The 72,089-nt window shown below is 36.3% G+C and overlaps 2 protein-coding genes and 3 long non-coding RNA genes across 5 annotated transcripts; 4 read left to right on the forward strand and 1 right to left on the reverse strand.

Moving 5' to 3' along the window:
• The first annotated feature begins 7,300 nt into the window (after nt 1-7,300).
• Nucleotides 7,301-10,170, forward strand: LOC109158621 (premnaspirodiene oxygenase-like). Its single transcript, XM_019306508.1, has 4 exons — nt 7,301-7,520; nt 7,716-8,098; nt 8,867-9,195; nt 9,544-10,170. Exons 1-4 carry the CDS (start codon nt 7,324-7,326, stop codon nt 10,153-10,155), a joined length of 1,521 nt encoding a protein of 506 aa, XP_019162053.1. The 5' UTR covers nt 7,301-7,323; the 3' UTR covers nt 10,156-10,170.
• Nucleotides 10,171-22,265: 12,095 nt separating this feature from the next.
• On the forward strand, nt 22,266-23,460 carry LOC109158624. Its single transcript, XR_002050420.1, has 3 exons — nt 22,266-22,290; nt 23,164-23,263; nt 23,350-23,460. It is a non-coding gene; the product is annotated as an uncharacterized LOC109158624 (long non-coding RNA).
• A 1,729-nt stretch (nt 23,461-25,189) lies between these two features.
• LOC109158623 lies at nt 25,190-25,482 on the forward strand. Its single transcript, XR_002050419.1, has 2 exons — nt 25,190-25,345; nt 25,424-25,482. It is a non-coding gene; the product is annotated as an uncharacterized LOC109158623 (long non-coding RNA).
• Nucleotides 25,483-28,524: 3,042 nt separating this feature from the next.
• LOC109158870 lies at nt 28,525-44,806 on the forward strand. Its single transcript, XR_002050460.1, has 3 exons — nt 28,525-28,536; nt 29,372-29,377; nt 44,720-44,806. It is a non-coding gene; the product is annotated as an uncharacterized LOC109158870 (long non-coding RNA).
• Nucleotides 44,807-46,787: 1,981 nt separating this feature from the next.
• LOC109158687 (vetispiradiene synthase 3-like) lies at nt 46,788-49,114 on the reverse strand. The gene is made up of 6 exons (XM_019306582.1): nt 49,001-49,114; nt 48,260-48,900; nt 47,946-48,164; nt 47,702-47,840; nt 47,367-47,618; nt 46,788-47,265 (listed from the first exon to the last, which is right to left on the reverse strand). Exons 1-6 carry the CDS (start codon nt 49,097-49,099, stop codon nt 46,969-46,971), a joined length of 1,647 nt encoding a protein of 548 aa, XP_019162127.1. The 5' UTR covers nt 49,100-49,114; the 3' UTR covers nt 46,788-46,968.
• Between the last annotated feature and the right edge of the window lie 22,975 nt (nt 49,115-72,089).

The raw sequence follows: 72,089 nt of genomic DNA on the forward strand, positions 1-72,089 counted from the left end.
TAGGAAACAAATAAAGGAATAAATCATATTCTGTTCTTTGGTTGGTGAAAAATATAAGGACTTCATAGTGAATTTTAAATGTATTTGAGATATTATAATTTATTTTGTGTGACAAATAAAATGTATTTGTTGAGCATAGTGTGTGACTGTGTGGTAATAGCTCTTTGACAGTAGGTTTATTTATAATTGTTGTAAAATTTTAAATACAACTTGCTCGTCAGTCGTCATGTATCCCTATTTATGGTTGCACATTCTTTTCTCATCTCATTACCCTCGAAAGTAACTGGAGATTTTTATTTATTTTTTATTGAAAAATTGTAATCTTAGACTAGTTTTATTAAATGATGTAATCAATTCTAGGAATTGAACCAGCTTGTGGCAATGTCATTATCTCCCTATAATGCAGGGTGTTGATTGACAAGGATTTCAGTCCAAAGGTATTGAATGAATCCACTTTCTCAGTCCATAAAAATGGCAATGCCAATAGGCTACACAGTCACAATCAGTCATTTCTTTCACATAATATTTTCAACATTGATCTTTCCCAATTCATTTTCCTGAATTAGAAATAAATACTTATAAGCGAATGCCTAATTGATAACTTGGAATGATTTTCGTCACAATCAGTCACTTTCTCGTCCTTCTGTCTGATCTTTGCTTCCGACTACAATTTCTGTTGTAAAATCTTCAAACTACTGTTTTAGAAGGCAAGAAACAATAGCTTTTTGACCCACCCAGCACCATTAAAGATTGAGTTTTGTCGGTCATAAAATGGAGTGAAAAGATACACTACTTTTAGTCATGACAAAAGTTTGTGCAAGACCGTCTCATAAATTATTATCCGTGCGTGAGACATGAGGGGTCTATTATTAATAATTGATATATGTATTATTTTTAGTCAATATTGCTTAGTCTAATTTGTTATATTTTTCTTCGTTCAAAATAGGTTCAGAGTGGTTCAGCTTTATGCGTTTGTAATTTATTTATGGGCAGTACTCAAAAAATTTATTTATGAGCACCAAATATATTAATTACATATGCATAATCTGAATATTATTTTAGACCAAGGTATAAGATAAACTCTGACTCATGGCATAAGCGTACGAAATGAACGCACTGATGATGGCACATGCCCAAATGGTTCAATAGGCCTAATGACAGTGAAGTCCTGAATGATATTTTAGTTTTAGTTCATAATCAAAGATCTTGTGGTCAAATTGCATAATTATAGATTTTTTAAATGAGAAGTCATAGATTGAATAGAGTTTTTTTTATACAATTTCTCTCATTATCCCAAAGCAAAACAAAATAAAAAATAATATTTTACTCACTCAACTACCTATTTTTGAGCTAAGTTTGAATTTCTTTTTCTTATGATATATAGTGTTTTGTATTTAAATTTATTGATCGATGAGACTAATTAAGTAACCCCAGAGAATGTATATTGCCATCATCCTTACCCAACACATTTGATATATATAAGGTATATCCAAGAGTAACTCGTATCGATTTTTCTTATTCATATGATAGAATTAATGTGCACTATGAATTTGAATTATTTCTTCCAAACTTTAATTTAGAGCCCCATGGGCCACGGATCCATAATTCCTACATGGAAACAATAAACTAATTGCTGAGTTTGATTTCATTGTCTTATAAGTTTTACAAGATATATTTTTTCGCCGGAAAATATTTGAATTTTTTTTGTTTTAACTTTTTGGAATAAAATATTTTCACAGTCAAAGAACTATTTCACGGATAAGATTAAAGAATGCCACATTCCTAATTGACAGCTAACATTTCACAGAACAACTACTTTGACTGTGAAAATATTTTATTCCAATTCCTCATCCCACGGCAAATTATGCTGTGCAACCGTGTGCACCATGTAAAATTGAATCCATAATTTTTGTACTATAAATTCATAATTTTTATACTATAAATTCATAATTTTTGAACTCTATATTCATAATTACAAAACTCTACATTCATAATTTTCGATGTTCATATTCCTAATTGTTGAACTTTGTATTCACAAATCACTGAACTATATGTCCATAATTTGATAACTATACAGTTTAGAAATTATGAATCTACAGTATAGAAATTGTGAATCTATAGCATAGAAATTATGAATATATAGTATAGAAATTATGGATCTATAATATAGAAAGTGCACACGGTTGCACAGCATAACGCTCCTCGACCCATATATATATATATATATATATATATATATATATATATATATATATATATATATATATATATATAAAATAGAGATCAAATTCAATAATAGGCTTCAAGTAAAAGATGGGGTTTAATCTCAGCTTTTGATTTAATTAAAATCAACAGCCTAGACTGAAGAAAAAAAAATTGTAAAAAACGCGGTGGTAATTTGGTCTTTTTGCGTATCGGTCAAACTTAAGGTGCGTCGTTCTCCTTCTTAAAGTGCGTCGTTTTCCTTCTTAAGGTGCGTAGTTTCTATGCTTAAGGTGCGTCAGTTTTTCAGTTGAGAACTTAAGGTGCGTTTTCTGTGTGAAACTGTAAGGTGCGTTAGCCTAACGCTTTTGGTGCGTCTTTCCATAGCTTAAAGTGCGTATATTTAAAGCTTAAGGTGTGTCACTTTTTAGTTTAAGGTGCATCAATTTAAACTTAAGGTGCGTTGTTTTATACCTTAAGTTGTTTGGTTTTATAACTTAAGGTGCGTAGTTTTATATCTTAAAGTGCGTAGTTTGAGACAATTGATTATTTGCATATATGCATGATGGCAGAAGTGCGTTTTTTACAAATAATTTTTCTTGATTTGAACCGTTGATCTATATTAGATCAACGGCTCAGATTTCACCGTATTTTTCACCTATGAGAGTCTTCGCACGTGAACTGCTCCCTATATATATGTATGTATATATAAATTTGATTTTTTTTTTGTTTAATAGTACTTTTAGTGTAATTTCTAAATATATAAATTTTGTATATTAATACTAAATTTAATATTATGAAGAAATGAAATAAAAATAATTTTATTCAAGCCTCGTTAACCGAAACAGACACACAAAATGAGACGGAGGGAGTATACATATTTAGTCGGGTCACTTAACACAATCATTATTTTGTCTACTGTAAAATAATGTACATTTAGTACAAAAATAATGTACATTGTATTCAGGGGTTGTACATTATTTTTGTTCTGAGTGTATATTATATTATATAATGTACATTCAGTACAAAAATAATGTACATTTGGTATATTAAAATGTACTTTTTGTTATGTTCCACACACAATAATTTGCCCACTTCACATTCATTGTTCACTGTGCTTACCGCTGCTCTCCCCTCACTTTAAGAGGTTACTCCTACACTGCCGCTGGTGAGACTCGATCTTTGATCATTCTTTTCAAACTATACCCCTATGACTAGTTGAGCTGCTCATGCAAGTTTCAATAATTATGAATCTATAGTATAGAAATTATGGATCTATAGTATAAAAATTATATATCTATAATATAGAAATTATGAATCCAATTCCGTGTGCATCTTGCATGGTGCACACGGTTGCATAGCATAACGCTACAGATATATCTAGCTAAATTGCTTGCTCTAGCTAGCTTTCTCTAATGGAAGCCGCCATAATCAACTTCTTTATTTGTTGACTTATATGAGTTAATTCTCAAAATGGTCCTCCGACTATGGTCTTTTTTCAAATTGGTTCCTTGACTTTTAATTGCACGCAAAGTGGTCCTCTGACTATTGAATTTTTAGCTAAAATGGTCCTCCGTTAGTTTTGGTGTTAAGTGGGTGTTAAAATGATGGATAAAATTGGTAATTTATGGTTTTCACTATAGTCAAAGGACTACTTTGGGTGCAATTAAAAGTCAAAGGGCCAATTTGAGAAAAGGTCATAGTCGGAGGACCATTTTAGGAATTTTCTCTTTATAGTTCAAACATGATTTATACTCATTTTGATTAAAAGGAGTTGATCTTGTACTTATTTTCATTTTCTAAATAAATAATCTTTTTACTTTAATTGTTAGCTAGAAATTTTTTTTTTAAAAATAATTTTGATTATTAGCCTAGTACTTATATATAGTTGTACAAACTAACATTAACTTTGGATCAACTCTTTATTCAGGAATGCTTGAAATTATGTATTTGGATTTTGATTTTCTATGATCATAAATAGGCATACATATAATGACAAAACTATTGTGAAAAATTACAACCAAATGGACAACAGATATAAACCATTGCTTATTAAAACAAAAGAAAAAAAAAGTTAAATACAAACGGGTAAGAAAGATAATAAAAAAATCATTGTCTATTACGAAAATACAATATTGGTTTATAGGGGTAGGGGTAGAACCAAAAATGTTGGTCACTGGAGGTGAAAAATAAAATAAAAAATTTCAAATCGTGATAAAAGAATATTTATAATAAAATATGAAATGGTTGTAATAAATTGTATATCATCGCTATTTGTTGAGATTAACAAGAACAAGAAACAATAATAATGGCAAATACGGTAAAGAAGACAAGATTTACGTGGTTCGGCAATGTGCCTACATCCACGGGAGTGAAACAATACTCTTATTCATAATGATGGTGAGTGTGGTGACAAAACCCATTAGGGATACAACCAATATATTAATAGGCATCTAATCCCTATACAATGGGTCTACCCGTTTCACTCCTACTCCTAGTATAAGACAAACTCATATTCCTAATCCATATATGAGACAAACTCAACAATCTCCACCTTGGCGAATATGGTCTTTAGGAGAAAAGATAACTCAACAAATCTCCACCTTGACGAATATGCTCTTTAGGAGAAAAGACTTATCTCACCATCTCCAACTTCACATATATGCCCTTTAGGAGAAAAGACTATCTCCACCTTTGCAAATATGCTCTTTAGGAGAAAAAGATAACTCAACAAATCTCCACCTTGGCAAATATGTCCCTTAGGAGAAAAGACTTATCTCACCATCTCCACCTTCACAATATGCCCCTTAGGAGAAAAAAACTTATCTCACATATACACATGGGTAGGAACAACCATGTTCATCCCAACTAGCCAGCCATATGCACCACGTAGCATCAAACGTTTTTCAGCATGTACACGAACCGCTTTGTCCCAAGCCATTCGCCCCTCAGCCGTCGACCTGTTATACCAGCCGCGACTCATGCTTACTGTCCCGTTTAGCTGAGCTCCTGCATCTAGCCCATACCAGGTCCATGTCTCCTCCTGGTATCCACGCTGCCCCTAACACAACAGCGCCCCTGCAAGGTCACACTAAACTCGTGTGCCTTGTCCAATGCTCCACTAACCAGCAATTACCACTGGTCAGCAACACGCACCACGTAGCATCAAACGTTTCCCCGTGCATGTTCACGAACTGCTTCGTCCCAAGCAATCCGTAACACCAAGCCATATTAGCCCAGCTCATACCAACTGTGACTCATGACAAGCCCAACTCATACCGAGCCAATATTGACCCATATCGATACCAAGTCCACGACCCCTCCTGGTATCCGCGCTGCCCAACACTACAGCGCCCCTCACCACCTTCTCATCTAGCATCTAGAAACGCCCAACAAGTCCAAACAATGTTCGAACTTGTTACTAGTTACCGCTAGAACATCACCTTCACTATAATAAGATTCATCAGCATGTACCACGTCCGTAGCTTCCTGCTTCTTCAACTCCTTCCAATCAGCCTCTTCCAGATTTGCTGGATTTTCCGCCCTAAGGTTTTCAGAAGGCCCTGATATGCCAACAAATCCTTTACCCTAGACCGCCATAACCCAAAATTCCCTATACCATCAAACTTTGATACCTCGAATTTTGTACTTGAACTAACCATCTCAACAGTGCTCTGATACCATTTTGTTGAGATTAACAAGAACAAGAAACAATAATAATGGCAAATAGGGTAAAGAAGACAAGATTTACGTGGTTCGGCAATGTGCCTACATCCACGGGAGTGAAACAATACTCTTATTCATAATGATGGTGATTGTGGTGACACAACCCATTAGGGATACAACCAATATATTAATAGGCATCTAATCCCTATACAATGGGTCTACCCGTTTCACTCCTACTCCTAGTATAAGACAAACTCATATTCCTAATCCATATATGAAACAAACTCAGCACTATTAATATATTCATAAATACTTTTTAATTTAATTAGATTAACTCTAAGTATTTTATATTAATTTAAATACGATAATACATAGTTGAAAATTTTAAAATATATATATTAACTAAAATACTTCATAAAAATGAAATTTTCTTTTAAAATATTAACTAGATAGTTCAAATTCTTTGACTTTTAATTGCAACCAAAGTAGTCCTTTGACTATAGTGAAGACCCTAAATTAACAGTTTTACTCCTCATTTTAACATCCACTTAACACCAAAACTAACGGAGGACTATTTTGACTTAAAATTCAATAGTCGGAGGATCACTTTGGGTGCAATTAAAAGTTCAGAAATCAATAGTTGGATGACATTTTGGGAATTAGCTCGACTTATATATAATCATTGAGTTTGAAATTTGTTATTAATTAAAAAGAGTAAATACCAGCAGAGGTCCTCCGACTTTGGTGGCACTGCCACTTTTAGTCCTCAATTTTTAAATCAACCACTTTTAGTCCTCTTACTTTTTGTTTCTAGCCATCTATGATCCTTCTGATATACTTGGTCGTCTAATGTCGTTTCCTCAAGGGTAATTCGGTCCTTTCATAATTAATTTATTAATTATTATATTTAGTTTCCTCATCAGAATAGTCAAACAATAGTTTCTCCATGAACGTGTACAAAACCAGCTCGTGAATCCATATATGCATTCACAATTCGTCGCCGCTTTCATTGGGGAAACCATTGTTTGACTATTCTGATGAGAAAATTAAACATAATAATTAATAAATTAATTATGAAAGGACCAAATTACCTTTGAGAAAACGGCATTAGACGGCCAAATTTAACAGAAGGACTATAGATGGCTAGAAACAAAAAGTAAGAGGACTAAAAGTGGTTGATTTAAAAGTTGAGGACTACAAGTGGCAGTGCCACTAAAGTTGGAGGACCTCTGCTGGTATTTACTCAATTAAAAACTTAATCATCTAATAAGAGATGTAAGCGGATGAGTCATGAGTAGCATTATATTACTCTATTTAGAAAAATATAATATTACTCTATTTAGAAAAGTAGTATACGAAATATTGTATATAAGGGCGGCCATGGGTTTTAATAAAGGAGGCATAAGATCAGACAGATATATCATATATCTAGCTAAATTGCTTGCTCTTTAACTAATGGAGGCCGCAATAATCAACTTCGTTTCTTTCACCCTTTTTCTTTGTTTCTTCTTCATTTTAGTCCATAAACGGTGGAAGAAGAAGGCAAATCCCCTGCCGCCAGGCCCGTGGAAGCTGCCGATCGTCGGGAACTTGTTCCACTTGGCCGGCTCATCACTGCCCGCCCACCGCCTCCTTAGCGATTTAGCGAAAAGGCACTGTTAAAGATTAATTGTATTATTCCTTTTATATTTGCTGTATTATTTAGTGTTGTTGCAGTAACTCTCCTTTAGAATAGTTCCTTTTAATTCGATTTCCACCTTTTTTCTCTTTTGTTGTAACTTTATCACTGGACTATAAATAGACAGTACTTGCTGTGATTAATATATATGACTCTCTCACCTTTACAGGCACGGCAGCGCGTCGGGCCTCATGCACCTCCAAATCGGAGAAGTGTCAGCGGTGGTGGTGTCGTCGAGTGAGATGGCGAAAGAGTTCCTCAGAACTCACGACCTGGTTTTCGCGAGCCGGCCGGAAATCTTGAGCAGCAAAATAATCCTCTACAATTGCTCCGACATTGTGATGTCCCCGTACGGTGATCACTGGAGACAAATGCGCAAAATATGTGTGATGGAGCTCCTAAACCCCAAACTTATCCGCTCCTTCAGCTCCATCAGAAGCGATGAGATCCATCGGCTGTTGACTCACGTCCGGTCATCTCTGGGGAGTCCGGTCAATCTGTCTGAGAGAATCTCCTTGTTTACCAGCTCCCTTATATGCAGATCGGCAATGGGTAATTAAGATTATTTATTATTAACTGCCAATTTCTTTCTAATATAATATACTCCATTGTCTCATTTTATCTGTTTGTTGTTTGTTTACTATTTATTTATGGCATCAAATCAACTTTTTTCAATTGTTTATTTTTTAATAATTTGTAATTATTTTTAAATTTAATTTTTTGTGCTTAATAGTATTTTTTTTTAAATATAGTTTCTAAATATATAAATTTTATATATTAATACTACACTTTATATTATGAAAAATTGAATTAAAAATAACTTCTGTCAAGAACTAGACAAATAAAATTGGATGGAAGGAGTATATATAATCTACGATATTTTATTTTAATCTTATATTTATAAGTGACTGTCCACTTTTAATTTTTTTTTTTGAGAATATATACTTTTGGGATTAGTATTATTGTGACATTAACATTTTTTGTTATTTATCAACAAAATACCCTTAAATACAAGGACATTTCAGTCATTAATTATGAATTTTTTGAAAAAAATAAACATAAAAAAATATAGTGAGTCAACCTACTTTATATTAAAAAAGAAAAATCAAAATATTCTGTATTTAACGATATTTCAACGATTTTGTTGACATAGGACAAAAATGGTCATGTCACAATAATACTAAGACTAAATAAGAATGTTCTGATAAAAAAATAAAATCAAAAGTGAACTGTTACCTATAAATTTATGCACATGCATGTTATTGAGTTTATTGGTACGTTCATTTTGATTTATACTTGTAATATAATATAATATAATAGGTAGGGTATTCAGTGGGAGAGAAGATTTAATTGAGCTAGTGAACGAGATTCAATTCTTGCTAGGAGAATTCGAGTTTACGGATGTGTTTCCCTCATTGAAGTTTCTTCAAGGATTCTGCGGCAACAGGAATAAGATCGTAAAAGTTCATCGTAAAACAAATGCAATTATCGAGAACATCATAAAACAACACGAAAAGAACTTAGAAAGTGGCAACAAGGGAAGTGGTGAGTTGGGTGGTGACGATTTAATTGACGTCCTCATCAAACTTGAGAAAAACGGTGGCCTTCAACTGCCTATCACCCACGACATCATCAAAGGCATCATCATCGTATGTATATATTATATATAGTAGTTTAATTACCACATACTAATAATAATATATATTATGACCTGTTTGATAACATAAGTTACTCATCAATTAATTTTGACTTATTATTTGACTATTATTAATTCGTTGTTTGACTTGGTTAAACTATCAATATTAGTGTTTGATTAATTAACTTGTTGTAATAGTCTATTATTCCAAAATGTTAAAATTCAAAAAGCTACTTTTTCGATTAGCATTTTAAAAAAGTCATTTTGCATGTAATCAGCAACTAAGCTGATTTGCATGCTAAAAGTCAAACTCTGATCCAATTGATAACAACTATTTACCAAACACTTCCTATGTGTGCAGGATATATTTGCAGGAGGAACAGAGACATCTGCAACGACGGTAGTGTGGGCAATGTCGGAAATGATGAAAAATCCTAGGGTGCTTGCCAAAGCGCAAGCCGAGGTGAGAGAAGCCTTTAGAGGGAAAGAGAAGTTGGAGGAGGATGACATTGAACAATTAGAATACCTAAAGTTGGTGGTCAAAGAAACATTTAGGTGTCATCCTCCGGCTCCCTTGTTAGTTCCCAGAGAATGCAGAGAAGAAACTGTGGTCTGCGGATACACCATCCCAAAGAGGGCTAGAGTGTTGATTAATGTGTGGGCGATTGGCCGGGACCCTCAATACTGGGAAAACCCTGATAACTTTACACCCGAGAGATTTGACAACAGCTCAATTGATTTCATGGGAAATCACTTCCAATTTTTACCTTTTGGTGGTGGAAGGAGAATATGTCCCGGACTTGTATTTGGTTTGGCCAACACTTTGTCTCCTTTAGCACACTTGCTCTACAACTTTGATTGGAAGCTGCCTGCTGGAGTTACAGGTGAAACATTGGACATGACAGAGAGGCATGGATTGGCTGTAGCAAGAAACAATGACCTTTTCTTGATTCCTACTACTCCTGTATGTTAATTCATACACTAATATATTATAATATACCTTGCTAGCTACTTTAGTCCTGTTTAATTTACATACACCATCAATAATAATACTGTACTATTTTCCGCACGCAATAATAAAATAAAATAAAATTGTATTCTTATTTGCAGTAGCTAAGCTAGTTTGTTAGTCTATTATAATATATTATATTCTTAATTGGCAAGTGGCAGAATGGAGGTGTTACATGAATTAATACAATAAATAATTCTGCCCATTTATCCGTAATATATTTCAGAAATGGTTTGCTACATAATAATAATAATAATAATAATAATAATAATAATAATAATAATAATAATAATAATAATAATAATAAAAATAAAAAAATTACAGAAATGGCTGGAATATAATATTATTAATACACTACTAGAAATTCTAAAATTTCCGACCACCTGAAAATGATCTTAAATTAAGTTGATACTAAAAAATCCAAAAAGTGGACGGAAATAGCAACAAAGGTTTTTCCGGATACCAAAAGTGGTCGGAACAAGACTTTCAACTTAATTTATGATCACTTTCAGGTGGTCGGAAATTTCAGAATTTTCAGTAGTGATAATGGGAAGAAGAATGAGCTGAGCTTTCTTGATTACATTGTTACCAGTAGAGTAGGTGTTGTTGAACTTACTCCTTATGTCGTCTTGTTAACCTGTCAAGTGTCAACGACCGTCGTTGGGTAGTCAAGTATAGCCACTCTAGACCAATTAATTATATTGGTAGAATCCTATTAATTAGTCTTCTGGTATTTTGTGGTGTTTTTTGTCCATAAAATTAATGTGGAATTTCATCTCCCTCCAGGGTAGTGAAGAAGTAAATTGGTATATATATATATATATATATATATATATATATATATATATATATATATATATATATAGGGTCAGGTTCCTGTGAGGTTAGGTCTTCCCGTGCGGTCAGTGCGGCATACACCATTAGGTATGCATAAATGCACTACACAGTGTTCGTAAATACACCATTATGTGGTGTATTTTTTTTTTTTTTGTGTGGTGTATTTTTTAGCATTTTATTCTGGTGTATTTTCGAACATTGTATGATGCATTTATACATACCTAATGGTGTATGCCGCACTGACCGCACGGGAAGACCTAACCTCACAGGAACCAAAATCTATATATATATATATATATATATATATAGGGAAGGGATCAGGTGCATTTGTGGCTTCCCGTGCGGTTGTGCAGTGGATTAATGTGCGTGAGGTTTATACTTAATGTGCGTGAGTGTTGTGCTTAATGTGCCTGAGATTTGTACTTAATGTGCGTAATGTTAATATGCGTGAGTTTTGTACTTAATGTGCCTGAGTATTGTGCTTAATATGCGTGAGATTTGTGCTTAATGTGCGTGAGTAGTTCAGAATTACGAGCTCAGAAGGAAGCAGAACAGAAAACTCACACACATTAACGCCCAAGCTTCTTATTACTTCTTCCTTCAATTTGGCCATGGATTTTGGATTATCAGCTACCTTCAGTGCATTGAATGTTTATATAGATGACGCACGCACAGCAAAATTTACACACCAGCTAAGTGTGGATTTCTGTTGTATTATTCCCATAATTCTTAACCACCATAGCCGGTCCCGCATCATCATCATCAGGGAAGGGGCAATGGCTACTGGAGATGGGGAAGAAGCTGACATCCATATTTTCTGCTGCATTTTACACATCCACGCACATTAAGTACGAATCTCAGGCACATTAAGCACAAATCTCACGCACATTAATCAACCGCAGAACTGCACAGGAAGCATTCAAACGCACGGGAACCTTTCAAAATATATATATATATATATATATATATATATATATATATATATATATATATAAAAGTGAAATACAGTCATTTTCACTAAAAACAAAGTCGTTTTGGACTCGCGACCACAATGCATTGTGAACACGAGTCCACAGCATAATTTGCCGTATCTGATCTCTTCTACTTCTACTTGGGCTGGCTTGGACTAGGGCAATCCGCCTTCTACAAGCTTTGCTACTCCTTCAAGAAAGATAGACAATTCCTACGCCACTTTTACTCCAAATAATAATATTAGGGAATTGATTTTTTTTTCTTGTCTCAAATAAATTTATTTGTTCCACCTAAATTTAAAATATCTTGAACCAAGTAACTCTAGAAATTTTCCTAAACACTAAATACAATAAAATTGGCGATTCTAATATTTTTCAATTCAAATTACATTTTTATCTCATCAAAATCTTATACAAATATTTCTAAAAATAATATAAATAGAATATCAAAATAAACATAATCATTAAAATACGCAATTTATCAAAGATTTAGAATATTAAAATAAACTGATTACAAATTCTAAATGTAAACATTAGCTTAAAAATTAAATTAAATTTAGGAATTGAAAGAAAATAAAAAAAAAATATAAAGTTAGTACAAAATATTGGAGCACAAGGAAGACGAGCAAGAAGAAGAAACTGAAGTTGTTAACAAGTGTAGTTAGTTGAGGGGTACTTAGGTCCTTTCATCTTCTTGAGTTAGTTATAACGTATATAACATTTCCTTCTTCTTCCTTGTAACGTTGAGAGACTTCATTATGCAATTGATGTGAGCCTAGTTGTGCATATTTCTAGTATTGATTTAATTACATTTGGTAGGCTTAAGTTCATAATTTTGGTATTTTAATTGCATAATCCCTTGTTTTATTGTTTAGTTATGGTTCACACTTGCTTTGAATGTTACGGTGTTTGTTAGTGTTTTTGAACCATTGTAGGTCAATTCAATGAGCAAGGGAAGTTCTAGGACAAATTTAGAGTCAAAGTGGACCAAAAGATGCATACCCAGCAGGTTCGACGCGTCCAAAATTTACAGAAACAATTTTGGTTCACGCACAGGAAACTCGACGCGTCGAGAAATTTCTTAACGCGTAAAAAAGGCAACTGTCGCTGGGGAGAAAATGACGCCTAAACTCGACGCGTCGAAAAGGCATTTGTCGCTGGGGAGAAAACGACGCCTAAACTCGACACGTCGACTTTATTTCTCGACGCGTCGAGCGGCGCGACATGCAATAGTCTTCCACATTATTGAGGCGCGGTTTTCAAGGTCATTATTTAATTAAAAGGGGAGATGATTCCCAAGCTAAAAGATTTCCAAAATAAATAGGAAATTACAATTTCGGTCCGAGACGCAATTTCAGTCCAATTTCGCACAGAATTCTATTTCAACCGGGATTGAATCTAGGCCTCTAGCTATAAAATCCCACATTCTCTAGCCCTAATATTCATTCAGTGATCCTTGGAGACAAGAAAGAGAGAAATCAAGAGCCGCAAGTTGTCTTGGGAATCAAGAAGAAGACCAGGGAGATTTGAGAAAATTTCCTAGTTCATTCTTGTACTCTTTTGATGATTTGTAATTCTTTAAATTTATTTGCTATGTATAATTTAGTCATGCTTGACTAAATTCTTTAGATATTCTTGGGTAAAAGTGTTTATGAACCTATGTGCCTAAGCTCTCAGATTCTTTAATATATTATTATTTGGGTTTAATACTTGTGTTGCAATTGTACTGTGATAATATTGTTTGATGCTTGAAATTAGTGGCTATAGTTACTTGTTTCGTTTGCTTTGTTTGTGTCACAACGAGAGTTGGACATAACTTAGGGCACACACAATTGCACCTAACTATTGCACCTTGAGAAAGGGTAATTTTGTTAGGGAGTTTAATTAATGATTATTGCACATCGAGAGATGGTAGTAGTTAGGAATTTATGATGCTTGTTCTTGTTTTATTGGGTGTTTAGGCCACAAGAGTAAATTCACCAGTGTTAGTGACTACGAGAGTAGCTCTATACCACTGTGCATCCTCATGCTCATATGAACCCAGAATTAATATAACATTAGGCTAGGCACTGGGGATTAAACACTTGAATCCCAAGGATCTCAGTCTCTCTCTATTGTTTTCATTACCTTGAATCATTGCTTTATTTTATTTATTTATTTTATGCAACCATCCAAGTCAATCGTTAGGATTAGCTTTATAGAATAAATTAGTAGCTAGTGCTTAATACAACCACTTCCCTGTATTATTTGTTTGCAAATATACTCCGGGTATTATTTGTTTGCAAATATACTACAATCGGCAATACACACAGTTAGCCTATTTTTCATTCCACCGTCCATGTAGCCATGTCTATCGTGGTACCAGAGCCACGGCACACCTCCTACGTCGTCGCCATCTCCGGCGTTGGAGACACCAACAAAGCAACGCACACCACAACGTCGATCATTCGATCTCCAGTCGCACTGCTCTAGAGGGGATCCCGCAGAGGAATCTATCTACTCAGCCGCAGAGGAACTACAATACAGAGGAATTGGAGAATCCTCTCTTCATCAATGCGAATGACAATCAATGCGCGATCCTTGTGAGTTCGTCGTTAACAGGGAATTCAAACTACAGTACTTGGTCTATATCCATGCGGATCGCCTTGGAAGTGAAAAACAAGTGGACCTTGATCGATGGAAGCACCACGCCGCCGAACAGTGATCAATTGTAGTATGCAGCGTGGAGGCGCTGTAACTTGATGATATGTTCTTAGATCTTCAAGTCTGTGCATCAATCTATCGCACAGAGCGTAATGCACTTTGATAATGCTAGAGATATATGGGAAGATCTTAGAAGAAGATTCTCGTAGCAAGATGCTCAACGCATTTCGATCCTACAAAGTGAAATCTACAGTTTAAAGCAAGGAGCACTGCTGGGAATCATCGTATTTCCGATCACTTTTTCGACCACCACAAAAAGTGGTCGGAAATATCATGTTTTCGCATTTTTCGGGCGAGTGGGTAAGGGGGTCGGAATTTCCAAGCACTATTAGTAGGTGGTCGGAAATTCCGACCACATACTAATAGTGGTCAGAAACTGTCGGCGGTATGAATTTTAATATACCTTTTCCGACCACAATTAATGGTGGTCGGAAATACCTTTATATATATATGCTTCCATTGCGTATTTCCAGACCTATTTTCTCTATTTTTTACCCCTTTTTACTGCTTTTTTTCTTATTTGCAGGTTTTCTTTCAATAATTCATGCATAATAGCGCTAAAATCAAGTTATACTACATCATATCAAGTTAAGGTATGTGTTTACATTCTTAAATCTGCTATTTATTAAGACTTTTTTTTAGATCTAGTTTGATTTTTTAAAAATATTTTTGTGAATACTTATTTAGATTTATTTATTTTAATATGATCGAAGAATGTATAGTGTGCATATATGTATATGTGTATTTATGTGAATATGTTTATAATTATTTGTATATTTGTACTTTTTTAAAATTACATTTTATATGTGTGTTAGTATGAATTTTTTTTAGATCTAGTTTGATTTTTTAAATATACTTTTGTGAATACTTATTTAGATTATTTATTTTAATATGATTGAAGAATGTATAGTGTGCATATATGTATATGTGAGTATGTTTATAATTATTTATATATTTGTACTTTTTACAAATTACATTTTATATGTGTCTAATTATTAGTATGAGTGTATATGATTATTTAAAATATTAATATTATTTTTAATATATTTATATATGTGTTTGCACTGTATATATGTTTTTACAGTTATTTTACATGGCTAATATACCTGAACATCGGAAATGGATGTAAAATCGATTGTTACCCAGAAAAAGGGGTACACAGATGAGTTCTTATTGGGTGTTGAGGAATTTGTAAATTATGCAAGCACACTTCCTGTATACAAGGCTTCAATGAAGATTAGGTGCCCATGTAGTAAGTGTAAGAATAGAGTACACTTGTCTGCAGATGATGTTCGTGTTCATTTGTATAGGAAGGGTTTTGAATCAAGTAATTGGATTTGGACATGTCACGGTGAGCTTCCACCTTCAATACAACCACACATGAATGAGGGCCCTAGTGAAAATAACCAGTATGAATAAATGGTTTTGTCCATCATTTTTTCCATTAAATGTCGGAAATGACCAAGATGAAGAACCACATAGTAGTGCAAGAAACTTCTATGATTTGTTAGATGCTGCGAGACAACCTTTATCAATGAATGTTAATGAAGAAACAGAGCTGATGCATATACATTGAAGAGGATGAATATCAAGACAACTTTTAATATACCGCAGCTAGCAATGGATCAGATATTTTAGTATATTAACCATTTGATGGGTCCCGATAATCAAGTACCTACCAGGTATTATGATGCAAAAAAAGTTACTTACAAAGCTTGGTCTTGGACATGAGAAGATTGATTATTGTGTAAACAGTTGTATCTTGTACTATAAGTCTGAAATAAATGACAAGCACTGTAAGTTTTGTGGTGAGACAAGATTTAAACCTTGCTCATCTGGATCTACTCGTGCAAAAGAGGTGCCTCGCAAAAGAATGCATTACCTTCCTCTCATTCCTCGATTGCAACGTCTGTATGCATCACATAGCTCTGCTTCACACATGCGATGGCATTATGAAAATCGTCGCGAACCTAGTAGAAATGGGACTTATGTTCCCCTGATTTCTCAGCAGATCCTCGAAATGGGGCTTATGTTCTGATGGTTGTTCTCCTTTTGGTTTCAATGCAAAGCCGTACTCTTGTTGGCCACCTTCAATGTGTATGACTACACCATACACATTATTAATTGAAGCATGTGCTCCATCTCAACTAATGATTATATTATCAACACGCCCCCTCACGTGTGCGGTGGGTTCCAAGCAACAGGTGGACCATAGTCGCTTATTGGGTGACGTAGAGTTTTGAACCCATGACCTTTGGTCTAGCTCTGTGTAACACCCCCATTTTTCATAACCAAAATTTTCCTTAATTCTTTTATCTTAATTTACAATTTTACAAAAATCATAGCGGAAGCATTAACTAACAAAAAAAAAATGGGTGTTACCGTCACGCTCAGGTATTTCCCTATTCCCAAACGCTAAGGCTAAGATTTACAACATCAAATAAACTCAACCCAAATCCAACTTCTATAATACAAGAAAGGATAATACTATACAACCATAAAACTTCTCAAATAATAAATCTCCAATATGTCTATTCTTAATTCCTTCTCAACTTGAATTCATCTTGAATCCCTTTATCCATGTTCACCTGTAAAAATAATTTGCAACAAAATAGGGTGTAGACAAAAATTAGCATAAGCTAAGTAAGTTTCATTTCACCCCGTAAAATATAGGCTTGGATTTTATATTTTCAAAAATAATATATACTTCTACAAAATACATGTCGAGTCATACTTTTCCTTGTATAGAGAATTAATATTTATAAATGGATAATTAACAAACCTCATCGAAATCCACTTAGAATCTGGACTAAAACCTATGTGCACACCCCCAGGGGATTCTAAGCCACTGGGTAGTATATGATCCAAGTAGTAACGTTTTCTTACCTACTACCACTCAAACAGTTTGGAAACTGGATCATAACCTAAGTGATACACCCTCATGGGATTCCAAGCCCAATGAGTGGTAATTAGTCCTAGTGAACAGTACTCACATTTACTGAACACCACACTGTACATTATTTTCTCAAAGTTTCACTATTTCTCCACAAATAAATACTTTTCTCCAAAAATAAATTCTTCATTTTTACAAGATATACTTTTCTCCAACATATACAATTTTTCTATAATACATTTTTCTCAAAATATACAATTTCCTTCAAAATACATTTTCTCCACATGATTTGTCCAAAATCATTTTTACTCAACAATATAAAGGTAATACAAATTTCACAACGTGTATATACACCAAAATTTTCCAAGCCAATGATTTACACACACAGAGCTCGACACGTCGAAGCCCATTCTCGATATTTCGAAAATTACCATACACAACAATTAAATTTATCGATAAATTTACTTGTGTTCACGTTAATAGCATATATCACACAAAATATCGATACATACAGTACTTTGGGGAAAATGATAGTTTTGATGAACATGACATCTTACCTCAGAAGTCCAAAACTTTATCAACAATTGATAGCATCTTAGTCACCATAAAAGAGAACCTGCTAATCAAACAATTCTAATATAATTTATTTTTGTTATTATATCCGTAGGACTGAATAATTCCCATCAATATATATTTCATGTTTAAACCACTAATCATAGTCATCATCAACTACTCACATCATTGTCATCCACAACATCATTCATAATAATCCGACTATAATCATTAAGAATTTATACCTCATCAACAACACTATTCTCTGGCATCATCAACCTCCGAATTTCCTCACTTCGCTATCATGTCTACAGAGCCGGAAAGCTTCGCCGGCAATCCTATATACACCGCTGGTCGAGAGAGTGAGAGGAAGAGATGGAGAAAATGGCGAAAGGAAAATGGAGGAAAACTGGCGTGGTGGAGGGCTGCGATAGAGAGAACTTTCGGCAATAGATATAGGGAAGAGATAGAGAAATAAGTGGGTTTGATGGAGAGATAAAGAGAAGAAGTGGTAGAGTACTATACAGAGTATAACGTCTGTATGTATCAATCATTAATCATAATGATTAGAATTGATTAGGAATGATAAGGCAATCATTGGGAGACATAACCTATATATATATATTTAGGTGATTAGGACTAATTATAGGGGTTTTCAAAAAGGGTTAGTTATAGGGAATATACATAGTATTGTATCTACTATCTCTACTATACATATATTATATATATACTAATATATATATACTAATATATATATATATATATATATACTAATATAAGAGCCCAAGAGAGTTAGGCCTATAATGGGTAGAAAAAATGGCGGTCACAGATTTTAATCAAATGAATGGTTCAGATTGATTAAAAGATTGATCAGATTTAAATTTTACACTAAAATTTCCTAAAATACCCACACACCGTTACTAATTCCGTTAAAATTTTAAGAATTGTCGTTAGTTCACCGTTAACTTACTCATTGATTTCAATAAAAAAAAAGGTCTTAGGTTCGAACCTCATCCCAATCAAAGTTGGCATAATTAGTACTCTATTTTACTCTTATTAAATTATATAAATAATAATTTAGTAGTTATAACAAAAAATAATACATATGCTTTTCTTTAATTTAGAATTATGTGTTCACAATGTCTTTATTCAAAAAAAAAAAAAAATATTCATTATCAATAAATTAAATAAGATAAATAATTTTATTAGTTATATTGTCTTTATTTTTCTTCAATATAAAAATTCTTTATATTCAAATTTATTAATTGATTATATTCGCTACATTGTCCTTACAATGTCTTTATTCAGTGAAAAACAAATTATTAATTATCAATAAATTAATTAAAAGAAATATTTTCATTAGTTATATTGTCTTTATTTTTCTCAAATGTAAAAATTTTTACATTCAAATTCATCAATTGATTATATTCACTACATTATCTATTATCTTTTTTGTGCACTATTTTTCTAATTAAATATCAAAGTTATAACATAAAATAATGCTATATATTTATTTACCAAGTATTTTATTAATACCATGAAAAAATTAAAAAAATATAATTAATAAAGCCAACCATATTAACTACTTTGAGAGATTTTGTGACAACGAGAGTATTCAAATCACACAACAAATTGAAGTGAGAACTACCTCGCAATGTCCTTGTTTGACAATCAGCAGTTAGCGGTTAACGTTAGTGGATTATACAAGCGGAGTTGACCAGCGAATTTATTTAATTATTAACATTGGGTAGAAAAAATGACCGCCAAATTATTAAATCAAATGAATGGTTCATATTGTTCAGGTTTTAATTGTTTTCTTTTAAGATTTTCTAATTTATCCTTAATTATATGATTATCCATTTAACTTTTCCGTTAATTCACCGTTAGTCTAATTCTAATATTAAAGTCTAATATAGAATTATAACTACACCATTAATCTAATTCTAATATTAAAGTCTTAATAGAACTTAACCACAAATCCTAATGTCGGAATCTCCTCAAACAATATTAGTATATATTTCATATTTTATGCCCTAATTTTTATTTGTTTTCCCTTATGTCCCGTATTTGGTTTCAACCATACCTATACAATTATTTTATTGACAATTATAATCAATATTGACTATATTATCTTGAATTTGTAAACTTAGAATTACCTATTTAACTCGCACGAGCTTAGCTCAATGGTTTAGTGGGTAGTATTTGGGAGAAGAGACCAAGGTTTGAACCTCGGCGCGGGCAATGCGGGAATTATGTCCAAAGTGGGCAGATTCCTTGTGCGTACCAGCATTTGGCCCTGTCTGCTAAACCATTGAGTCACTGTGATTTACAACTTCCCACAATGCTCTGTCGGGTCGGAGTGTGGGGGGGGGCCCTTGGGGTTGGGGACTCAACCTTTGGGAGAAGAATTACCTATTTAAATACGCAAATTCAACCTTCAATTATCTATGCATGAACAATTTCAATATAATCTTGCCTCAATATACTTTAAAGTACTTATTTAAAAAAAAAACATTGGGCATTATCCCAATCGCGCAATGCGCGTAAAAAACTAGTATATATATATATATATATATATATATATATATATATATATATATATATATATATATATATATATATATGGTGTAAAACTTTAAGAATGGGAATAGATTAGGATTATGGGAAATATTAGGCGCAATATAATATATAATAATATAGGGCTCATAATAATATGAATTTAAGATGATATTAGGTTAGACTTGGAATTTAAAGAATTAAAATAAAATTGAGTAACAAGGATAGGAGAATTTAATAAAACTAATAGTGCCCAGAAAATATGGGGTATCACACTTTGATACCAAATTGAAGCATGTGCTCCATCTCAACTAAAAGCCTAAGCTAATAGTTAGATTGCACATTAATGGTTATATGCTCAACATTCTTAACCTGTATTATTCCTGGACCGAAAAACCCAAAGGCCAATATTGATGTCTATGTCCAGCCTTTAATTGATGAACTTCAATTGTTATGGAAACATGTGTCTTAACTTATGATGCATCACTTAAACAAAATTTTATGATGCGCGCTGCGTTAATGTGGACCATTATGACTTTCCTGCATACGGTATGTTATCTGGATGGCAGACAGCCGGGAAACTAGCATGTCCTTATTGTCTTTATTATTCTAAATCATTTTATTTGAAGAATGGTCATAAAACATGTTGGTTTGATTGTCACCGTCAATTCCTTCCAATGAATCACTCCTGGAGGAAGAATCGAGATACCTTCGTCAAACAATGAGCTGAGAAATCAAGATCTCAACCAATTTGGACAGGAGATGATTTGTTTAATAGTTTGGAAAATATCCCAAGGATTATTGATGGTCCAATTGATCGCATTGAGGGTTTGGACAAGCACACAATTGGAAAAAAAGAGATCATATTTTGAGATTTGCCTTATTGGAAGGATAATTTGTTACGTCACAATCTTGATGTGATGCATATAGAGAAAAATGTGTTTGATAACATTTTCCACACGGTTATGGATGTCAAAGGCACAGATAAAAATAAAGACACGCCTAATGCACGTCTCAATATGAAGGATGTGTGTAATAGGCCCGAACTTGAGTTGGTGGAAAAGAATGGATGTTATCTTATGCTCAAGGCAAGCTACAGTTTGAATCATACTAATCAATTAGCTGTCTGATTGTTTTAACAATGTGTAAGTTAGAACGGTTTTTCCCTCCAGCACTGTTTGATTGCATGGAACACTTGCCTGTCCATCTTCCCTATGAAGCACGTCTAGGTGGCCTAGTAAAATATCGTTGGATGTACCCATTTGAACGCTTCCTCAATCACTTGAAGTCCAAAATGAAAAATAAGAGATATTTTGAAGGTTCAATTGCTGATGCATATATGCTTGAAGAGGCAACACACTTTGAATCATTTTGTTTTGAAGATGATGTGTAGAGTAGAAGAACAAGGATATGTCAGAACCTAAATGATGGCGGCATTGATCAGAACTTGCCAGTTACTTTGTCAATATTCAATCGACTTGGTCGGTCGATGGGCAAGAGAAAGACAAGATATTTGAGTGTAGAAGAACATTTCGCCGCTCATCAATATGTGTTACTGAATTGTGAGGAGGTTCAACCGATTCTAAGGTATGTGTGCTCCACTTTTTCCCATTTTGATTTCAAATGTATATATATATATATATATATATATATATATATATATATATATATATATATATATATATATATATTGGTTCCTGTGAGGTCAGGTCTTCCCATGCGGTCAGTGCGGCATACACCATTAGGTATGCATAAATGCACCATACAGGGTTCGAAAATACACCAAAATGAAATGTCAAAAAATACACCACACAAACAAAAAATGCACCACACATAAGAGTGTATTTACAAACACTGTGTGGTGCATTTATGTATACCTAATGGTGTATGCCGCACTGACCGCACGGGAAGACCTGTCCTCACAGGAACCTGACCCTATATATATATATCTAGAAACATAATAAGTGTGAATGAAAGTTATACCCCTGATTTATGTCCGTTTTTTTCCGTTAAATTTTTTTGTACATTATGCTATTAAGGTTGTACATTGAAATATTTTGGACAAACATACCCTTACCGTTATAACTTCCGTTATCTTTTCCACTATTGTTACCATGCACATGCATCCACCATATATTTTCTTATCTTCTTCATTAATAATAATATATACACATTAAATATTTGAGTTATATGTTAATTATTACATAAATATAAATATCAATTTTATAAAAATGATTTACATTATTATTATTATTATTATTATTATTATTATTATTATTATTTAGAATAATTTAAATATCTAAAATCTAAATAAATTTAAAATTGTAATATAATGTATTAATATTGGGCACCTATTTTTTGCGCATCGCGCATAAAAAATACTAGTGTATATATATATATATATATATATATATATATATATATATATATATATATATATATCTAATATCAGTATTGTAGGATGTATGAAAATGGTTTACGACGTTACAATCCTGGTTGTACTGATGAAGATGTAGACAATGAAGTTGAAAGAAATTTTGCACATTGGTTTAAAGAATATGTAAGAAGTTAATGCACTTTGTCATTTTTGATTCATTATTATCTATCTTTTTTGTTATATGACATTTTCTTTGTATTTATTATTAGGTATATTGCCCAACGAACAATGTGTGTAACCAATCACTCATTGATTTGGCATCTGGGCCGATAATGGAGGTTGACACATACACTGGGTATGTCGTTAATAGTTTCAAGTTTCAGACGGAAGAATATTGCCGTAGAAAGTCGACTTGTAACTACGGAGTGTCAATCAAGGGAACAGGTTTAACACAATTTGAATCAAATTTTTTTGGCAAATTGCAAGAGGTTGTTGAGGTTGAGTACCCCAATGTTCCAATAAAAAAGGTTGTTCTCTTTAAGTGTGAGTGGTTTGACCCAACACCAAATATTGGGTCAATATTCAATTCTGAATATGGTATCGCTGAAGTGTGATCCTTTTATCATTGCACAAAGCGCATGTCAAGTGTGTTATATTCCATACCCACGAGGTATACGAGAGAAAATGAATTGGTGGGTAGTCTTGAATGTACGCCCAAGAGGAACTATTGACAGTGCCTATATCTCTAGTTACACATATCAACAAGATAACATATCGTTGCCTACATATGGGGGTGATCAAAGAATTCAAGATGGCGCGCAAGAGTTAGTGCACGAACCATTACAAATTAATGAAGTGGAATTACCTCACATCAGAAATCAATGGTCCTCCCAAGGTGTCCAAATTGAAGATTCAGAAGAAGAAGATACTGAAGAAGTTGAAGAAGAGGACAATGATGATTCTGTAGAAGATGATAGTGGAGATATTGGTGATGAAGATGATAATGAGGAATCAGAGAATGATGAGGGTGATATTTAATTTAGAGTTGAAATTTAAATAATTTTAATGTTTATTTTAATTTTAATTAGTGTTTAAGAAAAATTTAATTAATGCTAAAAAAAATAAAGAATTTACCCCAAAACATTAAAAAAAAAAAAAAAAAAAAAAAAAAAGTGGCGCAAATCTGAAAATTTGGTCCCAAAATTTCACTAAGTTCTCTCTCCCTCCACTACTTGAATTTCCCTCTCCATCCACTACTTCACTTCTCCATCCTTCTCTCTCCCACTTCACATATCCTTCACGGCCTACTTCCTCCTTCACGCCTCCGGCACCGGCAGTGGCACAATAATGGCAGTCCCTAATCTCGTATTCTGAAACCCCAGGTACTTTCTAATCCTTTCAACGTTTGAGTAACCCAGTCCCTAATCGAATTTAGGTTTTTTTTTTTAATGGATTCTAAAATATTCTATTTCTTGTTCGAATTTAGGTCCTCATGTTCTTGGTGTTGTTGCTGTTTATCAAGCTTCCATTGGACCATCCCTAAATGACTTGTCATGTGTCCTCACTCCTAGGGAAAACAATGCAGTACGTAGACTCAACAGGATTAACAGGCCCATAGTTCGGAACAATTTGTAAGTCTTATATTGATAACTATAATGTGTTAACATTTATCTCTAACATTTATAATTTGTTATAGATTTGAGCCATGGTGTGCGAATAAAATTATCGATTACGTAACTAAAATATTTCCAGATGCTATAAAATCATACAACGATGCTGCTACACATATGAAGGACGTATGGTTTAATGAATTCAGGGTAACTTATTTTATAACTGCCATTAGTAAATTACTGTATAACTACCATAGGGAACTACTAATATATACATTTAATAATTTATACCTTTACTAATTACTTTATACATTTACTAATTACAATTTGATTTTTTTTTTTAATCTTATCAAAGAAAAAGTATAAGTGGAATCCAGAAGATGAGGCAGTAATTCAGAGTATATTCCACAAAAAGGCTGCTAGAAGATTATCTGACACGTTGGGGTAGGTTCGCATCAATTTGGCAAGAGGCCATGCACCACCAAATTGGATGAATGATCAGGTTTTGGTCCAATACCGCAGCATTTGGAATACGGAGGAGTTTAAGAAGACTGCTGCGAAGAACAAAAGAAATAGAAATTCAGATTGCGGGGGATTGGGACCATCACTGCACACTGCAGGTTCAATCTCTATTTCTGAGCATAGGAGAAGATTAGTAAGTCATTTACTACTATTTAAATACAATTTATAGTTAAACAACAACATTAATATTTGGTTTATTGTTCTTTGATAGAAAGAAAAGCTTGGAGAAGAGTCCTCGCATGCAGTGTTGTTCCAAGCAACTCACAAACGCAAAAAGACAAATGAGTTTGTTTGCAAAAAGGCTGATCATGTAAATGTAAGATACTAAAACTTTTCCTAGAATTAAAAGTGTAGGCCTAGTAAAGAAGTTTTACTTGTTTTAAAAAGTATACTCCATAGTATACTTGTGCCAACATCCAAATATAGTATTAAGAATACCCCCTATCCTGATATTTAGAATGCAGATTATATTAGAGCAGAAACTATACGAACTTGAGAACTAATTAAAAGTATGGTTAGTTTAGACATGTTAGGGGATTAATTACAATGAAAATATATATGAATGACTAGTTATGAAAGTATGGAATCTTGCTGCTAATTATGTGTTCTGTTTTATGTTAAATTATATGAATGTTAATGTGGTTATTTGATTGGTTTGCCATTACATGAAATCAATTTAAACTTAAGCCTATCTGTTATTAGATTGTGTCATCTGCCAATTTTCCGGTCCATAGACCACTGTATCAGGGGCTTACTAAACCAGCTTATACTAGATTGCTTGTCAAAAATCTTGTGATCTACATGTTGACTTCATGATGAAAATGATCTCTTTATCCTGTTAGGGAAGAAAATGTTTGACATTGAATCTCTTATAAGATTCTCTATATGTATAAGCCTTGATACATCTAACTCTTGCTTCCTTTGTAAACTTGTATTGCTTTTCATTCCTTTCTGTGGGAGAAGTCTCGCTACATACTAGCTAAAACTTTTACTGTGTGCAAACCTTTACTGTATTGAATCTTTTTATTTATAATGAAGAAAAGATATTGAGTTACTGCCTTCAACTACTTCAAGAGTCTTACTGCCTTGAGAGTCTTATTGAGTCTTGCTACACTGTGTTGGTAATTGTTTGAGGAATTTCTAGGAAAATGATTGTCATAACATTTATTAGATTTTGAGATGATAAAATGATTGTATTTGGTAAAAATTCTTAAATATAGGAGGCTGCAATTCAAAAACAACAAACTCAACCTGAGCTTGGAGAGTCAAATGCATGGTTCGTGGCAGCCGGTGGCCTCAAGAAAAGAGGATCTGTTTATGGATTTGGATCAGATACACCACGCTACTTCTTTGAGGCTGTGACGCAAAAGAATTCAAAATCCGGACAATCATTGGCACATGCAGTTTATGAGGATCAAATTAAGGAACTAAATGAAGAGAAGAAGCAAATGAAGGAAAAATTGGCATGGTTGGAAGCGGAATTTGTTGCAATTCGTGGTGCAAATCATCCTTGTTTTCAGTCTACTAATCCAGCCGTTAGCCGTGAAAGTAGTGGTGTTGGGTTAGATGATCTTGAGCAATATATCCAAGATTCTAACTTTTTTTTTGGTGATGGGTTAGATGATCTTGAGCAATAGATCCAAGATTCTAACTTTTTTTGTGATGGGTTAGATGATCTTGAGCAATAGATCCAAGATTCTAACTTTTTTGTGATTTAGGAAATATTTTGATTGTATTAGAATTTTGAATGATGGTGGATATTAGAATTGCAATATTATGTATAATTAAATTTGCTATTGAAATGTATAATATTTGTGTTAGGAAATTACTAGTTTTAAAATTGGTAAAGCAGTGTATAATTTGTACGAAAAGTAGCAATAGAAACTGTAAATTACAAAAAAAAAAAAAAATATTTATTTATTAATTTCCGACCACCAGGGGTCGGAAATCTGGAACAAACGAATTGGATCTAGATTTCCGACCGCCCGATCGTCGGACTTTCCGACCACATAGTGGTCGGAAATATGGATCCAAGAATGGTCTTGCCCCAGATCCGACCCCGTGTGGTTGTACTTACCGACGACCAGGTGGTCGGAAATATGGATCCGTCCAAGTATCAAACTCGTCGTTTGTTTCTGACGATTATAAAAATGTGCTCGCTATTTCCGACCACTCTATCTGGTGGTCGGAATTAGCAACGGGCCTTTTCCGGATCCCCATTTTGGTCAGAAAAGTGGTCGGAAATCGTGTTTTCGACCCAATTTATGCTGTTTCCGACCACTTTTGGGTGGTCGGAAATCTGTTGATTTCCCGCAGTGGAGCGTTGTCTGTCAATGAATACTACACAAAATACAGAGCATTATGGGAAGAGATGAACACATTGAGGCCGATTCCCCTATTTAAGTGCAATCCAAGATGTTCTTGTGACTTAGTTGATGAAATCAGAAAGGAGATGGATACGGATCAGGTAATCCGATTCTTGCAAGGCTTAAATAAGGATTACAACAACTTAAAATCGAACATAATTGTCTTGGATCCCTTGCCAGAAGTGTATAAAGTCTTTGTGATGGCTGATTAATCTAACCAACTCGAGTTTGGGAGGCCAGGAGATCAATCATTCAAATGCAGTGCAAGGGTCCATGAACGATGAAAACATCTCAGCTGCTTTGAACACCTACAATGGCAGACAACCTAATGTAGTGAAGGAAAAATGCACTTATTGTGGCATGTCTGGACATACGGTGGACAAATGCTATAAGAAGCACGGTTACCCTCTCGGGTGGGTGCCTGGCTACAAGTCAAAAGGAAAGCAACAAGCCACCACCACAACTATGAACAATTCAATGGACCTGGGAATCACTACTAAGCAGCTGCACATGCAAGATCCTTTCTCTTATTCAAACTCAGACAAGCCAATCCTCCTCTGCACCTTCTTGTTCCAACACTGTTGCGGTAGTCTCGCTCCTTTATCCCCAAATTTGATGAACACACCATTGATGAAGGCACGTATTCTAGACCCTTTGTTAACTCCCTCTCATTACGCTCCTCCACCTGGATTCTTGACTCAGGAGCTACTAATCACATTACATGCTCTATAAATTTTTTTACTAATTAATTACCAATCTGCTGATGTGTTGAGGTAAATATAATAAAATTGACGATTCTAATATTTTTCAATTCAAATTGCATTTTTGGCTGATCAAAATCTTATACAAATATTCCTAACAATAATATAAATAGAATATCAAAATAAACATAATTATTAAAACACGCAATTTATCAAAGTTTTATAATATTAAAATAAAGAGATTACAATTACTAAATGTAAACATTAGCATAAAAATAAAATTAAATTTAGGAAAGCAAATAAAAAAAATATAAAGTTAGTACAAAAAGTAAATTAAAACCTAAATACAATATGATAGAATTTAAAAAAAAAATTAGCAGAAATATTTAAATTAAAATTTAAACATAATTTAAATAGAACGTAACATCAACATTGCATAATATTGATGTGGAATACTGGAAGGCATTGGAATTATGTACAACTGATGTATAGGACATATAATATTATTAATCGTTGGAAGAAAGAATGAGCTTTTCTTGATTTCCACAGCCTAAAATTTGTTAAAGGAGTACATGTTGTTCAACTTATTCCTAATGTCATCTTGTCAGCTTGTCAATAACATTTAGTAAAAAAACAGAACAGTTGACTGTGGAAGTTAAGTGACCCCACTAAGTATATATTATATAACAAAAATCGTGTCAATTTTTACGGCCAGTGGTGGAATTAGTGTTGTAATATGATTTTTTTTTTTTTTATATAAAAATTTTAAATTTGTATCATATTGACCCTTAGTTTATATTTGAAATATCAATAAACTAGGTATTCTGATTAATCTCATTAAATTTGACAAGAAACTAAATTATTTTCCTCAATAATTGTTAAGTAGTGAAATGTACATTATCATGTTTGAATTTTGTATTTATTTTTTTTTTTTTTGAAAAAAAGAAAGGGACCCCACTTATATTAAAGAGGCCCGACAACAAGTTTTGAATATAAAAAAGAATAGAAGAAAATCAGATAGATGGATCAGGCTGATTATTTATCGTCCTCGCTAAGGAATTGACTAGCAAATTCACTGATCTATGCATAAAGTAAAAGGTTAGGAGCTGGCTTATTAAGAAACTAACAGTTATACAATCTATTTCCACACTAACATGCCATCAATGCAACTAAATTATCATGTTTGATAAATAAAGTAATTTTTTTCTTGAAATTTTAGTTTTTAATAAAGAGTAATTTTCAATTTTAGTCATTAACTATATTGTGGCATTGTCACCTTTAATCATGTTCTTTTAATTTTGTCACATTATTATAATCTTGACTTTCATTTACTTACCATAATTAATTATTTTTAAAAAATAATAATAAATAAAATTATAAATAAACTATTTTTCTGAAATAATGATATTCTACCTAAAGAGTTTATTAGAATATATATATATATTCTCCCTAAAAACAATATATTAGAGAAAATTTCAATTTTGGTCACATGACTATAGGGACATTGTTAATTTTAGCACCTGACTTTCAAAAGTGTTAATTTAGTACCTTGACTATGTATTTTTTGTCAATTTTGATCACTCTGGCCGAATTAACGGTCAAATTTGGCCGAAAAAATTTAATCAAACATTTAGTCTATAATCTGAGGGGCAAAATCGTCTTTTGATCCTTTCTAGACTAAATGTTGGATTAAATTTTTTCGCCTAAATTTGACCGTCAATTTGACCAGAGTGATCAAAATTGACAAAAATTACATAGTCAAGGTACTAAATTGACACTTTTAAAAGTCAGGCGTTAAAATTAACAATGCCCCTATAGTAATGTGACCAAAATTGAAATTTTCTCCAATATATTATATTGAAAAGCACAATGACAGCATGAAGTTAATAGTCATGATATGTGGATTGATGACTTCTAGATTTTAGTGGTAGTTTGAGCTTTTCTTGAAAAGTTAAGTGCATACATCATTCAAGTTGGAAGTGTCAATCTTTGGCCTGAGTATAATATTATTGATCTTTGGAAGAAAGAATGAGCTTTCCTTGATTTCCACAGCCTAAAAATTCTTATATTACAAGAGTTTCAACTTATTCCTTGTGTCATCTTGTTAGATTATTGTCAATAACATTTAGTAAACAAAACAGGACTGTGACTATGGAACTTAAGTGGCCCCACTGAATGAATATTGTATAACCAAACGGTCCAAACTCATGATCATGTCTATTTCTCCATGCATCGATCATGTTCTACACAACTATGTGGACCATACTATCAAAATATTAAATAATGTATATTCAGTATATAAATAATATATTTTTAATATATTAAAAATGTACATTATATTAAGAGAAAGTATATTATTTAAATACTGAAAATACATTATTTTGTATAATGTACATTCAATACATGAATAATGTATTTGTTATTATGGTCCACACAACACTGTATAGATCATTGTCCATACAATAATTTGCCTCCATGCACGTGGCCGGTAGAATTAGTGTTATAATATGATTTTTTTTGAAAAGAATTTGTGCCATATCGACCCTTAATTCACACTTGAAAAAAATAATAAATTTATGTATTCTTACTAATCTCATCAAAATTTGACAAAAGAATTTAAATTCGTTTCCACAATAATTCTTAAGTAGTGAAATGTAAATTGTCATATTTGTAAATTCACTTTTAGTGCAAATTATGCCATGGAATCGTGTTCACCGAGAATGGTGAACACAAGGCAAAACGACGTCGTTTTTAGACAAAAAAAAAAAAATTTCGCGGATGTGGAGTTAACGGCACGCGTTTGATCAAATTATGAATTTTCTGTTATGAGATTATGAATTTTATGAAAATTCATAATCTCATAACAGAAAATTCATAATCGCATAACAGAAAATTCATAATCTCACAACTGAAAATTCATAATCTCATAACAGAAAATTCATAATCTTATAACAGAAAATTCATAATCTCATGGTTCCAAAGTGAATGTGTAGGCATGGTTCCAAAGTGAATGTGCAGGCATGGATTCATAATTTATGAATGTCCGTGATTTCGGACGGGAATATATAGGCATGGTTCCAAAGTGAATGTGCAGGCATGAATTCATAATTTATGAATGTCCGAAATTATGAATGTAATGAAAATTCATAATCTCATAACAGAAAATTCATAATCGCATAACAGAAAATTCATAATCGCATAACAGAAAATTCATAATCTCATAACTGAAAATTCATAATCTCATAACAGAAAATTCATAATCTTATAACAGAAAATTCATAATCTCATGGTTCCAAAGTGAATGTGTAGGCATGGTTCCAAAGTGAATGTGCAGGCATGGATTCATAATTTATGAATGTCCGTGATTTCGGACGGGAATGTGTAAGCATGGTTCCAAAGTGAATGTGCAGGCATGAATTCATAATTTATGAATGTCCGAAATCTTTGTTCACCTTAAATTAAAGTGAAACCGCAAAATGTGAAAATAAAGAAGAAAAATCACGCAATTAATTAAGAAAAAAAAAAAAAAGATAACGGTGTACTAACACCGTTTGAACCCGGTTCCATGGCATAACGTCTGCACTTTTAGTCCTTGGACTAAATTGTAGAATTGTCGCATTTAGTCGAGGTTTTTAATTTTGTTACATTACAACTTTGACTTTCATTTGCTTGCCATAATTAGTTATTTTTTAAAATATTGTTATTTTGCCATTTAATATGTAATGATTTCAATTAAAAGATTTTACAACAGAGCATGATAAATTGTATGTTGGGGCAAGAGCTTTGATTGATAAAATTACATGTTAACCATCTTTATTAACCAATTAAATGAATAAAATTTTAAGCAATGACTAATTATGACAATTATATAAAAGTCAATGATGTAATGTGATAAAATTAAAACAATAAACTAACTATAACACTGTCAGAATAGTCAATAACTAAAAGTGAAATTTACTCATTTCTAAAATATAAAATTTTATTTCAAATCTTTTGGGTACTTAGATTTTATAAATTCACTATGAATTCCTTATATTTTTCACCAACCAAAAAATAGAATATAATGTTATTCCTTTATTTCTTTTCTATAGAATTTAACCATTCATTGTATATATTTTTTCAGAAACTAATTTTCTTATAAAGTAATTATTGTGAATATATTTATTGGGAATAACTTTATTTAGAAAATTAATTATCATATTTAGTGTTATCCTATAAACATAAGAAAGTACACAATATGTGTGTGTGTGTGTGTATATATATATATATATATATATATATATATATATATATATATATATATATATATAATTAGGTTTTAGTGCGGGTGGCAGCCCCCAGGTGTGGTTGTGCAGGGAGAGGAAAGCCATTGATTTGTTTAAATCAACGTCCAGGATTACCGAAATTTTAAAAAAAAAAAAAAAACATGGTGACAATTTGGTATTTTTTGCAACTAGGTCAAATTTAAGGTGTGTGAGTTTTGTGCTTAAGGTGCGTGTGTTTGTGCTTAATGTGAGTAGTTGTTGAAACTTAAGGTGCATAGGTTTTGTGCTTATGGTGCGTGAGTTTGTGCTTAAGGTGCATTATGTTTCTTCTTTGCGCACCATTCTCTGTGAGTCACGGGTAGTTCAGACCCTCAAGAAGAACAATAAATTTGAACTGAGGGGTGGTTCAGACTAGGGGTGTAAACGAGCAGAGCTGAGCTCGAACCTGGATAGGCTCGTGCTCGAGCTCGTTAATGGAGGCTTGGCTCGAATTCGAGCTCGAGCTTGAGAACTGATGCTCGAGCTCGAGCTCGGTAATTTTTGGACTACTCGAGCTCGGCTCGAGCAGGTCGCTTGTTCGAGTTCGAACTCGAGTTCAATCTTGAGCTCGAGTTCGAGCTCGATTTTGATTTTGAATTTGACCTATTTAAAACTTTTGATTTAAAATTCAAACTACTTTGTTTTATTCATACATAAATAATAGAAATCTTTTAGGGCTATTGAATTTAAAATTTTAATTTCTAATTGTTATTTTTATATATTATTATTATATTATATTATGTATTATATGGCTCGCGAGCGACTAGGCGAGCCACGAGCCTAGAATATCTAGGCTCGGCTCGACCTCGATTACTAAACGAGTCGTTCGAGCTCGGCTCGAGCTCGATTTTGACCGAGCTCGAGCCGAGCTTTGACCGAGCCGCTCGCAAGCGGCTCACGAGCTGCTCGGCTCATTTACTCCCCTAGTTCAGACCCTTAAGAAGAACAAAACTTTTGAACTGAGGGGTGGTTCATGTTGAGCATATAACCATTAATGCGCAATCCAAACTATCAGCTTAAGCTTTTAGTTGAGATGGAGCACATGCTTCAATTTGGTATCAGAGCCAGACTAAAGGTCATGGGTTCGAATCTCTACGTCACCCTATAAACGACTACGGTCCACGTGTTACTTGGAACCCACCGCACACATGAGGGGGCGTGTTGAGCAATCCAAACTATTAGCTTAGGCTTTTAGTTGAGATGAAGCACATGCTTCCCCTCAATAAAAACAAAACTTTTGAACTGAGGAGTGGTTCATACTCTCAAGAACAAAATTTTTGAACAAAACTTAATGTGCGTCATTACTTAAGCTAGGTGCGTTGTTATAACACTTAAGGTGCGTTGTTCTAATACTTAAGGTGCGACATGTTTCTTCTTCGTGCACCATTCTCTGTGAGTCACGGGTAGTTCAGACCCTCAAGAAGAACAAAATTTTTGAACTGAGGGGTGGTTCAGACCCTCAAGAACAAACTTAATGTGCGTCATTTTAACACTTAAGGTGCGTTGTTATAACACTTAAGGTGCGTTGTTCTAATACTTAAAGTGCGTGTTTCTATCACTTAATGTGCATCATTTTTAGCTCCTTTCTTCGAGACACGCGTTTTTATTTTTTATTTTTTTATTTTATTTTCATTGATTTGAGCCGTCAACCGCACGGGAAGATTTTACCATACCTGAATTATCCTTCCCTATATATATATATATATATATATATATATATATATATATATATATATATATATATATATATATATATATATATATATAGGGTCAGGTTCCTGTGAGGTCAGGTCTTCCCGTGCAGCTAGTGCGGCATACACCATTAGGTATGCATAAATGCACCACACAGTGTTCGTAAATACACCATTATGTGTGGTGTATTTTTTTTGTGTGGTGTATTTTTTGACATTTCATTCCGGTGTATTTTCGAACACTGTATGGTGCATTTATGCATACCCAATGACGTATGCCGCACTGACCGTACGGGAAGACATGACCTCACAGGAACCAAATATATATATATATATATATATATATATATATATATATATATATATATATATATTTTTTTTTTTTTTTTTTTTTTTCTTTACTTCCCAGTCAAAGTAGGTTTTCTGTGAAATGTTAGCTGCCAATTAAGAATGTGGTATTCTTTAATCTTATCCGTGAAATAGTTCTTTGACTGTGAAAATATTTATTCCAAAAAGTTCAAAAAAATAAAATAAAAAAATTCAATGCATTAAAAAGACATCATATATAATTAATGAAGTTAAACATGACAAATACTTTACGAAACAAAAATCTTATATATAAAACATAAAAGACAATGAAGTCGAACTCGGTGGGGAGACCAATTAGTTTATTGTTTCCGTGTAGGAATATAATTATGGATCCATGGAACTCTAAAGTTTGGAAGAAATTCAAATTCATAGTGCACATTAATTCTACCACATGAATAAGAAAAATTGATACGAGTTACGTTTGGATATACCTTATATCAATGTGTTGGGTAAGGATGATGGCAATATACATTCTCTGGGGTTACTTAATTAGTCTCACGAATCAATAAATTTAAAAACAAAACACTATATATCATATGAAAAAGAAATTCAAACTTAGCTCCAAAATAGGTAGCTGAGTGAGTAGTTTATTTTTTGTTTTTAGAGTTAATTTTATTTTTGGTCCTACTGTTATAGGGATCGATACCGCGCGTTCAGCAGAACTGTAGAAGGGTGATCAAAGCTAGGGTTCAACAGCACACTCGATTTCTCTCTCGGCTTCAGATTTTCTCTCTACAATTCTCGTTTGTGTATAATACATATATAAATATGTATGTTTGCTAGACTTTGAGGCTATTTAGTAATTCATAAATATGTATGAATTGATGATTTAGTTTTAGTAATTATTTGATAGAGTTGGAGGCGGATGGAGATGGGAGAACCGAAGAACTACGTACTCTAGGAATTATTGAATTAAGTATTGGCGAAGGATTATTGAATTATTGGATTTCTCCCTTCTACGAACTCTTAGATAGTTAGATCTACACATTGCCTAAGAATTAAGATATTATATATATGATTTTTTTATATAAAAAAAAAGATATTATATATATAATTTATTTATTTATTTTCTAAATATGGTCTGGCCCGCAGGCCGGCCCGCAACCCGCACGGGTTTACCCGCGCGGGCTCTGGCCCTCCGCGGACCATGCCCGTTAGGCCCGCATTTTCGCGAGCCTAATTTCTTGTGGCCCTAACCCGCCCCATTGCGGGGCGGGTGCGGGCTAACCCGCGGGCTTCGGCCCACTTTGACACCCCTAGCGACGGCGGCGCCGTGGTGGCCGGAGGCCTGCGGCGGTCTGATGACCGGCCGGCCGCCGGACATTGAAATTTCTCCAGATTGTACAAAAAATGTCGGCTTTCCACAGAATGATCAAAATCTCCAAACTGGAGAGAAGAATTTATAGAAAATCCAGAAAATACAGAAATTGGGGGAAATGCTAATGAGGCTCTGATTGTGACTGGAATTTATGATCAGATCGTGACTGGAACTTCAGATCCTATTGCGACTGGAACAAATTGATCGCAACGCAAGGTGTGAATCGAGAGACGATTGGACGAATGTTGGTGGGAGGCGATTGCCGGCGACGCTGTTGCCTTCATACGCAGAGGCTTTGTGAAATCAAAGTCGCGGAGGATAGAGACTTGCAACTGGAAATCAAGGTACTAATTCTGGTAATCTTGATTCGATTTCACGAAAGAAACACGAAGGCAAACCTGTTTTAGCGATTAATGAGTCTGATTGGGTGGAAAATTTCTCAAAGAGAAGCCTCCAATTGAGGTGATTAGGGCAAAATTCCAGAAATCCTTACTTGGAATTGGGGGATAAAACGACATTGGATTGGGAGAAACATGGAAGGAGAAGCTGCGGACATGGTTGCGTGAAGTTTCAGAGGGCTAATGTCTTCAAGATCCTGCATCAACTCTCACGCATTGATTGTCTCCGACTCGCCGACCACCGGAGTTCTGGCAATCTTCTTGTCGATCATCTGAGACCACGTCATTGCTCCCGTCAACCTCGCAGCGAACTCATCATTAGAAACACAGTATCAAACAGAGCTTTTTCCCAGTTCTGAACGGTAACACCGTCGCCTCTTCTTCACTGGAATTTTGATTCAGAGGATCTAGCATTAAAGATCCAAGGGTGGAGGAAGTGTGAGCAACCATGTGATGGCTTTCAAGCATTATTCAAAATATTCATTTCAAATAGAAGCAAATCATCGCGAATGAGAAGAAAGAATAAAGAGAAGCTTAGACATGGCTTGATGTAATTACCCCTGGACTTCACGGCTTTGGGATGGAAAAGTTAACGGTGGACCAAAAGTGGAACACTTAACATAAGAGTGGTTGCAATGTGGCAAGACAAATAATGGTGGACTAAAATTGGAATGACCTCTATAACAGTAGGACAAAAAATGAAATTAACTCTTGTTTTTATTTTGGGATAACGAGAGAAATCGCATAAAAAAGAGTCTATGCATTGGGCTCGATCGAGAGATCAAGTCTTGATAATAATCAAATTTGTGACCTATACTACTTTCTCAACTTATTGCACAAAGAGTCATTGTCTCCACTGAGATTCAAACATCTGACCTCCCATTTAAGAAATTCACAGTTATATCGCTTAACCATAAGGTCTTTGGCCATAAACTAAAACTAAAATATCATCCGAGCCTTCACTGTCATTGAGGCCATTGAACCATTTGGGCATGTACCATCGTTAGTTCGTTCATTTCGTACGCTATGAGCATTGCAAACTATATGAGCATTGCAAACTATACCATGGGTCATGGTTTACCTTGAATTAATATACGTATGTAATTAATATTTTTTGTGCTTATAAATAAATTACAAATACATAATTTATTAACAGGAAGCACATAAAGCTGAACCACTCAGAACATATTCTGAAGGAAGAAAAATATAACAAATTAGACTAATTAAGCAATATTGAGTAAAAATAATACATATATCAATTATTTATATAATAATTATTTCCATATGAACGTATGTAACTGTTAATTCCATTATTTACAATATACATAATATACTTTAACAATGTAAAAAAAAAAAAAAATTAACATTAACTACTACAAATTTATAGGCCGTGCATCGCACGAGTATCATACTAGTTTAAAAACAAAGCACTATATCATATGAAAAAGAAATTCAAACTTAGCTCCAAAATAGGTAGTTGAGTGATTATTTTTTGTTTTGTTTTGTTTTGGGATAACGAGAGAAATCGTATAAAGAAAACTCTATTCAACCTATGACTTTCTATTTAAAAAACTTATAATTATGCAACTTGACCACAAGATCATATCTTTGATTATGAACTAATACTAAAATATTATTCAAGACATCAGTGTCATTGAGCCTATTGAACCATTTGGGCATGTGCCATCATCAGTTCGTTCATTTTTTACGCTTATGCCATGAGTCAGGATTTATCTTAGACCTTGGTTCAAAGTAATATTTAGATTATACGTATGTAATTAACATATTTTGTGCTCATAAATAAATTTTTTGAATACTGCCCATAAATAAATTACGCTCACATAATTTATTAACAGCAAACACATAAAGATGAACCACTCTGAACCTATTTTGAACGAAGAAAAATATAACAAATTAGACTAAGCAATATTGACTAAAAATAATACCTCGGCCTCGTGCGACCGAGTTCGGGGTCCGCGACTTGGCGACCTCCGAGTGCCCGACGCTTGGCGTGGCGGCCTGCGGGAGCACGATTCGGCCGCTGGTGGGTCGTTGGCGGCCGGCCTCGGACCCAACCTGTCTCGAGCCGACACGCGATCGCCCAACCGTTCCAGGGCGGGCCTGGTTTGGGTTGGGGCCCTTCCATCATCACTGTGCTGACGGCCTCGGCGGCAGCTCCCTCCTCCGTGTCTGCCCGTCGGGCGGGGGGAGTTGACTTCCCCTTGTGTGGCCCGTGCCGGAGGTGGCACGGCGCTTGGCCCGCTGCGCCCCCTGGAGAGAGGTAGAGGTGGAGGCGATACGGTGCTCGGCGGCAGGCCCGCTTGGGTGGCGCCCAAGTCGGCTGTTCCTCTGCCCGAAGGCCCGCCGCAACACGGGCCAGTGCCGTGGAGGCTTGTTCGAAGACCGGCACCCCCTCTTGGATGAGGGCGCGAGTTGGAGCGGTAGCAGCGGGAGCCACGGGGGGTGGCGCACCACTGCTGCGGTGGTTGGTGAGCTGGGCCCTCAGGTCTCCTCCCGACCTGTTGGAGGCGGCCGGTTGGACGCTGGGGGCCCTGTTGGAGCAATTCCCGTTGGCGACGAGCTGGGTGCCACGGGAACTGTTGGTGTGGCGAGACTTGAATCTCGATCTCGTCATGATAGCAGGTCGTGGTAGACCACCAAATATAGAATACGCTTGAGCTGGTACAGCAGCTCTCAACAAGAGCACCAATGATGGATTTAATTCGCCCGGGGTAGCCCGAATTATTAAACCCGGATAAGAATACGTACGAAATAAATAGTATAACGCAGAGATATCGTAAGGCCGCAGGGACCGTAGGTCACAGGGACTGTATATTGTATTAATTGTCACTAATAAGCTATTACAAGACTTGATTAGGACAGTAATGCTAGAAGATAGTAATTCAGGAATAAGTGTGTTGTATCCCTGTTTAGGACAAGAGGGAGGCTTTTTATATCAGCTCAAACCCCCCAACCGCACCCCTAGGAGAGGGGTTAGTTGGATCGGTCCGCTTTGACCGCGCCCCCTCCGGGACCGGGTCCAAGGCAGACCGACTTGGCACGGCCGAGCTGGGCGCGTGCCGAGCTCGGCCTAGCCGAGTCCACCATGGACCGGCTCGGCCACTGCCGAGTCCATGGTGACGAGCTCGGGTATACCGAGCCCGTCCGTGGCCGGGCTCGGCCCAAGGCCGAGATGCTTTGGGCCGACCCGGCCACGGCCCAAGGGACTGGGTCGAGGCTTCTCTTCTCGGGTCCGTCTCTCCGGGTCGGTTCGTTCTAATGGAATTAATTGACCCGGGGTAGGCCCGAATCAACGAATCCGGATAAGAATATGTACGAAATAAATAATATAACGCAGAGATATCGTAAGGTCGCAGGGGCCGTATATTGTTTTAATTATCGCTAATAAGCTATTACAAGACTTGATTAGGACAATAATGCTAGAAGATAGCAATTCGAGAGTATGTTGTGTAAGATAATGATCAGGGGTCCTTTTTTAGGACAAGGAGGGAGTTTTTTATACCAGCTCAACCCCCAACCGCACCCCTAGAACCGGGGGTGGTTAGATCGGCCCGCTTTGATCGCGTCCCCTCCGGGACCGGGTCCAAAGCGGGGCGACTCGGCATGGCCGAGCCGGGCATGTGCCAAGCTCGGGCTAGCCGAGTCCACCATGGACCGGCTCGGCTCGGCAGTAGCCGGGTCCATGGTGACGAGCTCGGGTGTACCGAGTTCGTCCGTGGCCGGGCTCGGCCCATGGCCGAGTTGCTTTGGGCTAAGGTGTTGGGCCGAGGCGCCTCGGGTCCGTCTCTCCGGGTCGGTTCGTTCTGGGTCCAATATATCCATCACGAGTCCCCCACTCTCTTCGTTGTGATATGTCGACAACGATAGAGAGTAGACATATTGCGAGCTGATTCCCACGCGATTGCCCTGAGTTGATAATTAGCTGACCTCCCGTGACCGAGCTCACCATGACCGAGGCACCTTGGGCCGAGCACGGGGCCCCACCACTATGCCCTGGGTCTATTCCATACTTCCTTGTTCCGTTTTCCCGGGTCGGTTTGCTCCAATCGTAATATATCCATCATGAGCAAGACTTCTTCTCTTCCGCATTCCTCTTTGGCTGACTTTGGTGTGATTCCATTGCAATCGGGACTTCTTCTCTTCCGCAAGAACACTAACAAGTCTTGGGCTCCCTGGCATCGTGTATGAGACTTTGATTTCTGAGTTCACCTTTGGGCGAGCTCACGAGGTAGTCGTCCTCCTCTCGGGTGAGCTCAAGAGGTAGCCCCTCTTGGCCCGATGTTCCTTGTGTCGAGGCGTCTTGGGCCGAGGTTCATTAATGAGGGAGAGTAACACGAGTCGCACTCCATGGGTCCGAGCCCCACACGGTCGACCCCAAAGTGGCCGACCCCAACGTGACCGACCCCAACGTGGCCGACCCCAACGTGACAGACCCCAACGTGGCCGACCCCAACGTGGCTGGCCCCAACGTGACCGACCCCAACGTGGCCGGCCCTAACGTGACCGACCCCAACGTGGCCGGCCCCAACGTGGCCGACCCCAACGTGACCGACCCCAACGTGGCCGACCGCAACATGACCGACCCCAACGTGGCCGACCCCAACGTGGCCGGCCCCAACGTGACCGACCCCAACGTGGCCGACCCCAACGTGACCGACCCCAACGTGGCCGACCCCAACCTCAAGGATTAGACTTGATAGCGGCTTGATTAGCGTCATCCCTTCTTTATCATATGGGTTCCGTCTTCCGCTCCACCACTTTGTACTTTTCCTAATATGCCTCCCCCCCCCCCCCCCGGAGGTAGGCACATTAGTGTCTCTCCTCTGGGAGGTGGGCACATTTTATGTCTCCCCTCCGGGAGGTGGGCACATTTTATGACTCCCCTCCGGGAGGTGGGCATATTTTATGGCCCCCTCCAGGAGGTGTGTCCTTTTGTACCTTGCTTCGATAAGCATGCTTCTCCTCCCGGAGGTGGGCACATTTTATGTCTCCCCTCCGGGAGGTACTTCCTTTTGTCTTTGCTTTGTTAAACATGTTCCCCCTCCCGGAGGTGGGCACCTTTTATGTCTCTCCCCTCCGGGAGATACTTCCTTTTGTCTTCGCTTTGTTAAACATGTTCCCCCTCCCGGAGGTGGGCACCTTTTATGTCTCCCCTCCGGGAGATACTTCCTTTTGTCTTTGCTTCGTTAAACATGCTTCCCCTCCCGGAGGTGGGCACATTTTATGTTTCCCCTATGGGAGGTAGACACATTGTATTGACTTGGCGTTTTGAATGGACAATCAGCTCTCCCTTATTGATTTTTTTTTTTTTTTAGCACAATGCCTTATGTTAACCGCTTGAGCCTAATCCCCTGGACTAAGCCGCAGGGCTCCTCCGCCGGGGTTAGTACGCGAGGTCGGACCTCGTGCCCCCTTAGGGTGCGTTAGCCGCTTGAGCCTAGTTCTATCGGACTAAGCCACCGGGCTCTTTCGTCGGGGTTGGTACGCGAGGTCGGACCTCGTGCCCCCTTAGGGTGCGCTACCCGCATGAGCTAAGTCCTGCCGGACTAAGTCATCGGACTCCTCCGCCGGGGTTGGTACGCAAGGTCGGACCTCGTGCCCCCTTAGGTACGTTAGCCGCTTGAGCCTAGTCCTACCGGACTAAGCCACCGGGCTCTTCCGTCGGGGTTGGTACACGAGGTCGGACCTCGCGCCCCCTTACGGTGCGCTACCCGCATGAGCTAAGTCCTGCCGGACTAATTCATCGGACTCTCCCGTCGGGGTTGGTACGCGAGGTCGGACAGCGTGTCCCCTTGGGGTGCGCAAGCCGCTTGGGCCGAGTCCTGCCGGACTAAGCCACCGAGCTCTTCCGTCGGGGTTGGTACGCGAGGTCGGACCTCGTGCCCCCTTAGGGTACGCTACTCGCATGAGCCAAGTCCTGCCGGACTAAGCCATCGGACTCTCCCGTCGGGGTTGGTACGCGAGGTCGGACCTCGTGCCCCCTTAGGGTACGCTTGGGGAGGTCGGGTGAGTACTCGATTCTTACAACATCGTTGGAAGGACTTGAAACATCGTTGGAGGGGACGCTCCACCTCTTAAAACGTTGTAGGATGAGACGTCCCACCTCTTGGAACATCATTGGAGAGGATGGACCACCTCTTGCCACATCTTTGGAGGGGACGCTTCACCTCTTAAAACATCGTTGGAGGAGACGTTCCACCTCTTGAAACATCATTGGAGAGGACGGACGACTTCTTGAAACATCATTGGAGAGGACGGACGACCTCTTGAAACATCATTGGAGAGGACGGATCACCTCTTGCAACATCTTTGGAGGGGATGCTCCACCTCTTAAAACATCATTAGAGGGGACGGACCCCCGGGTGGACCGGGCGGGTCCCTTTGTGGACCTCCTCTATGACTGACACCTAATGTAGCAAGGTGTCATTAAAGGACTTCTTGTAGTGTATAACTGTATATCACGGGGGACTATGTAGGTTCTCCCCACCGGTTTGGCTTCGACCTTGTCAAGGGGCAAGCAACCCATAACATGTTCTTCCGTTAGGTAGTGAGTGGGGCGTCCCCCATGTACTACCGTTAGGTAAATGCCAAGGTCGGGGGCGGCACGCACGACCGCAACCATGGGTTAATAAGAACATATGTCAATATTTGAGCTCCTGGGGTTCGGGGGAGCCGGGTGCTCGACCTATCACGCCCCCTTGGGAGGGGCGGGGTAAATGTAGGCACCCCTCGAGAGACGTCGGGGCCAAGCAAGAGGGCTCGGACACCTCTTTGGAGCCCCTCAACGGGGTGGGTCAACAAGGTGGTAGCTTGTTGGGGCGCGACCATCCCCTCTGGGAGCTCGTTCATTCGCTTACGGAGTTGCTCGACCTCGTCATGATTGGTGCTTGGAGCTCGACCATTTGTTTCCTGACCTCTCATCTCGGGAGGCCTACTCGCATCGCGGCGGCGCTCAGGGCCCGCGGCTTGGCGACCTTCTGGGACATGATTCCTCCGCTTGTAGTGCGTTAGGGGTTGGCCTTGGGCCCAACCTATCTCGGGCCGACACGCGCATGCCCAGCCTCTTAAAGGCGGACCTAACATGGGTCGACCTCCCTCTATCACCCTCTCGATGGTGATCTTGGCGGATGTCACCCCCTCCCACGTGTCCGATGGTCGGGGTGAGTTGACATCCTCTTCGATTTGAGTGTTGAGTGCCCGGGGTAGCCGGGTGCTTGGACCGGTGTGCCCCCTGGAGGGAGGTGGAGGCGGGGTCGGCGTCCTTTGTGTGGCCTCCAGACCGTCGTGCGCACCTCCTCGGGGACCCTCTGAGAGGGGAGCCAAAGTCGTGGAGGATTGCCAAAGGGTAACCGCCCCCTCCTGTAGCGGGGCGAGATTTGGAGGAGGGGCGATGGAAGCTGGCACCCCACCGCTGCGATGGTTGGTGAGGTGATCTCTCAAGTCCCCGACCTGGTGAAGGCGGCCAGTTGGAGGCTGGGGGCCCCGTTGGGGCCGTTCTCCGTTGCGGCGAGCTGGGTGCCACGGGAACCGTTGGTGTGGTCGAGATTTGGATCTCGACCTTGTCATGGTAGCTGGTCGCGGTGGACCACTGAATACAGAACACGCTTGAGCTGGTACAGCACCTCTCAACAAGTACACCAATGATGGAATTAATTGACCCGGGGTAGGCCCGAATCAACGAATCCGGATAAGAATATGTACGAAATAAATAATATAATGCAGAGATATCGTAAGGTCGCAGGGACCGTGGGTCGCAGGGACCGTATATTGTATTAATTATCGCTAATAAGCTATTACAAGACTTGATTAGGACAATAATGCTAGAAGATAGCAATTCGAGAGTATGTTGTGTAAGATAATGATCAGGGGTCCTTTTTTAGGACAAGGAGGGAGCTTTTTATACCAGCTCAACCCCCAACCGCACCCCTAGAACCGGGGGTGGTTAGATCGGCCCGCTTTGACCGCGTCCCCTCCGGGACCGGGTCCAAAGCGGGGCAACTCGGCATGGCCGAACCGGGCATGTGCCGAGCTCGGGCTAGCCGAGTCCACCATGGACCCGGCTCGGCTCGGCAGTAGCCGGGTCCATAGTGACGAGCTCGGGTGTACCGAGTTCGTCCGTGGCCGGGCTCGGCCCATGGCCGAGTTGCTTTGGGCCGACCCGGCCACGGCCCAAGGTGTTGGGCCGAGGCGCCTCGGGTCCGTCTCTCCGGGTCGGTTCGTTCCGGGTCCAATATATCCATCAACATATATCAATTATTAATAATAGACTCAAAATGTCTCATGCACGGACATAATTTGTGAGACAGTCTTGCACAAATTTTTGTCATGACTAGAAGTAGTGTATCTTTTCACTCCATTTTATGACCGACAAAACTCAATCTTTAATGGTGCTAGGTGGGTCAAAAAGCTATTGTTTCTTGCCTTCCAAAACTGTTGTTTGAAGATTTTACAACAAAAATTGTAGTCGGAAGCAAAGATCAGTAAAGCTGTAAATGCGGGCTGCCGGGGCGGGCTAAAAAGCCTGCCAAGAATACGAGCCTAGGTAGGGGCAGCCCGCACCGCCCCACCTTAGGCCGCGGGCCCCCGCCAAAGCCCGCCTGTTTTTATTTTTATTTTTATCGTGTGTGATGTGTCCCTAAAATTTAAACTATAATGTGACTATGTTAATAACTTAATTGCTATCTACTTAAAACACTTATTCATATATAAGAAAATAACATAAATTTGTTCATCACAACATGACAACAATGACAACAATAGGGGTAAGTATAATTACCGAAAAACGTATAACCGATAACCGAACCGATCGATAATTTCGGTTAACGGTTATAAGGCAAAAAAAAAATTTGATTATTCGGCTATTCGGTTATTTATCGATTATGAAGGTGTAATAACCGCGGTCACCGAATAACCACACTATTATTTATATTATTATATTATATATATATATATATATATATATATATATATATATATATATATATATATATATATATATATATATATATATATATATATATATATAACTAAAAAAAAAAAGGCGTGCTGACGGGCAAAAAAAACCGTTTTTAAAACGGGCTTCAAAAACATTAGCCCACCCCGTCCTTTTGGCGGGTGGGGCGGGAAAGTTCGGCAGGCTAAGTCCATTTTGACGGCTCTAAAGATCAGACAGAAGGACGAGAAAGTGACTGATTGTGACGAAATTCATTCAAAATATCAATTAGGCATTCGCTTATAAGTATTTATTTCTAATTCGGGAAAATGAATGAGGAAAGATCAATGTTGAAAATATTATGTAAAAGAAGTGACTGATTGTGACTCTGTAGCCTATTGGCATTGCCATTTTTATGGACTGAGAAAGTGGATTCATTCAATACCTTTGGACTGAAATCATTGTCAATCAACACCCTGCATTATAGGGAGATAATGACATTGCCACAAGCTGGTTCCTAGAATTGATTACTATCATCATTTAATAAAACTAGTCAAAAATTACAATTTTTTTTTTTTTTTTAAATCTCTGCTTACTTTCGAGGATAGTGAGATGAGAAGAGAATACAACCATAATAAGAGAAACAGGCATGACGGGCAAGCCGTATTTAAAATTTTACAACAATTGTAAATAAACCTACGGTAGGGCTATAACCACGCACTATGCTCAACAAATACATTTAATTTGCCACACAAAATATATAATAATAATATCTCAAAATTGAAATTATAGCATGCAATTTTACAATCACACTATAAACAATTTTGGACTTGTGCGATAAAAAAAATGTTTTTAATTTTTTTAAAATCATTAAAAAACAATTTTTTGAATTATTTATATCATTATATATATAAATTAAACACTTTAATTATACCAGGACTATGTGGTGTAATGGTATTTGAGTTAGACTTTCATTTGGAAGGTTGTAAATTCGAGCCTCAGTGGAGGTGTTGTTGGCTTTTTGTGTTTCAGTAGGTTGAGAAAGTATATGAACAGCAATGATGATGATAGTACTAATAATAATAATTGTAATGGATTGAAAAATAAACACAAGTATGAATATCCTCAAATAGTTAATGAATGTATTTTTTATTTTTTATTTTTTTTTGTGTTGATATGGATATGGGTAGATTTTTTATTTTCAATTTGTATCATCAAATAATGATAATGTTACACGAGAGTCTATCAATAGGGATCTTCATCTAATCTAATCTAAATTTTTTTTTTTTTTTATTATAAAGAAGGGGGATACCTACATATACACACTACTTGCCTCAATTAAGGTTAGAACCTTTCACCTCCCACTTAAGGCAGCAACCCGATACCACCTTCATCTAATCTATGAATTAACATTCACCACTCCTTAATAAAAATAAAATAAAAAAACTAAAACAAAAACAAAATTAAACTCATCCTTAAGATAAAGGATGTTCGAAAATTATTTATTACCAAATTTAAGAAACAGTTACAGTGAAGACGAGAACAAGTTCTTGTATATGACCAAGAACATAATAATTGCCCTAGCTAGCATAACTCAATAAGAGTTGCTCAAATAGGACACTTTATTATTAAACACAAAGTGCTATTAAAACATAACTAGAGCGGCACCGGATCCACAAGTAGGGCAACAATATGAGGCTTCAAGACTTTTTCAGGACAAGTATATCCATCTTGGTTGTGCTGATAAGTGACAAAAATAATGCAAGTAAGGTTGAAAATGCGTAAGAGAACTTCGGGAGATACAGGTGTTGGTTGAAGAAGCCCCTCATTCAAATCTTTCAATGCAAGGTCAGCCAATTCTTGAAACTTTTCCATTGCCTTTTCTAGTGATACGCCATATTCCTTCATGTAGCATTCAATACCAGTTGCAACTTGCCCTCTCTCTTTTTCTCCCTATTAAAATATATAGAATGAGTAGCAATAATGAAATAAGTTAGTTGATAAATGGGACAGATTGATGAACATATAATTGTATTAATTTAAACTAAAATTACATCAAAGGTGGCTATGTCGTCGATGAGTCTGCATATGGTGACGCCAGCTTCAAGAATTTTAGGATTTTTCATTAACCAATCGAATACTTTCTCATCAGCTGACTTCAACGTATAACAAGATATCGTGGACAGCAAATAGTAAGCGGAAGTAGCGAATGCGTTTTTTAGGTATTCAGCAAATGTAGGCTTTTGTCCTTCTTCATCAGCAAACCATTTGGCTTCAATAAAGTAGCATCTCACAAGTTCCTTCATCTATTAGCAAACAAATAGGTTAGAATCAGAGTAACCAATATAATGCAAATTATAATATAGATTAGCCCTTATAGTATATGTACCCGTTCCCTTCCATGTTGAACAGCATATGATCTTCCTTCCTTTGAAAGATCTTTTTCATCGCTGTCAAAAAGGTCTAACATAGCTTTATAGCTAATTTTCATATAGTCTGGCAGGTGATTCATTTCGTTAATGTCCCACCTGAAAATAAAAGATGTAAATTAATTCCAGCTTAGCATTTTATTAATTTCAAAATAATATAATATAATATAATATAATATAATATAATATAATATAATATATAACCTTTGTATGACATCTGTGTAGACCTCTAATTCTTCTACGGTACCATAAGCATCAAACGTGTCATCCACAATCGAAACAATTGAAATATTTTTAGCGAGCATAATTCGAGCCTTAGAATACTGAGGCTCAAAATATACCCCTAGTGCCCAAAAATAACATTCAACAGCTCTATCTCTTGCATAAGGAAGTTTTGTTGCAAGGTTCAAATCTTTCCACCACCTACACCAAATGTACTAATTAATTAGTTCAACAAATTATAGCTAGCTATATATGTATAGTAAACTAACAAATTAATTAAATAAATTATATTAAACCTGGAGACTTCACTGAGCTCTTGCTTGTGCAACATTTGCAGCAAATTAAAATCCAATATGGCAAAGCGAAGCAACTCATTATTCCTCGAAGACTCGTCTTCTTCTTGGTACACCGAAATGAAAAAGCGATGTTCCACTCTGGGCAGACCGGTGTGAAATGGCTGATCCAGGGCGTGAGTCACCAGCTTTTCTAAAGTGCTGTTGGGTTTCAGATTTGGTGCTGCAGATCGGAGACGAGTCGCCGCAAAAGCGGTCACGCCTTCTAAAACCTCATCGTCACTGCGTGTTCTAACGTACGAAGCTTCGTACAAACTCAGCAGACCCTTCACATCAGAGGTGTCTCTGAACTTCCCATTTCCGTCCAAAAAGTTACTGAAAATATCAGTAGAAATGTTGTAACCATGTTGCCTCATCAATCGGAACTGAAGAGCAACGGTTTCCAAATCATTCAAGCGGACGGGGTGGGTATAAATATGTCGGAGTTGATCATCAATCTCTTTCTCAAAGTGATATACTATTCCAAGACGTTCCAGCAAGTTAATGAATCTTAATTTTTCAGCCACATCATCAATGGTGTGCAGCAGCGTAGCCCTTGTTTGTTCCTTCAAAATCTCAATCTCTTTTGCATATGCTTCAGCAACCTGTATGTAAATATACATGCATGCACGTTACGAGCTAATTAAACTATATATACATGCAAATAAATATATATTCTAATTATTTAGTTAGTACTATAAGTACCTGATTGTCAATGGAGAAAGAATGGAAGCGATCAGACCATAAGCTAGGAGAGAACTTGGCAAAGGGGCGTACGATATGGTTTTCCAATTCGATTGCCATTGCGGGATTGGAGAAGGAGAAGGAGATAATGGAGATATATTTAATTATTAATTATATGTGAGGGTGAAGAAATGAAGGGCAAGGCAGCAATATTTATAGTCATAACATGCCTGATAAATAAAACGAATTATCTACAACCGCCAAAAAAATAATACAAATTGTCGTAAAGTAATTGGTACAGAGTATATAGGTAGCGAATATTAAAAGTAGGTACGTAGTAGCAATTGAAAAAATAATTCATTAATCTTATATTAAGAATCAAAGTTAACAAACCTTACTAAAAAGCTTATGAATTAAAATTATATTTAATTATTAATTATATGTGAGGGTGAGGGTAGGTAGCTGGTGAAGAAATGAATGGCAAGGCAGCAATATTTATACTACGTACTTTCAGGGACGGAGTCAGAAAATTATTTGAGTAGGGACAAAGTTTAAACAACGTTAGAAATGTCAATTACAAAATATCAAACAACCATAATAAGGATAAAATATACAATACATTATAAATTGCAATAGAATATTTTTCATAAATTACACGATAGTTAGAGTCGAATTAAAAAATATACTTGAGTGGGTGAAAATGTGAAAATATTTATGACAAAGTATGAAACATAATCAATTAGATAAAATAATTTGAACCAGGACTACGTGGTCTAATGGTCTCTGTTTGTGAATGCAGATGCAGTAGGGCTCGCTTGCCTCCCAGCAAGTAAGACTACACAGTTTTCCTTCTAAATCGTAACTGACTATATAGTATCCACTGATTTGTTTAATATCTTTCTAAATAGTGACTCAAATTTTTGGTGAAGTTTTGTGTTTGGAAAATAATACTCTGTTAAAAAAAGTTCATTTAGGAGAGAAATTTTCTTTTCAGAAATTGTTCATATTCTTATGTAGATAGAACAAAAAGCTAAAATGGTAGTTGTCTTTTCAGGATACCCAGTTTATTGATTAGTTGCCCCCTTTTGCATCTTATTTTGGAAGGAAGAAGAAGAACGAAGAAGTAGGAAGGAGAAGGAAGAAGAAGGAAGAAGAAAGAAGAATCTGAATTGACCATTTTACCCCCCAAATATTTAATAAATTAAGGGATTGTGTTTTTCCAGTCAAAATCCGCCGGTGATTTGGCCGGAAGGACTTAATGTGTAAAAAAAAAACTTACTAAAAAGACTAAATCTGTTAGTTTTAAAAGTCACGAACTGAAATTACCACCTCCACTATAGTCATAGGACCAAAAGTGTAATTTTCTCTTCTTTTTATTTCAATAGGTTGAGAAAATATATGAACAGATACTATATTATAATAAAAAAAATGCTATATATACACACATATATATAAATAGGAGGGGAGTGGGGACAGCAGCCCCCACTGTCCCAATACTAGCTCGTCCTTGCGTACTCCACACTTATTCCTAGTCATAACGTAACATACCTAACAAAATAAAATTCCGTCAAAGAGATGCCCAAAATTGAAAAAATTAATACGAATTACTACAGCCGCCAAAGAGTTACCCAAAAACGTAAAATAATAATGTAACAAGTTGAGTACTTGACCACATAATTGGGGTATATATATGCCTGTAGTACACAAAAACTGTTTTCATTTTAATTTTTAAGTTTTTAAAAGATTTTCAAATTTCTTCTCAAAAAAAAAAAAAAAGATTTTCAAATTTTTGTTTACCATTCCATATGTAAATTAAATAGGGAAAATCGCACTTTTAATCCCTCAATTGTTTCCAGATATACAATGTAGTTCTTCATTGTCAATTTTGTTAAATTGGTCCCTAAAATGTTTCAACTGTTTTCTATAACGTTGCTAGGAAATTTGTTTCTATGTTTGACTGTAAAGAATGCACTGTCATTCTAATAATCTGTATTGTAAACATTTCTGTTTATGATTAATGAATTAGCCTTTTATTTTCAAAAAATAAAAATAAAAATTGTTTCAATTGTAGCCAATGTAGCCCTGCGGTCAAATTTGTCAGTAACTAGTGTTAGTGACAAATATAACCGCAGGGCTACATTGGCTACAATTGAAACATTTGAGGGACCAATGTTTTGCCTCATTACATAATTTTTCCTTTGAGCGCAAAAATTTGGCCTTCAAATGTATAGTTTTGTGTCTTCGAATGCATAATTATAAGCCAATGTTTATTACATCTTTCTGCTTTCTTTTCAATAACATATAACTAAATTTCTAATGAAATTTGAGAGATTTACAAACGATTTTTAAGGGTAATTGCTTAAATAGCACTTAAGTTGAATAACTTTCCTTTTTCGTATCATAAATTGCATCGATTGCTTATGCACATCTTCTTGCCTTCAAGTGCAGAATTTTGCCCTTCAAATGCACAATTTTGTTCCTTCGATCAAGTGCACAATTTTGGGCCAGTATTTGTTATATTTTTATTGTGCAACTAATGATAACATTAGGTGCACTTAATATTGATGCTCAGTGTACATTATATGTTGCACTTTTAAAACGTTTTACTTACATTTTATTTGCACTTAGGTGCACTATATGAAACTGTTAATTGCACTTTTAACATAATTTACTTGCACTTCAAAGTTCAATTATTTACGAAAATACCACCACGTATTTTTAAAAAATAGTGTTTCTAATCCGTTCGATATGGACTCGTGGACAACTGCAATTAATTTTCAGTTCTCTCCTAGGTAGTTGGTTCTCACATGATCTGTCTCATATATATATATATATATATATATATATATATATATATATATATATATATATATATATATATATATATAGATTTTGGTTCATGTGAGAACAGGTCTTCCCGTGCGGTCAGTGCGGCATACACCATTAGGTATGCATAAATGCACCATACAGTGTTCGAGAATACACCAAAATGAAATGCAAAAAAATGCACCAAAAAAAAAATACACTACACTTAATAGTGTATTTTCGAACACTGTGTGGTGCATTTATGCATACCTTATAGTGTATGTCGCACTGACCGCACGGGAAGATCTTTTCTCACAAGAACCTGACCGTGTGTGTATATATATATATATATATATATATATATATATATATATATATATATATATATCGTGCACCGCGGTGTATAATCGATTATGCATCGAGCTTCAAAACAACGTCGTTTTGTTTAATGAAAAGAAACAGCACCCGTTTCGTACCGTTCCGCAAAAAAAGTAACTATGTTATTCAGTTTCATTTTGTATACACTGCCGTTTCAGTTCAACACAACTACAGTTTCATTCGACATTTATACCCTCAAATATGTGAAATTGTTATTTAATTTTATTTTATATACACTTTAGTTTCATTAAAACACAACTACATGATCATTTCGATATAACTACACCTTCATTGCACAATATATACTCAAATATATGAAATGTTATTCAACTTCATTTTATATACACTGCAGTTTCATTTCATGCCACAACTACAGTATCATTTTGATATAACTGCAGTTTCATTTGATAATATATAAAATAATACGTGAGGCAGTTTCGGTTTAGATACCCTGTAGTATCAATTTAGATACACTGTAGTATCAGTTGGTAATTAACACACAAAAAAATATGCGCTCCGTTAACAGTAACGGAGCACCATTTCTTTACTTAAATAAACATTGCTGTTTTGACCGTGCACCGCAGTCCATGATATAACAACTGAATTGTAAGCGACACCTTTAAAGGAGCGCTATGCTGTGCAACCGTGTGTACCATACAAGGTGCACACGGAATTGGATCAATAATTTCTATACTATATATTCATAATTTCTATACTATAGATTCATAATTTATATACTATAAATTCATAATTTCTATATTGTAGATTCATAATTTCTAAACTGTAGATTCATAATTTCTATACTATAGATTCATAATTGCTATACCCCACCGCTGGAAATTATGAAATTTCCGACCACCTGAAAGTGATCTTAAATCAAGTCGAAAGCCTTGTTCCGACCACTTTTGATATCCGGAAAAACCTTTGTTGCTATTTCCGACCACTTTTTGCTTTCGACTTGATTTAAGATCACTTTCATGTGGTCGGAAATTCCATAATTTCCAGCAGTACTATATATTCATAATTTCTAAACTGTATAGTTATCAAATTATGATCATATAGTTCAGTGATTTGTGAATACAGAGTTCAATAATTGGGAATATAAACATTGAAAATTATGAACTTAGAGTTTTGTAATTGTGAATATAGAGTTCAATAATTATGAATTTATAGTATATAAATTATGAATCTATAGTATAAAAATTATGGATCTATAGTATAAAAATTATGGATCCAATTCTGTGTGCACTATGCATGGTGCACATGATTAAATGGCATAATTTGTTCCGTACCATATTCAGATTAATCTCCGTTCACAGCGGGCCGGCGCAATTAAGGGATAAATTGATATGAGTTTGATTATACAATATACATGCATTTAGTGGGGTCATTAATTTCCGTAGTCCACAGTCCTGCTTTTTACAAATGTTATTGACAAGGGAGATCCTTTTTTTTTTTTTTTTTTTTTTTGGAGTGGGGATGAAGTCTAAATGAATTCAAAAATACTAATGACAAAATATTAAATATTGATAATATGGTTTAAATATAAAATACATTATAAATTACAATATAATGCTTATAATGAACTACGAGTTAGTCAGAGGCAGAGCCAACAATATATTTTATAGTGTGTGAAATTTTAAAACACTTTGAAATGTTATAAAATATTATTTATAACAAAATATTATATATAATTAATTAGATAAAATGATTTAAATAGAAAAGAAACTATAAAGTACATATTATCTCTATTTATATTATATTTATAAATATTTTTTTTAATTAAATAACTTTTAAATTTTTCTAAACTAATTCAATTACGATAAATTATAATATTAGAGTCTCTTCTCTCTTATGGAAGTTTCAAAAGGGGAATGAAGTAAAATATTGTTAGTGGACATAATCCCAAGACTTATGATATTAAATTTTAAAGGATAACAACTAAGCAACTTAAACATTTGTTATTTTGTATAATTATATTTTTACATATAAGTTATTAATATTATATTCCGCCCCTGGTTATTGACAAGCTAACAAGACGACATAAGACATAACGAACTAATTTTTGTTTATGCTAACTTTAAAATACATTAATTTTAATATTTTGTAACTTTGATATTTTATTTATTTAATATGATAATTTTAATTTAATTATTTCTTCTACTTTTTATATTAGAGTAATGTTAGATGACCCTTTTATTTTTCCCCTCCAATCTATCCCTCATGATACGACTTTAGTTAATTGGTTACTAAATCTCTCTATAATTAGTGGTGCGTCAATCAATTAATAGACATTTAACGAATGAAAGTCATATCATGAAAAAAAAAAATTTGAAGGGTAAGAGACATTTTCTTTTAATTTATATTACTTCGTATGTTACATTGTTACTTTTATCCTTTTCTTTTAATATTCTATTTATTTACTATATGTTTTGCAAGGTTACTAAATTGGTGACATTCTGGTACGACCCTAAATAGGACTATAACGAACAGGAAATCTTTCGATTAAGGTTTTGACTTCTAAACGTATTCGAGTCACGACAAATTCAAAATTCACACATAGAGCGTGAGAGAGCTTCAAGACATAACTAAGAAGCAAAGAACATGAATAAGAACAATATATTTTTCTGTGTCCGATTTTATAATTCATATATACAATAATAGATATATTTATACTATTTTACTAACACATATAATAATTAGGCTACGAAAATTATACTAACTATACAAGGTAATGATATATTCAAATATACATAATTTCCTTCTACGTACTAATATATATATATATATATATATATATATATATATATATATATATATATATCGGAGAAATTACACTTTTGGTCTCTCAATTAGTGCTCCATATACAATGCGATCCTCACTTCTCAATTTAGATAGAATTGGTCACTCAATTATTCCACCTTTAATTAAATTAGCCCTTATGTGAGTTAATCCATTTAACACCGTTCACATAAGTACTACATTGACTAACAGTGGAATAATTGAAGAACCAATTATGTCCAAATTGGGAAGTGATCGAGGATCACATTGCATTTGGGGCACTAATTGAGGGGTCAAAAGTGCCATTTCCCATATATATATATATATATATATATATATATATATATATATATATATATATATATATATATATATGTATGTATAAAACACCTATGATCTTATAAAAGTGTAAACATAAAGGCACAACAATGTACACTACAAGGCACAACAATGTAGTGCTCAGGAAGCTAAGATATAACAATGTGTTCTGGAAGGCTCAACAATATACACACTAAGGCAAAACAATATACACTTCGAAGGTACAATAATGTGCTCTAGGAGACACAACAATGTGCTCAGAAAGGCTCAACAATATGATCTAAGGTAATGCAATGTGCACTGGAAAGCATATCAGTGTGCTCTGAATGCACAATATTGTGCTCTAGAAGCTAGGCATAACATTGTGCTTTGCAAAAAAAAAAAAAAAAAAAAATGCACCGAAAGACGAAAAAATTAACTTATGTACAAAAAGTTACCATAATCCCACCAGTTTTTTTTTTTTTTTTTTTTTTTTTTTTTTTTTTTTTTTAATTTTAATATCTCCATCATAAACTTAATCTAGACTGAACCAATGGATAAAATTAAACATATTTTTCACCTAATAATTCTTCACATCAGATCCGTAATATATATATATATATATATATATATATATATATATATATATATATATAATGAATGAAATTTAAATTTCATAGAACGAAAATAAATATAGAAATAATTCATATTCTATTCTTTGTTAAGGACTTCATAATGAATTGTAAAAATCTAAGTACCCAAAAGGTTTGAAATTTTTTATACTTTTAAAATTGAAATTTCAAAGAAAAAATTCCTTTACTTGCCATAACATGAGAATTCACATTTCATATTGAGTCACCGTGATTTACATCCTCTTACATGCTCTGTCGAGTCGGAGTGTGGGGGGCCCTTAGGGTTGGGGATTCAGTCTTTCGAGGTAAGAATTCACATTTCACTACTTGAACAATTAGTGAGAAAAAGTTGTTAAGAATATAAGTATCGAAGTAAAATATCTCTCTCTCTCTCTCTCTCTCTCTCTCTCTCTATATATATATATATATATATATATATATATATATATATATATATATCTTTATCTTTATCTTTATTATTATTATCTTTAAAGCAGAATCTAGCCACAAAATTGTCCCTCCAAAGTGTGAATGCATTAATTGTATGGGTATATGTATTTATACACATTTTTTTGAAGTTATTATATGTATTTATATTTTATAAATTATACTTTATTATTATAGCTCTATCTCTATCTCTATCTCTATATATATTAAAGCATAATGAAATATGGGAAAAAGTTTATTGTGTTCAAATTTTTTGGTAAAGTTTTATATTTAATTTAATATAATTTGTGTATATATTCATTTAAACCTCAATTATAATTAATTTGACTCCACATATATAAAGAGGATTCACACATGCATACTATATTGGATATGTGCATTGTTGTCCACAGATATGTGCACACCCACATTTAGGTGTGTGCACGGTATATGTACACATGTTTCTATTTTAAGGGTGTTTGCATGTGAATGCAACCCTATATATATCTATATCTATCTCTCTCTCTCTCTCTCTCTCTCTCTATATATATATATATATATATATATATATATATATATATACATACATATATATATATATATATATATATATATATATATATATATATATATATAAAAGTAAAATGATGGACACACAATTTTCCCTCCAAAGTGTAAATGCGTTTTGATACAAACAAGATTAGCAAGTATGAATGCATTAATTGTGTGGGTAGATGTATTTATTATTCCAAAAGGCTGCACCCCAACCCTAAGGACCCCCCCCCCCTCCCACACCCCGGCCCGGGTAGATGTATTTATACATATATATTTTGAAGTTATTATGTGTATTTATATTTTATAAATTATTTTTTATTATATCTCTATCGCTATCTCTATTAAAGAAAAATGAAGTAGGAAAAAAATTAAGAATATGAATGCATTTATTGTATTCACATTTATTGGTAAAATTATATATTTAATATAATTTGTGTATATATTCATTTAAACCTCAATTATAATTAATTTGACTCCACATATATTAAAAGGAGAAATTTGATATAAAATAAACATAGTTCTTACATAAAGAATAAGTTTTTTGTGGAGATTTTTGACAAATATTACATGCCATTTTATTTACAAATTTTATTTAAATACGTTAGCTATATAATTAAATTAGTTATTTCAAATTCAAATTCACATAATAATACAAGTAACAATAAACTTTAAAATCAACATAATAATAACATAATTAAACATTTGTCAAGTACCTTGTGCTCAACTGAAGAACTCAAGTAAAGTTTTATGTTTCTACAACCATCACTTTCTTTGTTAATTTAGATTATGTTAAAAATTTAATTGCTAAATTTGTTAAATTAATAATATTTCGTGCATTGCACGGCACAATTACTAATTTAAGAATATATAATTTATTGGTAAATGTATCCTTTTTCAATTGTACCACGTGAATGGATAAACTAATTGACATCAGTTTGGTTATACAATACATTTACAACACGTTTGGTTCACGGAATGAATTTTGAGGTAGTAGGAATGCTATTCCATAAGGAATGGAATAGGCAAGGAATATAATAGGAATTGTATTCTATTGTTTGGTTCGCGGAAGGATAAGCGATCTAGGAATTATATTACAGTGTTTGGTTGATTTATGGAATAGAAATGAAATATGTTTTAAAAGACATAAATACTCTTATAAAAATATGTGATAGTGACGATGGTGGTGGTGGTGGTGGAGATGGTGGTGGCGGTGGTGGTGGTGGTGCTGGGGTGGTGGTGGTGGCGGTGGCAGTGGTGGGGGCGGCGACGGTGGTGGGGGCTGCGACGGTTGTGGCGATGGTGGTGGCGGTAGCGGCGATGGTGGTGGTGGCGGCGGCGGCGGTGATGCTGGTGCTGGCGACGACGGTGGTGAAATAGGATAAATTTATGTATAGGATAAAAAAATTAGGTTAAAGAAAGGGGTAAAAAAGAAAATAGATTCTAAAATCTATTCCTGAGCGTTCAGTAATAGCACCAGAGGGGCCCTAGTAATAGCTATTACCTTATTTGAGGTAATAGGCTATTACCAAAAATATTATTCCTCGTAATAAAAATGGTTACCAAACAAAGGAATAGACCTATTACTGGGAATGCTATGCCATTCTTGACATATTCCGTGAACCAAACGGGCCATTATAGTGGGGCCACTTCCATAGTCCACAGTTACTCTTCTTCACTAAAATGTTGCCGACAAGCTAATTAAAAATATGGTATGACATATATATGGATAAATTTGAACGTGTATTCTTCTAAGGCTGCTCTGTGAAAATATTATACTCAGGCCAACGATTGACAATTCCAAATTTCCAACCTGCATGCACTTAACTTTTCAAAATAAGCTCAAACTGCCACTATATAAAAGCTAGAAATCATCCATCCACATATCATATATGACTTTGATTTCATGCTGTCATTGTGCTTTTATATATATATATATATATATATATATATATATATATATAGGGGTGCACTCCTGTGCGAATAGGCGCCCAGGACGGAAATACGAATACATGTCAGCCATCCACGTATCCAGATCAACGAATCAGATATAGTTTTAAAAAAATGACGCGGTGACATTTTCGTCAATAACTCAAATTTTGGTGCATGTAAATGTGTTATAAGTGCAAGTAGTTGGTGCACCTTTGCAAGTAAAAAGTGCATGTAAATTCACTTACAAGTGCACCTACTTTCATCTATAAGTGCAAGTAATTTTACCTTGTCAACATTCGTGCACCTCTGTGCATCTGTGCTACTACTTATAACTATAGATGCACCTAGTTATAACGTCAGGTGCACTTAGTATTGATGCTCAATGTAAATTTTACTTGAACCTATAATACATTCCACATGCACTTGTAATACATTTTACTTGCACTTACAAGTGCACCTAGCTACTTTCACCTATAAATACATGTAATTTTGCCTTGTTAACATTCATTGATCGGGTGCACCTACTTTCACCTACAAGTGCAAGCATGTAATTTTGCCTCTACTTTCACCTACAAGGACACCTACTTTCACCTACAAGTGCATGTAATATAATTTTGCCTTCTTAACATTCATTAATCGGGTGCACCTACTTTCATCTACAAGCGCACCTACTTTCACCTAGATGCACCTAGTTATAACTATATGTGCACCTAAATCTGGATACGTGGCGTGCGCTGGATTATTCGCATTTCGCTCCTAGACATGCTATTTGCACTATATATATATATATATATATATATATATATATATATATATATATATATATATATATATATATATATATTGTTTTTAGGGAGAATATATATATGCTAATAAATTCTTTAGGGAGAATATCATTCTTTAAGAAAAATAGTTGATTTATAATTTTATTTATTATTATTATTTTTAAAAAAATGACTAATTATATATGAGAAGCAAATTAAAGTCAAGATTATAATAATAATATGGCAAAATTAAAAGAGCATAACTAAATGTGAAAATGCGACAATATTGTTAGGAACCTTGTATTAGGATTTTGATGATACCAATGTAATGTAGAAAGTAGACCCCTAACTCTTGCGTTTTGTATTGTATCGCTACTTTCGTTCTAGACGAAAGTTGCCATAACTCATATGTAATTCGTGTTAAGCTAGAACAAACACACGAAAAGAGTTATGAATAGAAGATAGGCTGATCAAGGCGAAAGAAGACTCCACAGCAACGAAAGAAGGAGTTGTCATTAAAAAGACAGTTCTTTTCAAGACTATCTCAACAAGTATTCTTCTTCTCATCAACAAGAAGAATGCTCTACCTGTCTGATTTGACAACATCCTAGGACAATAAGGACCTCAACTCATGGGACACGCTATCCAAAGAGCATTTAATGAAGTTGTACTATCTCTGGAGCTAAAAGACAAAAGTCATCAGATCCTCCATACCTTCAACGGCTACATAGTACAAACCCATTAATGGAGCATTAAATGCATGAGGCTCCATGGTCCTTGTCCAACAGATAAAAGGTTTGAAAAAATTCATCTCCCTCCAACGGATGAATTTTCATCACCTATATAAACCAACCTTCATCAACTAAGAAGGTGCTGGTTCATTTTATCACTCTACTCACTCTCTTGCAAAAAGCTCTTAAAAAGTGAACAAATCTCAAAGCTCTTTTCGAACCAGCTATTTAAGGTGTTAAGGCATTTGAAGTAGATCAATCATCACTGCCCTACATCTTGTAAGAAGTCTTGCACTCTTGAAGCATTCATCCACACCAACAAGACTTCACAGTTGGAGGAATCAAGAAATACTTTCTCACCAACCTCAACTTAGAAGAAGAAGTTGATAGAGGCGGAGTAAACTCTCGGAGTTGAAAAACCTTCAAAGGCTGTCCGGCTTAGTGATCAAGGAAGTCTTTGTGTAATTGTACTAAAGAATGATAGTGCAATCCTTCCAGCAGTTGTGGAAGAAGAGTGGAAGTAGGCAAAGTTTGGCCGAACCACTATAAAATCTCGTCTCGCTCTTCTCTTTACTTACTGCTTTATTTTACTGCTTGCATATCATCTCTTTCATCACTCATCTTATCCTTTTATCAAACTCGTGCAACCCTCTCTTAATAACCTTTCCGCTGTGCTTATCTTACTCAAAAGTGTTGTCAGGGTTTTTCTTTTAAAGAATCTAAAGAAAAACGAGAGTCTATTCACCCCCCCCCCCCTCTAGACTCACCACTCAATCTATCGGGACCAACAAGTGGTATCAGAGCCGAATACCTTGAACGGTGAAGGCTTTTTGCATTTTACTGCCTGGTAGATCCACCTTTGATCTTTTTTTTTGGATCTTCTTCGTTGCACGATTTTTTTTTTAAATGGAAAAAGAACATGCACAAAATCGCTCTAGACAGCTTGCTTTTTGTCTTGCCAAGTTTGATGACTGGAAATTAAGAATGCAGGCTCTTCTGTGCTCTATTCATGATGAAATGTGGGACGTCATAATTACTGGACCTATCACAGTGATGATGGCAAATGCACAGGCTGCTGCTCAAGGACCAGATGCTCCACAAATAATACCTAAGCCGAAAGAGCAGTATAACTCGGAAGAAAGAACAAGAGCAAACCTGGACAATGTGGCAAGGAACATTCTTTACAACTCTCTAGATGATTTACTCTTCCCCAGAGTCAGAAAATGTAAAAATGCTATGGAAGTATGGAAAGTTCTAATGGACCTGGGAGAAGGAGATGAACAAGAAAAGGATAACAAACTGACAATAGCCATGAAGAAGTTCGAAGACTTTAAGATGCAACCAAACGAGACGATCATGGAGATGGAGCTAAGATTCACAAGACTAATGGGAGACTTATCAGACCTTGGAAAAGAACTCACCGAAAAGGAGATGAATCTAAAAATTCTTCGTGGATTGCCGAAGTCATGGGAGATGAAGGTCATCGCGATGAGAGATAATCGTGACATGAAAACAACACCCACAGCCAAAATCTTCAGTGATCTCAAAGCATATGAGTTTGAACATGAACCGAAAGATGCTAAGGAACAAGAAACGAAAAATATTGCCCTCGTAGCAAATCAGGCGGCGTCAACCCCTAACAGGTCGAAATCTAACTCTTGTGATTTTTTAACTGACGAACAATATGCCCTATTTGTCAGGAAGATGAAAAGATTCATGAGAAAGAACAACTTTCAAGATCCACAACGGTCAAGCCACCGAAAGAGGCATGAAAGCTTCCCTCAGGCTTCAAAGACCGAAACCACTGATTCATAGCTGTTGTGCTACAACTGCCGAAAGCCAGGGCACTTCAAAGCGAACTGCCCTTATCCAATGGTTAGCAAATATCAAGATGGCAACAATATCACAAGCTCCTCAAGGGAATCTGGAGAAAAGCACAAGAAAAGTGATAAACCAGAATCATCAAACTCCAAGAGTGAGGGAAGAAGAAAAGCAATGGTGGTTGCCGAAAACACTGAAAAAGCTATACCCGAAAGTAGTACCTCAAGCTCAAGCTCAGAAGACGAAAGCAGCGATGAGGAGAAAGGACTACTATGCCTCTACAGCCAAGAATCAGAGGAACTATGCCTCATGGCAGATGAAGAAGAGGTAAACTCTCACTCTTCTTCTTGCTATTCAGCCGAATCAAGTTCTTTAGTGAGTCAAACCTCCAGTGAATCTGTCACTGAAATGATGAGGAGGTTTAAGTTGATAAATAGCACTTACTCCAAGCTGAAAGAGGAGAACTCTCGGCTCATGACTAGCCATAATGAATTAGAGCAAGTTCGAATTGAGAACAAAATGCTGATCATTGCTAAGGAGCAGCTCGAGAAAAATGTTCTCGCTCTTAAGGAGCAGTGCACAGCAAAAGAAAAGAGAGAGCAAGAATTGCTTGAAGTGTTGGACAAGTTTAACAAGTCATCCAACTTAATGGACAGAATGTTAAACGAATCCAGACTGCCCAGAGAGAAAACCGGAATTGGCTTTAACTCCAGTTCCTCTTCACAAGTCGAAACGAACAATGCATACTCACATGAGAGTCTTGCAACCATATTTGTTCAAGGACCAACCCAGCTGCCCGAACCTATGATGGTACATAACAATGTCACAGCACCACAATCAACAAGCCAACCGAAAGGAAAGGCTGTACAACGAATTGTGGAAACAGGAAAGAGAAAACCTAGTAAAGGCAATCCTAGACAAATATGTGTCAAAAGGAATGGACCAAATGGCAGTGGAAAAAGTCCACACCAAAAATTGAGTCAGCCTAACTGGAATTCTCGATCCTATAAAAAGACAAATGTTAACCAGAGGCAATATCGTCTAAAGAGTTCTGCTCAGGAATTCTCAAAGAACGAACAACCTGAAAGGATCCTCAGAAGATCTGGGTATGGGAATGGAAGGACTGGGCCTTCAGAAGAAGATTGGTTTGTTTACCCGGAACTCCTCTCGAGGAAAGCTCTTAAGATAACACATCGACGTAAACAAACCAATCATCGTTGGCATTATGAAAATCCTCCACCAAAAGAGCAACAAAGGAAGTATAAGGACAAAATCTTTGCCAGTGTTTATTTCGATTATCGCACCTCCAACGGATACAGAGGACCAAGGATGAGTCATGTGCACTCTAGGTTGATATGGGTTCCAAAATTAACTACTAACCCCCAAGGACCCGAAACTAAGTGGGTACCTAAAAATACATAATCTTTGATGCAGGAGAAACAGGTCATATGGTATGTAGACAGTGGATGCTCAAGACATATGACTGGTGACAAAACAATTTTGAGCAACTTCAAAGAAATAAATGGACCCAAAGTCATCTTTGGAGGAGAAACAAGTGGCCAAACTCGAGGAAAAGGAGATATCATCAAGAAAGGAATAATCATACAAGATGTCTCTTATGTAGAAGGACTTAAATTCAACCTTCTAAGCACAAGTCAGTTCTGCGACAAAGGATACAAAGTAGAATTCCTTAAAGAAGAGTGCAAAATCATAAACACGAAGGATGGCAGGACAGCACTTACAGGCCAACGAAAGAAGAACATGTATGTAATTTCATTAAATTCTTCTAATACTAACATTTGTCTTGTAGCCAAGAGCAATGCAGATCTCAATCAAGAATGGCACAACAAGCTAAGCCACTTGAACATGAAGACAATAAGTAAGCTTGCAAAAAGGAATCTTGTAAGAGGCTTACCCGAAACATCTTACACGAAAGATAGGTTATGTGATGCCTGCCAAAAGGGAAAACAACTGAAGTCGTCCTTCAAGTCAAAAGACGTAGACACAAATTCTCGATCTCTAAGCCTTCTGCACATGGATCTTTTTGGACCAATAGATCCAGCAAGTATAAGCGGAAGAAAGTACACCCTAGTGGTAGTAGATGACTTTTCAAGATATACATGGGTTCTTTTCTTGAAAAAGAAGAATGAAACAGAAACGGCTCTGCCAAATCTTTTGAAGCAACTTCAAACAGAGAAGGAAGTCAAAATAACAAGAATCAGAACGGATCAAGGAACCGAATTTGTCAACAAAGTGATAAAGGATTTCTGTGCTCAAAATGGAATATTTCATCAACTCTCAGCAGCACGAACTCCTCAGCAAAACGGAGTAGCCGAAAGGAGAAATAGAACTCTAAAAGAAGCAGCACGAACAATGATATCACACTCAGGTCTACCAAAGAGATTTTGGGCTGAAGCCATAAACACCGCATGCTATACACAGAACAGATCCTTAATCAACAAGTCTCACAACAAAACACCATATGAGCTATGGAAAGGTAAGACTCCAAATATTGGATATTTTCATGTTTTTGGTTGCAGGTGTTTTATTCACAACAATGGCAAAAGCTATCTTAAAGCATTTGACGAAAGAGCTGACGAAGGATTATTCATGGGATATTCATCCATAAGCAAAGCATTCAGAGTTCTGAACAAGCGAACAATGGTTATCGAAGAATCCATCCACGTCAAATTTGATGAACAATCTGAGAGAAATCCTTCTGGATACAAGATACCTGCTATCCCAGCTCAAAATGTCCAGAAATCTGTAGATGAAGACATCTCAGACGAAGAAGACTTACTTTCGTCTTACATGAAGTATCAGCCGAAAGTACCAGAACCCGAGATGTCATCTGAACAAGCAAGTGGAAATCAACCTATCAATCCTTCTAGCAACGCACCATCTGAACCAATGATCTACATAGACCTCCCCTATATCCCAGAGATGGATACTCAGCCTTTTCAAGATGTCTTTGAGCCAGATCTTAGATGGTTGAAAGATCATCCACCAGATCAAGTTATTGGAGATGTTCAAGAAGGTGTGAGAACAAGAGCGTCATTACACGAAAGTATGATGGCATGCTTCTTATCCCAAATAGAGCCAAAATCTGTAGATGAAGCTTTATGTGATCCTGACTGGGTAATAGCTATGCAAGAAGAACTTCATCAATTTGAACGAAATGAAGTATGGGAACTAGTACCCAGACCATCACATCAAAACGTCATTGGAACTAAATGGGTTTTTAGAAACAAAATGAGTGAAGATGGACTCATTGTTAGGAACAAAGCTCGCCTTGTAGCTAAAGGATATTGTCAGGAGGAAGGTATTGATTTTGATGAGACCTTCGCCCCCGTGGCCAGATTGGAAGCTATACGAATATTCTTAGCTTTTGCAGCTTACAAAAATTTCAAAGTCTATCAAATGGATGTCAAAAGCGCCTTCCTGAATGGACTTCTTGAAGAAGAAGTATATGTTGAACAACCTCCTGGTTTTGCTATCAACAATGACCTCGAAAAGGTGTACCACCTTAAGAAAGCTCTATACGGTTTGAAACAAGCTCCACGAGCTTGGTATGATACACTATCATGTTTTCTAATCAATCGTGGCTTCACGAAAGGAGTGGTTGACAAAACACTCTTTCGTATAAAGGATAATGATCATATCCTACTGGTACAAATATATGTTGACGATATTATCTTCGGAAGCACGAATCCAGATCTATGTGAAAAATTCTCCAATCTCATGAAAGGAAAATTTGAAATGAGTATGATGGGAGAACTGAATTATTTTCTAGGCTTACAAGTTAAACAATGTCCTGATGGGATATTTATAAACCAAGCCAAATACACAAAAGATCTGATCCGAAAGTTTGGCATTGATGGAAAAAGTTCCGTCAAAATACCTATGAGTACATCCCTTAGGATGGACATTGACAATGAAGGAAAGGAAGTTGATCAGAAAAATTTTCGTGGCATTATTGGCTCTCTTCTATACCTAACAGCAAGTAGACCCGACATCTCGTTTGCTGTTGGTGTATGCGCTCGCTTTCAGGCTAAACCGAAAGAAAGTCACCTAAGTGCAACTAAAAGGATTTTGCGATATCTTAAGGGCACACAAAATGTCGGCCTCTGGTATCCGAAAGAAGGATCATTTGATCTAATAGGATACTCAGATGCAGACTTCGCAGGTTGTCGAATTGATCGAAAAAGTACCTCGGGAACATGTCAGTTCCTAGGAGGAAGAATTGTGTCTTGGTTTAGCAAGAAACAACATTCCATTGCTACTAGTACGGCTGAAGCCGAATACATAGCAGCTGGAAGTTGTTGTGCTCAAATCTTATGGATGAGACATCAATTAAGAGACTATGGGATAAATGCCCAAGAAGTGAGCATTAAGTGTGATAATACAAGTGCTATAGCAATCACACACAATCCAGTTCTACACTCTCGGACCAAGCACATTGATATCAAGTATCATTTCATTCGTGATCATGTTGAAAAGAAAGATATTGCTCTCGAATATGTTAATACCGATGATCAACTGGCAGATATACTCACTAAACCTCTGAGTGAGACAAGATTCTCTCTATTAAGGCATGAGATCGGAATGATTGAAATGACCTAACAATCAGATAATCAAATCTGTAAAGATTCGTATTCTTGATTCTCGCAAGATTTGATCCATCCTTACAAGCAAGTATCCTTATAAATAAGGAATACTAATTGTTTGTGCATACCTCACTAACAAAAGTTCTAGTATTTGTTCTTGCAGATATGAGTACAGGTAGTGAAAGAATCAACACGGAGAATCAAGGCAATGTTATTGGATATACCAAAGAAAACAGTGTGCTGGACAAAAGCGATAGTTTTGATTATTCACCGTCCAGCACCCCTCCGAAGATGCCCTCACCACTCAAATTCTCTGCCAGCTGCAAGAAAAGGAAGATCTAAATAACTTTGTCCTTTTCTTAATATGTGATGTTATTTCACCATGCTTCATAATAATTCACCATATCCTTTCGTATATCTTTGATTTCGTGTCTCTCACGCAAGAAAGTGTCAGTATCCAAAAGATTTTGTATAGATCTCCACGACACTTATTTGCCTATAAAATAGTTTTGCCATACATAAGACACACTCACTTCTTTCTAAGTAAAAGAGTGGTGGGTATGAACAAAGAGAAAGGAAAAATGGACGAAGCAGAAAAAAGGGCTACCCGTCTGAAGCATCACTTACAGGAAGCAAGCAAGCTCCCTAATGCCACCATCATAAGCTTGAAGGAAGAAGGAGAGATGATCAATGTAACCTACTCGATGCCTAACCCCGCCTATAAAAAGGATAAAGAGGCTCTTGACACTCTTGTCAACGAATCTAGGGCCAAAAAGAGGTATCATCTGGAACAAGCCAGACAGGAAGCCTATGAGAGAATCATGATGATGAAGAGCTCCAACAAAGACTCTTCATCGACACCAACCTCTCGATGGTACCCCTTTCCTGAAGTTCCTCCACCCAATGTTCAATCCTATGAGGATTTCTCAAGGGTCCACTCTCGGGTCACAGATCAGCCACCCGAACCCACTCTCTCTCTAGAAGAGTTGGACGAATACGCCAAAACAACAAATCTGGCTGATGTGACTGATGAGATGACCCGATTGGAACTTCACGTGCCCTATCGTTTCCTTTGAACCGTAGTAGGTTGAACTTTTTATGTTTAAGTCTCTCTCTCTCTTTCTATCCTGTATGTCATGATGGCTGTGTTATCCAAATAAATGCTTTGCATAAGTTCTTATGACTTCGGATCACAGGAAGGTTTACTGTTGTGTGCATTTATTACAAGTTATATCTGGTCAAAAAGAGTTCAAAAATTCATTATGCATTTATGGAATGCTAAGCACGTTGGAACTCAGGCCGTACAGGGAATCAAAATTTTAGTCTCAACTGAAATCAGCCTTATCTTGAACACTGTAATGAGCATTGATTGCAATTTTGACAAACTGACTGATAAGTCCCTCAATCCTTGGCTATAAAAAGGGAGAGAATTTCTCACAATTCTCACCATCCTCTCTCTCTCTCAATGGCACCTAAGAAAAGGTTCACAAGAAATGATTCTCGCAAGCTCCAAGAGGCCTCTAGGCGCCTCAGGGAGGAGCAAGGTGACTTATATCCAGGCAATAGTCCTTTTGTCCCTATCAATCTCGTCTCTGATTCAGACACATCGTTTCTTTACGATGATATGGATGGATTCATCGTTGAATCAGAAAATGAAGAAAAGATCTAAAAAAATCCAAGTGAGACAATCCCAAAAGAATGGATTGACAAGGACTACATGGCCTTTCTGGCACAAGAAAACTGGAAAGAGAAGTATGACAAAGATGATGAAGCTGAGTCCTCTACTGGTTCCAACTTTCCGCGCTATAAAAGATGGTATAGGGAAGTGTTTGGAAGGGTGAAGAAAGATAAGCCTGAATGCTCTTCATCCAAGAAGGTTGGGAGGAAGAAAAAGTGATTTTCTGAAAATCATCATCTATGTTTCTGTATCTTCTCTTCTCGTTTGCTGAATAAAAGATTGCCTATCTTTGTGTTAATAAGATGTCATGTTTTATCTGTGTAACCTTGCTGAAAGTCTGAGAAGTTTGTTCTGATCAAATCTTACCCGCTTCTTTCGGGTAACAATGTTGATTGTTTATCATGAGTCTCTCGGGGAACATTATGTGCGTCTTATGAAATTCTGAACAACATTCGGGTTTTTTGAATCGTACTTAAGACGCTATCTCTTCTTGAATCTAAACCGTTCATATAGTATCATTGGGATCATATGGCCGAGAAAATCGCCTCTATCCCACTAGTCTGACAGGACAAAGACGTGCATTTAATGCACCTCTCAGCACTTGAGTGCTTTTTCTCTCTCCTCATTAAATGAGGGAATGATCGTTTCAGATCTGCACACGTTCTTATCACGTAACCATGATGATCAGTTACCTTTTGAGGAAGAGGAACCGCTGTTTTTTTTTTTTTTTTTTTAAAAAAATTTCGTATAAGTTTTCTTAATGGGCTGTTTTACGAACACCAACCCGGAACTTTATAAACCCTGCTCAAACCTTCATTCCATCTGTTTCACATCTCTTAATTTTCATCCCTTCCTCTCAAAGATCTCTTTAGTCAAGCTTTCTATCATCAATGGCGGCTCCTTCCGAAAAGAACCCAGAGAACCCTGAACCATCATCCACTCCAGTTATACCAAGCTTTCCTACGGAAGACATAGAGTTTATCAAGACCAGAATTCCATTTATCGTCGGCGGAAGTATGTGGGACGAAGAAGGGTTTCGTAAGTATGTCTTGGATAAAGTCTTTGGAGAACGGATAATCACTCTTTTGCTAGAAACAGGTTTATTTGGTTTAGTAACTCACCGCTATGATGAATGGTACCCTCTTTGATGTTACTCAGTTTTATTTGAATGCTTATGTGGCTTCTAATTTCTCAAGCATATCTTCAAGAGTTAATAAACATCACATTGTGTTTACTGCTGAGGATATTCGATCAGCTTTTGGGTTTCCCAGACGAGATGAGTCCTACAAATCCAATCTGGTATTTTATCATCTGGATCCGGAGGACTTCTATGAATCCATACGACACAAGGAGGCACCTTCCAAAGATAAAATCTTCTGGCCCCTCAAGAAAAAATGGTTCCGGTTGGATTATGAGTTTGCAGTAGACATCTTCAACAAGATTGTGGACCACAAGACTTCTGGCACAGATGATGTCACAAGGGAAAAACTGAAAATGCTGCACGCTTTTCTTCATGAGCATAAGGTTGATTGGTCCAAAATCATTTTCCACAACATCGCTCACACCATCACTTACAATCGCAAGAGTCCTGGAGACATTGCAAAGAAGATGGGCTTCGATTTCATTATAAGCCATCTTCTTGCCACAAAAGGAGTGATTCTACGTGCTGGTGCTCCACCTGGTCAAAAGGTCTGTCACATGAAACACAAGCCATCTGGATATGACAAACAGAAGGCATTGGAATTGGGCATTTCTCTTGAACCCAATCTACCCAAAGGGAAGTCCAAACGAAAGTTAAAAACCCCCAAAGCAGACGAAGAAGCTCAACCAAAACCTAAGCGGGCAGAAACAAGAAAAACCCTCTTCTCGGGTTAAGACTCAAAAGACGGTCATCTCACAATCAAAGACGAAAAGTGATCCTCCTCTCGAAACCCTGATAGTGCAGAACTCCTCTGAAGATGATGATGATCAACCTCTCATTCGTCTAAAGCAAACGAAGTCGAATGAGATCTGTTCAAATTCGGGAACCCTTGTCAAAAGAAGCAACATCACAGGGGGGAGATATCTCGAAAGCAGCTACCTCTGAGGGGGAACTGAAATCCTCTCTGCCCGAAAGAAGTCCCGTTGCTCACAAATCCATCAATCCGAAGGCATCTCCTGTTCCTCATCCACAAGAATCTACCCTAGCAGAGCAACTCCTACGAGAGTTGACACCAAGAACCTGCTACTGTAGAAATGGAGGAAAGATGTCAAAGTCTTCCACAAAAGCGGGCTCTCCAGAAGACATCCCGAAAGCAGCCTCAGATGCTACAACTAATGCTCAATCTCTTCCACAAGAACCTACTATTGCAGAGCAGGTAATTCTGACACAAGAACCTGCACTAGTAGACGAGATAACAGCTGCTCAAACATCTTTTATCCCGAAACCATCTGCTCGTCAATCTTCTCCAGACCGGTACACCCTTGATAAATCTCTCAGAGAATCGATTGAAAGAGATTACAATCGAGTTCTACAATGGCACAAGTGGCGCACGGCACCTCTCAGAACCTTTCTCGAAACTTTTGAAGCCATGATCGACGAAGAGGAATTCGCACTTCAATGGCTTGAAACTCAGGACGTCACAAAGGCTGTGCGAATTGAGGAGATCCACCGAGTGTACTCTTATAGAATAACTCATCGATCTCTCGGGAAGGACAAAGCTCCTTGGTCGTTCCTCTTCATAAACCTCCCATGAATCCAGCAACTGAAGCCGAATTAAAACAACTTCGCTACATCATGCCTGCTATCCAAAATTAAAGCCCAAATGGCAGAAGATCATCCTCGAGATCCCAAAGGAAGGGCTAGTGGAACGAAAGATGTTCATGGCAACGAAATCGAAGAAGAGGATGAAGAAGAAAGTGAAGACGAGCGCAATGAAGAAGACAATGAAGATGATGACAATGATGATGAAACAGAAGACGACAACAGTGGTACTGATGATGATAATGATGATGACAATAATCCACAAGGAGGAGAAGGTGCTGAAGAAGAAGAACCAGAAGATAGCCACACTATCTTGGTCGAAACGGACTATGCTAACTGCCCACAAAGACCACCTCTCTTGAAAATACCATCTGAAGACGAAGACTCGGATGAAGCATCCAGTAAAAATCCAGTTTACTCATCTCGTGCTATCATTCCGCATCTGAACGAATCTATACAACATCATCATAATCTTCCAGTTCATGAGGAAAGAAAGGAAGCCTCACCTGAACATGGCCACTCGTTGCATGGTGGAAATCCGGAAGCACCACATCCTGACGAACACAAGGAACTCTTCTCCAACACACATTGAGGACGATTCTATCGCTGAGTCCCACGGACCATTATGAACCTCATGCGAGAAACTGTTCATTCAGCTGAACTGATTCACAAGCAATATCTCGCCCTAAGGGAGAAGGACACGAGAGTATTGAATGACTTGTGTCAAAAAGTCAATCTACTCCTTGATGTACAATCTCAACCACAGCAACCGAATCCTTCTCACGACAAAACTCTTAAGCAATTGGTGAAAAGAGTTTCTGATCTTGAAGAAAGTTCAAACAAAGTCGCTAGACAGCAACACGAGATTAAGCATTCTCATTACGGCCTCAAGGAACGTGTTGACCTAGCTTGTACCAAGATTGACACTTATCAAGACAATTCCTATCAACTTGGTGAATATGC

The sequence above is a fragment of the Ipomoea nil genome, unplaced genomic scaffold, assembly GCF_001879475.1.
Source record: "Ipomoea nil cultivar Tokyo-kokei standard unplaced genomic scaffold, Asagao_1.1 scaffold2826, whole genome shotgun sequence".
Classification (NCBI taxonomy): domain Eukaryota; kingdom Viridiplantae; phylum Streptophyta; class Magnoliopsida; order Solanales; family Convolvulaceae; genus Ipomoea; species Ipomoea nil.

What these genes read in the sequence shown, in the direction of transcription:
- LOC109158621 (XM_019306508.1), top strand. Translation starts at nt 7,324, where the DNA reads ATGGAGGCCGCAATAATCAACTTCGTTTCTTTCACCCTTTTTCTTTGT. An exon ending in CTTAGCGATTTAGCGAAAAG is followed by an intron (nt 7,521 to 7,715) that starts GCACTGTTAAAG and finishes TCACCTTTACAG; the next exon opens with GCACGGCAGCGCGTCGGGCC. An exon ending in TCATCAAAGGCATCATCATC is followed by an intron (nt 9,196 to 9,543) that starts GTATGTATATAT and finishes CTATGTGTGCAG; the next exon opens with GATATATTTGCAGGAGGAAC.
- LOC109158687 (XM_019306582.1), bottom strand. Translation starts at nt 49,099, where the DNA reads ATGGCAATCGAATTGGAAAACCATATCGTACGCCCCTTTGCCAAGTTC. An exon ending in TACACAGATGTCATACAAAG is followed by an intron (nt 47,841 to 47,945) that starts GTTATATATTAT and finishes TTTTATTTTCAG; the next exon opens with GTGGGACATTAACGAAATGA. An exon ending in TTCAACATGGAAGGGAACGG is followed by an intron (nt 47,619 to 47,701) that starts GTACATATACTA and finishes GTTTGCTAATAG; the next exon opens with ATGAAGGAACTTGTGAGATG.